Below are 72,089 nucleotides of genomic sequence, written 5' to 3'. Positions count from 1 at the left end.
TGCTCCCCCACCTTCTAAAGTAGAATAACTTACATCATCCCTATGTTTTAGTACTTTTTGTACCGATAATGATGATGTTGGACTTGAGTTTTCAGAACACATTAATACAAATGGCTAATACAAGAAACGCTAAAATTGGGTAGCAGTATTTGGCCAAGCTCTCAGGCTCTCCCACAAAACTGGAAGAAAAATGGTTTGTCTTAGGCCAGTATCAGCACAGTGTCTAAAAGAAATCCTAATTTAACTACACGAAACTTTAAAAATAGGTGGATATTTATTGCAGATCTCCTGAGGAAGTGGCAAAGAGGAAATTACATTGCATCACACATAGCAAAACTTAAAAATCCTCTAATCACTTTACCCTAATCACTTTCTCATTTCTCACAGGAGCTGATCACTTTCTCTCTTCGTGTATTTTAGTTTGATAGCAAATATACCACTTAGTTCCTACCTCATTCTGCAGACGCAACCTAATAGCTTGGTCTTGCTGCTCTTGGGTGAGGAAGGGGCAAGGAAGATAGGGGAGACAAAAATGAATGAGAGAGCCTACATCAGTTCCAAGAGCAGAGTGGACTGGGGCACCAGCGCTTCCTGTTTTACAAAGCTACGTGGGAGAAGAGGGTGCACTCAAAAAGTCCACGTTTAAGGAAGCTCTACATTTTATCCCCTTTAACACTTTACCCAATGCAAATGTAACTAATGTAAGGTCTGGGAATTTGACCAGTTATACCAATCCTGCTCTTCCTTGAGAGAGAATTGGAGATAAAAGATGGGTGCGTTTGGAGATAAAGAGAAATCTTGATTTACCCCTAAATTCCAACAGTTATGAAAATATAGTATCAACTAAAATGAAATACTCAGGCTGTAGAAATACTTCTGTCCTCTACGTAAGCATTTTAACTTACGACTTTTGTGGATCATAATGTAAAGGAGGACTTTATGTTCTGAGGAATATGGTTTCCATTCACAAATTGAAAACAGGATTACAAAACTTAAGGGAAGGACAGTGTACATAGATTCTATTTTCATTCCAAAAGGATAGCAGGGAAGGTTAATTGCTATTCTTTTCTAGTGTGTGTGCCATTGAGCTATATCCTTGGAAATTTGTGAATCACATTGACCATTCATGATTCTATTAATACAGAGCTGAAGCCATTTCCAAAGCTTTTACATAAAAGTACCATAAAATAAACTGTACATGACATAACAAGCATTATTATTTTGTAATATTAACTTTAACCTTATTTGACAAGAGTGACTTTAAATGAGAATTTCTCTTTTATAACGCATGTTGAGAGTGGGTGAGAGCAATGGTGAAATGTTATCGTATGGCAGGTAAAGGTGGGTCACAACTGCTCAACAATGGCCTTCTGACCTTCTGCGGAGGCAGCCACATTGACCTTCATGGAAGAAGCAGGTGGCAGAGAATAGGAGGGATAAAATGGTAAAACACTTTATGGAAGGATACCAGAAGGGAAGCGGCTTGTGAAATGCTAGGTTATTAAGGAATATTATGAATGGCAGTACCATTTTGCCCTTGGCGATTATTTTTGCATTTCCTGGAAAGTAGCTAACATATTGTTTATTAATTATGACTAATACATTTATGTGTTAGTAGCTTTGCATCTGCATATTGAGGGGCCTTAGCATACTTTCAAAAATCCAAAATAGCTTGCTGTAATTAATGTAGTTTTTGCCACTTTGAAACCAGATTGCCTGGTTTTCTGCACCTTTAACCAGCTCTTCTTTGTGACCTACAATGTTGCCCACAAAATCTTCACCATTCACTTCCTATACAACTCATAATGGGCATCACACTGTCATCTGCGGATGGAACCCTGCCCTCAACCACTTGGCTTTCTAAAAAATTCACTTTTCAGATTTCATCTCACCCACTAAAGACTTAATGTTCATCAGTCATTTAGCAATGTGGTAATAGAAGAATGTTCTCATTCTTCCAAATACTGGCATCAGTGCTTAGATTTTTTTTTCCATAGTGTTTATGTCATCATGCCTTGGTCTGGAAAGCTGGGAGAGAGTCATGATATTAGGGGAAAGGAACACCATATTAACTGACACAGCAATATAAATGAAAGAGCTTATGCATATTTGGTATTTTATTAGCAGAACCTTAAATTCACAGTTATAGGAAGTAATATATTTTTATACTTTTAGCTAAAATATTTATTAAACCAGTCTCAAAAGAGATCTACCATGATCCACACTTTCATATACATCTGCCAAGGAAATCTGGCCTCTTGGTGCCCTGCATTTTGCAGAATGGTAAATAAGCCTGGCTTAATTACCCTATCAACTGCACTGCCCTAAATTCAAAGGCAGTTTAACTTTGGCACCTGAAAACTTGTACTGTCTCTCCCTTGGGTATTCTCACCAAGGCAATTTCTTCCAACCAGTTTAATTTTGGGCTGAATGTTATTTTAGCCTTCTTTATCTGTTTCTTTAGCTTGGGAGGATAACATATGTAAGGGGTTATGGTCTAAAGATTCTGCCTTTCCAGTTTACTTCACACTATGCAAAGTTATATGGTCCTCCAAATTAAAAAAAAAAAATCTTGCTGCATGATAAAAAAAATTACTCCTGTGCTTTAACTAGTAATATGCCACCTGCAGTTTTAGAGACATGTTTCTACAGGCTCCTGACTTCTTCCCAAATAAATTTATGTTGAGATCCATACGTTTTCTGAATACGTTCTTATAAACCAAAAGCTTTACAATATTTACTTCTTTTCTACTTATGATTTTGCCAGGCTAAAACACCTATTGAGGTAATTTCACAAATTACTTTCTTATTTCCAAAAGAAAATACAGTAGGATCATTCACACAATAGAGCCATCAGCAGATTTGCTGTTTGCTCTCATAGTTTATCTAAAACTTATATTTCATCCCTGATCACTATCAGTATACGGCAGGAAAAAAGAATTTAGTGAAATGTGGGTGTGGAGAGGAAAAAAGCTCACTAGCACTATCCTGAACCCCTGTCTCACTAGGATATGTTTTCTTATACCCACATGCTCCACTCAATACCATGCTTAGACTTCACTCCCATCGTGACAACTAGGGGTTGATTTCATTTTCAGAGATATTTTCCCAAGAAATAAATTTCATGATTTCAGAAGTTTCACTATTTTTGTTAAAATGAGAGAATAATTAGTTACATTGAAAAGTGGATGCTTGCTAGTAGGTTAGGCTCTATCTAGTGAACCAAGCCCCATGGTATGTTCAGTTGTAATTTCTTCCTAAGCCAAAATCAAATTATCAAAATTATAAGTCAGGTCCTTTCATAGTCGCTGGCATACTGTGAAAACCAAAAAATATTAGTTCCAAGAGCTTAAAAGACTAATATATAAGGAAATGTAAGACAAGATGTACTATTCCCCTAGCTCTAATAGGCAAATTTTTTAGGCATATATGTGCTATTCAACATTTGATAAACTTTAGTTCTTAAGTATCTATTATATGTCCAGAATTGTCATGGGCTTTTTGGGGTTTGAAATAAGGTAGAAAAGTTTATTTTGTCCCTCACAGTCTTTACAATAAAATGTCTTCCAGGAAGTTCCACAAATATTTGTAATCTTTTTCCTAATTTAAGTATGAGTCTAAGAAAGATTTTATTTGCCAGGTCAGAAAGTCTGGACTTGATCCTGCAGATAATGGGGAACCATTAAATGTATTAAATCACTAATGATATTTTTTTTAAAAACTCAGTGTATTTAAAAAGGAATATATGGTATATAATCTCTTCCATATCCTTCCATAATTTTGTTTAAATGGCCTGCTTATGGGCTTCCTCAGAGTATCATTATTTTTATACTCTTCAGGACCTCATTGACCCTCTCTTTGACTCTGAATTACTTTCATTATAAACTGCCTTTAAGTCCATGCCAATTGTGCCAAAGTGAAAGATATGTTAAATATAATCCCTGAGGGTAACTCAATCATGAAATGTAACATGGATTCCCGAATCATTTGGTTGGACAGTCCATGCATTTACATTAACTGTCTAATTACCACACCTCTTTGGTCACTTTAGCTAGTTCTACACAGCTGAACATGGCTGTTGTAACATGTGTGTGAAACATGAGGATGTCTAGGAGGGATAAAAACTTAAAATTAATACATGTGGACAGGTCCAACTATGTTGGCCAAACCAAGTTTCTGTGGGCGTAATGAGTTTTGAAAATTACTTGTAAGCTGACTTAAGAAATATTTGTAGAACACTATGATGTTTTTCGATAAAAGTCTCTGGATAAGGCATAGTGTTGTTTCACTGACTGTCCAAAACTTTGAAATAATCTTAACGTTCTTTGTATTGTAAAATACTCAGCTTGATATTTTGAAATGTACCTTCCCTGGGACTTGAAAAAGGTTTACTTGGTGCTCTAGCTTGAGATAAAATATTTCATGTTGTCTTTCTTACTCCACTGTCCTTTTTATAAACTTTTTAAGAATATGTATAATTATAAATATAGCTATTTGTTGTTGATTAGAATAACTAAATTTAATTAGGATGAAATACTTATCTTTTTAAAATAAACAGATGGTAAAATATCTCCACAATTTGTTCAAAGTTTGGGCTGGGAATTGGAAAAGGAGGTAATTAACACATATGAATATACATCTGTAATATACACCGTACATATTTAATACATAAAATATTATACAATTCTGAATTTCTCTAGTAATGAAACACCAGTCCCCTGAGGTGTGAAAAGTTGCTTCATGAAAAGAGTTCTTAATCAAATAAGTTTGACAATGCTTAACTATAATTTTACTCCCCCTTTCTTAAGAAAACTTAGCACATATTAGCCCTTTAAAGTCTTTTAGAAGTCCTGCCATAAAGAAACCCATTTAACTTTGTTTAACCTAATGTTTCCAAAAGTTATTTGTGTTTGGAAACTCTCTTCTCCCCAGAACGTTTATTAATATCTCATGGGACTCTAGTATTCTAAGGAACATATTTTGGGGAAAGTTGACGTAGAATGTAAGTAAATATAGTTTATTATACACACAGAGGTGTAAACAATAAACACATTGCCCCTGATTAGGTAGAGCAGGTTTTCTTGACATAAGTTGTATACTTTGAAGTTTTAAAACTGAATACAATGCCTGAAACACAGTAGGTACTAAATGAATATCTACTGAAGTGGACTGGTTTTATTATGTAGACACTTCACTCTCCCCACCCCCACTCCTCCAGTGTCCAGTTTCCTGTAGCATTCCCTTGAACTACTTTTCCCTGTGGTCAGACAAGCTAAGTAAGTTATTATGATCCCTTGTAATTAAAATCCTGTGCTCAACATATTTTAACTTTCTGTATTATATCAAAGAGCTTCTTTTGGTGGTTGTAAAACGCTCCTTAGCCCTGAAACCACAGCATGCTGAAACATCGTGTAGCCGTTAACCATCAGAGGATTGTTTTCTCAAAGTTACATTACCCCTGCCCATGTTGATGAAGGCATTAGTCTTCAAGGATCACTGCTCTTCCTGTGCCTCATACTTTTTCAGTGTTCTCTGCCCTGATGATATTTCTTCTTTTAAAATTTGATCATTTCAGGTTCTCCATGGAAACAGGTGCTTAAGTCCACCTTCTATCTTGTGGAATTTGAAGTAATCTAATGTCTTTTTCTAGATCGATCTATCTCCCAAGGTTTTTCTATGAACTCCTTCAGCAAACATTTCAGTGCCTACTGATTTTTGAAACTGTGAAGGTGAAATACAGACTATTCAAAATAATCTCATGGTCTAATAACAAAGCATGTACATAACGTATAATCACAGTTCTGGGTGATAGCAAGTATGTTCAAAGTATGCACAAGAGGTAATGTTATCTCAGAGGAGAGTCATTTCCTCAGTATAATCATGAAATACCCTTAGATTCTTTGCCTTTCTCTTTCCACTACATGCCTGAAAAAAATCCATCCTTTTTTATCTCTTCAGGACTCAAACCACTACTGGAGAAAAATCACACAACTAGGCTAGTGGATTCATTTTAAGTTTGTGATTATGTACTCCAGATAAGCTCTCAACAATGCTCAGTAATTCTATTATGTCTTTCTTTAGGCTCCATTTGGAACTCTGTTAGACAACTCTTACCAGTTTCTTTTCTCCTTAATCCTCCCTCTTCTCCCACCTTTTAAATACACACTGTCTGTTGGTAATCATTTCTCATTTGTTAAAAAAAATGGAAGACCCTCTAATAACTAACTCCCTCATTTTCCCACCACCAAACTTAAAGGCTACCTACATCTGCACTATCTTTGTCTTCCTCCGTCCTATTATCTTGGAAGAAGTGTCCCTCCGTCAATCAAAGGGAAGTGCCTCCACTTTTGCCTTGTACAGAAAATTATCTCTACTATTGCTTCTCTCTTCTACTTAATAATCTCTCTTTATCCACTGGAGCATTCCCACCAGCTTAAACATCTTCCAGCATCTCCCATGTCGAAAAACCGAAAGATGGAGGAGGTGGAGGAGGAGGAAGAAAGAAAGGAAACTTGTCCTTTAAGCACCCTCCCTAACTATCAACCCATTTCTTAGAGCCATATTATATCCAAATTTACTGAAAAAACTGCCTACACACTCTGCCTCCACCTCCTCATCTTTCCTTTACTTTTCAATCTTCTCCATCCTGGCTCCATCCCCATATCCTCATTGATGCTGATCTTTATGTCATTGAAGCCAATAAAATCTGTTCTGTCCTCATCTTAGTAGACAACTCAGCAAAATACAACATGACATCCAGGTCCTTCTCAGATCCCTCTTTGGCCGTGGCTTCTATATCTGTTCTCCTGGTTGTTTTCCTACCACACTGGTCACTCCTTTCATTCTTCTTTGGTGCTCTCTCTAACGATTGTTGTGCTTCAGGACTTGGCTCTTACCTTTCCTTTGGCCGAACTCTCTTATTATGTGATCTCATCCATTTCCATGACTTTATATTTTTCTGTTGTGTCATGACTCCCTTGAGCTTCAGATTCATATCTAACAACTTATTTGAATGTATTTCACCACTGACTCAGTTTAGGAAGCTTCACAAGGTGGCCTCGTTTTGCATTCCACCCCACTCACTACAGGTGTGGGAAGTCTTCCCTTCCACATCACCATTTCCCCACTCAATATCTAGAGCTTTCTCAAGTATTGTGAGTCACTAGAATATTTCAAAATGATTTGTCTATTTGTCCATATGGGGTAAATCAGAGAAGGATCAAACAAAATCTGAAGCACTAACAGGATCTCTCCTGCTGAGCAGTGGCTAGGAGCAGTACCAGGGACTATTGAAGAGATACCTTTATTAGACTTGATGAAAAGAACAGTATGGATAATCTCTGGGCACAGGGGATGGACAGTGATTGCATAAATGTAGGCCAGGGCACTCATCAGATGATGACTTTCACATGGTTCCTACAAGACTTACAATGCTCTTCACTGTGGCCCTTTGATGAGCTAATCCCCGTTTCTGTCCATGTGGCCCATCTAGGTCTAGTCCTCTTGACCCATATACCCCAACCTTTCTACTCTCATCACTTCCATCTCTTTGTTCCTTTTTATCTCCAGGGATCTCTTCTTTTCTGCCTACTGGGTAAGGCATGGTGCAGCAAAGGCCTGATCTGCCTAATTATATCTCTCACATTTTATCTATGGTAGGAATCCTCTATGTTCTAAAAAGACCCAAAGCCAGGAAGTCTCCTTCTTTTCTCTGGATTTTACAATCAGAGCCTTACCTTAATTCAGTTGCATACAGAATGGTGTGGCTGTTTGAATAGGGGTTGGAGAAAGGATAAAAGTAAGCATCAGGTAATAAACTATTATCCTACTAAGATGTCTATATTAGCTTAGGTTGCTATAACAAAATACCATAAGCCCAGTGGCTTAAACAGCAGAAATTTATTTTCTCATAGTTTGAATTTGTTCACTTCTCCATCTCTACCATCCATACATTAGTGCATGCCTGGAATAATTACCTGGACCCCATCACCTGGACTGCTAGCCTCCTTAAACAATGTCCCTACTTCCAATCTTTCCACCTTATTATTCAGTCCCCACAGCATGAATGATTTCATTAAAATGTCAATCAGATTATTACATGCACCTGAATAAAACTTTCAGTGACTCTTACTGCACTTAAAATATGATCTAATTGCCTTACTTTAGCCTATAAGACTCTGGTAAAATTTTTGGATGTTATAAGAAAGATGTTTGGGTGTTATAGGGTTTCAAATGGGGGAAGAAATGCTTAGACCTACTTTGTGAGACATGGCAATTTGGAAGCAGTAGAGACAATAGATAGAAAGATTAAGCTGGTGACAAGAAGAGATACATACAATCTACTGATATAATCAAGGGTGAAATTATAAAAGTTGAAAGTAAGATAGTAAATATTGACAAGAGGAAATATATTATGGAGTATTTATGAGATATAGAGAAAAAGAAGCCATGCTGAACTGACATAAGGGTAGCAGAGAGACAGTAAGGGAACAAGCTCCTGCCAGGCTTCTGAATCTTGTGCCTGAGTGGAAGGCAGTATCATTCACTTATCATTAGTAATTTAGGAGAAAAAGAGACTTGTGGAAGAGTTAACCAAAAAGTTATTATAGAAGCCCTTTCAGGGTAGGTTATCATATTTCATTGCTTGGAGAAGCACATACTATATGCCTTGCACAGTTGACATTGCTGAATGCCTGTTGTATGAAAAAATCAGTAAAAGAAATCATGGCACTGACACTTTTTAATGCTACAGTAATTCATCAAATTAAAAATTGAGGACTCCCTCTTGCAGGAGCACCAGAATCACAAATAACTGCTGAACAGTCATCGACAGGGAGACACTGGAACTCACCAAAAAAGACACCCCACATCCAAAGACAGGGGAAGCGGCAATGAGATGGTAGGAGGGGCGCAATCACAATAAAATCAAATCTTATAACTGCTGGCTGGGTGACTCACAAACTGGAGAACAATTATACCACAGAAATCCCCCCACTGGAGTGAAGGTTCTGAGCCCCACATCAGGCTTCCCAACCTAGGGGTCCGGCAATGGGAGGAGGAATTCCCAGAGAATCAGACTTTGAAGGCTACTGGGATTTGATTGCAGGACTTCAACAGAACTGGGGGAAACAGAGACTCCACTCTTGGAGGGCACACACAAAGTACTGTGCACAACAGGACACGGGAAGGAGCAGTGACCCCATGGGAGACTGAACTAGACCTACCTGCTAGTGTCAGAGGGTCTCCTGCAGGGGCAGGGGGTGGTCGTGGCTCAGCATGGGGACAAGGACACTGACAGCAGAAGTTCTGGGAAGTACTCCTTGGTGTGAACCCTCCCGGAGTCCACCATTAGGCCCACCAAAGAGCCTGTAGTTTGCAGTGTTGGGTCACCTCAGGCCAAACAACCAAGAGAGAGGGAACTCAGCCCCATCCATCAGCAGACAAGCAGATTAAAGTTTTACTGAGCTCTGGCCACCAGAGCAACACCCAGCTCTACCAACCACCAGTCCCTCCCATCAGGAAGCTTGCACAACCCTCCTAGAGAGCCTCATCCTTCAGAGGGCAGACAGCAGAAACAGAAAGAACTACAATCCTGCAGCCTGTGGAAAGAAAACCACATTCACAGAAAGATAGGCAAAAGGAAAAGGCAGAGGACTATGTACCAGATGAAGGAACAAGATAAAACCCCAGAAAAACAACAAAATGAAGTGGAGATAGGCAACCTTCCAGAAAAAGAATTCAGAATAATGATAGTGAAGATGATCCAGGACATTGGAAAAAGAATGGAGGCAAAGATGGAGAAGATGCAAGAAATGTTTAACAAAGATCTAGAAGAATTCAAGAACAAACACCTAGAAGAATTAAAGAACAAACACACAGAGATGAACAATACAATAACTGAAAGGAAAAATACACTAGAAAGAATAAATACCAGAATAATTGAGGCAGAAGAATGGTTAAGTGACCTGGGAGACAGAATGCTGGAATTCACTGCTGGGGAACAGAATAAAGAAAAAAGAATGAAAAGAAATGAAGACAGCCCAAGAAACCTTTGGGACGACATTAAACACACCAACATTCACATTACAGGGGTGCCAGAAGGAGAAGAGACAGAGAAAGGACCTGAGAAAATATTTGAAGAGGTTATAGTCGAAAACTTCTCTAACACGGGAAAGGAAGTAGCCACCCAAGTCCAGGAAGTGCAGAGAGTCCCACACAGGATAAAGCCAAGGAGAAACACACCGAGACACATAGTAATCAAACTGGCAAAAATTAAAGACAAAGAAAAATTATTGAAAATTGGGTCATTTGTAGAGATGTGGATGGACCTAGAGACTGTCATACAGAGTGAAGTAAGTCAGAAAGAAGAACAGATATCATATATTAACGCATATATGTGGAATCTAGAAAAATCGTACAGATGAACTGGTTTGCAAGGCAGAAATAGAGACACAGATTTAGAGAACAAACATATAGACACCAAGGTGGGAACGTGGGGGGTGCTGGGGTGATGGTGGTGGGATGAATTGGGAGATTGGAATTGAGATATATACACTAATATGTATAAAATTGATAACTAATAAGAACCTGCTGTATAAAGAAAAAAATAAAATTCAAAAAAAAATTGAGATGAAAACATGAAGATCAAAACGTCTCCTTAGAACTGGATCTTTTCCTTAAAGATGGAAATACCTACAGATATGGCTGGGCTTGCCGTTTTGCTTATATTCCAGTATCAGCTGTTGAGTATCAGCACAAACCAATGATTGAAGATCTTCTTTTATGTGAATGCTTGGCAACAACAGAAATGGTGCCGAAATATTCAAAGGATTGAATATCTTCTTTTGAATCATATGATTTCTTTTGAAACAACTGTGTTGATGTTTGTTCTGATGATGCAAAAGCATTTGGTGAGTTAAACTACTGGCACAGATAAAAGCCATGGCTCCAAACCATGTTAATAGTCATCAAATTCTCTGCCGTTACATATTGGCCAAAAAAAAAAAAAAAAATTGCCAGTTTTATTTAAGAATGTCCTTGAAAAAGCAGTAAAAAAAATATATTTTTTAAGTTAAGTCTTAGCCCTTATTATTTGGTGTGATAAAATAGGAAGTATGTATAAAGCACTTCTGCAAACTGAAGTGTAATGTTTGTCAAGGGGATGAGCACTCATGCAGTTGTTTCAGTTGTAAGCTGAAATGGTCGCTTTTTTTCATGGAACACTATTTTTGCTTGAAAGAATGACTGACAGACAAAATTATAGTTATTTAGACTTGGGTGTTTGGTAGATATTTTATCAAAATGCGTCAAATGATATTTAAAAGTAAATATGAATTTTTAAAAATTATATAATGAAATGTTTCAACACTTAGAAGATCTTCACAACTCAGTGAACTGACACTCTGTAAATAATCAGTAAGGATACTACAAAATGGCACATGGATGAATGATCCACTTCAAGTACAAGAGGGACCAATGGATTTTAATGTCACAGAGTACAAAAAGTTAATTGGCATTGCATCTAACCTTTAAGAAGCTACCACTTGTTGAGTTTTGGTGTACTAATAAAGAAGAATTTCCAGAATTATCTGCAAAGATTACTGAAATACCATTCCTTTTCCAAAAAGTTCCTTCGGGTTTTTCTGTAAAATGTTACAGAAAAACCCGAAGGAACTTTTTGGCCAACCCAATATATGTGTGGTTAAATTTTCTCTATACACTTCACAAGCAACGTATGGCAACAGATTCCGTATAGAAACAGATATGATGATTCACCTGTCTCCCTATAAGTCAGACATAAAAGAGATTTGCAAAAATATAAAACAATGCTATTTTTCTCACTTTTTTGTTTAGAAGAAAATTAATTTATTTTCATTAAAAATGTTATTTATGGTAACATGTAAGGTACTTATTTTTATTTAAAAAATTAACAAATAAATATTGTTTTTAAAAAGAACAAATGGGAATTTTTCTTACTTAGCATCCAGCATTCAGCACTGTCACAGCTAGTCCCATAATCTCAAACATCCACCGTTGTCATTTAAACTGTTCAGGCTCCAGGAAAATGCTTCTTCACGTCTCTTGACTTACCTTTTTGACCCAAAAGGCAACTCCTCTGAATGCCTTGAAAATGTGTGCTTTGTGCAACTGTCAGTATTGGTGGTGGACACAGATTTGAAATAGAGGGAGGATCTGAACAGCAAGAGTGCTTAGGGGTAAAAGAAAAGACAAATTAATTAGCTTGTCAAATCCTTCCTCTCAGCACTAACATAGTAGAGTCTTACATATTAAAGTATGGTGTCCTACCAATACTCAGTATCCATTTCTTCTCTTCATATTCCATTTTATTGTTTCAGAAGTAATCACAAATTTTTATGGTTATTGTAGCCATTGTACATGCTTGCTGACCATTTAGCCATATGAAAACAGCCATAGTAAATAATTTATATTATTCTTAAATTCTTATATAATTATAGACATAAGTGAAGGATGATACTGAGTTTACATTATTGTATGGATCCAGACATTGCTTTAAAAGAAGGGTGAAGATCGGTGAAGCAGTAGTAATTTGATAAAATATTTATTTGATGAAATTAAAAATATCTTGTAACATTTCTGTGATTACAAGTATTTATGATCCATTTTAATATTAAAGGAGGGCCTGAGTTTCCACTGACCCATCATCTGTCCCTAGCCTACAAAAGAAAGACAGAGTTCACTTAGAGCAGGGGTCCCCAACCCCCGGCCAAGGACCGGTAGGAACTGGGCCGCACAGCAGGAGGTGAACGGCTGGCCAGCAAGTGAGTGGAGCTTCCTCTGCTGCTCCACATCGCTCCCCACTGCTCTCATTACCACCTGAACCATCCCCACCACCGCCCCACCACCACCCCCCGTCTGTGGAAAAATTGTCTTCCACGAAACCCGTCCCTGGTGCCAAAAAGTTGGGGACCACTGGCTTGGAGAGCAAAGATGTGGTAACGGATTTTTTTTCTTGAGAGAGCATTAGTAGTGTACTGTGTGTTCCTTCTATCCTGCTGTCGGGGAGAAGTGATAGGGAGCATTCTCCTCAGTTCAAACTAACCAAGGGAGGCTTCAAGATACGTCCCATTTGGTGGTGGGTGGGGCATAAGGACTGATATCTGACTCTTGCCTATCAAACCTAAGAGCTGGATCAAACAGCTTGGCAGCAGAGCAACAAGAGGACCATAGTGAGAGTGAAGTGCGTTTATAGTAGGGGAGGGGAAAAGTGGATGTTTCCCCAAACCCATGTGGATCCCACAAACATAGCTGGCCTGAGTTTGTCTTAAAAGGGAACCCACCCTGTAGGGCCTGTAGGAGAGAAGGGACCCTAACAGAAAAAATGGGTTGCCATAAACCAAGAGCTGAGGGAGAAATCAATAGTGGCATCCAGAGGATACATTTCCAGTATCAAGGGAAATGATGTCAGAGTTCCCAGCAGGCAAATCCTGGAGGAACCCACAATTGTCCGTCATGAGAGGAAGGGCATGAACCTCTGCATCTAGTATAAATCAACACCAGATTTCAAATGCACCAACCAAGAGAGTAGGGTGGGAGATAAAGCCAAGACACAACTGTCATCCTGTCTTCCACCCCCTCTTCCTCTACCTCCATCAGTATCCTAAGTCCAATGCTGTCCCATGCTACAGGAAAGGAGAACCTTTCAGCTAGATTGGAGTTCTAATATCACAGAGAACAGGACTGTATAATACTTTGAAAAGGAGAATATCCATCAATTATTTATGTTATTATTTTTTTAACATTTTTATTGGAGTATAATTGCTTTACAGTGGTGTGTTAGTTTCTGCTGTACAACAAAGTGAATCAGCTATATATATACATATATCCCCATATCTCCTCCCTCTTTCATCTCCCTCTATAAGTTATTATTAAAGCTATGAGAAATCCTTCAAGATTTCGCTTAAGGGCAGGGAAAGAACTATTTGTCAAAATGAGTTTAACAGGGGGCTTCCCTGGTGGCGCAGTGGTTGAGAGTCCGCCTGCCGATGCAGGGGACACGGGTTCGTGCCCCGGTCCAGGAGGATCCCACATGCCGCGGAGCGGCTGGGCCCGTGAGCCATGGCCGCTGAGGCTGTGCGTCCGGAGCCTGTGCTCCACAACGGGAGAGGCCACAACAGTGAGAGGCCCGCGTACCGCAAAAAAAAAAAAGAAGTTTAACAGGAAGTTTTAAGAAGGAATGTAGTTGCTTTTTGTTTGTCTTCTACTGAGTACATTCTGTTCAAAAAAGTGATTTTGCAGGAAACATCAGCTTGGAAAATGTATTAAAGGAAATAATGATTTTTTTTTGCATTATGTTGAAAAAAACTTGGAATGTAAAGCAAATTTTGAGTTTTGCTTGCGAAAACATTAAAAAAAACCCTATAAATAATACTATAAAGTTAATAAAATATCTCAACATGGACATTTTAGTATGAGTAAAGCATGGACCCAGGTAGAAGAGGAAATGCAGAACCTGAAGAATATTTGAGGCAAAATCTAGAATGAACCCAAACAGAATATTTACTCTTAAGGAGTTTGAAGATATTTATGAATTAATCAATAAGGGGAACTAAAAATACAAGTCAGAACTTCTCTATACAATATGCAAAGTTTGTAGCATATATTTCTGTGGTGGTTAAATCTAGAATAAAATACATTTCATGGTTGTATGCTTTTGTTTATCTACTGCTGTGGAACCAATGATACCCAAACTTAGTTTCTTGAAACAGCAACCATGTTATTATCTTTAATCATTCTGTGGATTGACTGGGCTTAGTTGGGTTGTTCTTCTGTTCTACGTGATGTCTCCTGGTGCTGCAGTTATCTTGGAGTTCAACTGAGCTAGAACATACAAGACGCTCACTCACATGGCTAGTTATGGAGGCTGGCTGGAAACTCAGTGGGGACCGTCAACTTGAGTGACTCCATTCTCTGCGATATGGCTTTTCCTTCTGCCTTTGGCTTCTCATAGCAAGTCCGTTGGGCCCGTGGTGGTAGTGGGAGGGTTTCCCAAGAGCAAGAATTCCAAGAGGAAGGAAACAGAAGCTGCCAGTCTTAAAGCCTAAGGTCAGAAGTCCCAGATTATCACTTGTATGGCATTCTGTTTGTCACATCAGTACGTGGTCAGCCCAGAATCAAATGAAGGAGAAATAAACTTCACCTCTCCATAGGGGAGTGGCATGTACAGATAGAGAAGGAAAGAATTGATAGCAGCCATCTTGAGAGAACAGAAACTACAGAGTGCAATTATTCTCAGAATCCTTCTTTGTTTTCATAAAGTTGTACCCCAGAGCCCCACAGGGTCCTGCTCATTTCCAATCTCATTGACCATATTTCTGGATCTATAGCATTTAATTTAAAAACTTGTCTTCTTTACTGGAAGTTAAAATTCACATGTCTAACATTTGACAAACAACCAGGTAAAGTACATGTTGACCAAATTGTCGAGGCTGGCCAGAATCAAAATCCAGATGGAAAAAAATGGCCTAAAGTTACTTTATGCAGGCCTCTTTATGGACCAAGCATCATAACATTAAAACCTGAGACAGTGTGTAAATTCTTTGCAGGCACTGGCCCTTCCTTGTTTTCTCCTTCCCTGGATTCTGCCTTTATGTATTAGTCATGGTTCTCCAGAGGAATAGAACCGTAAGACACATATGTGTATGTGTATTCATTCATTATAAGGAATTGGTTCATTTGATTATGGAGCCTGAGAAGTCCCACAATCTTCTGTCTGTAAGCTGAAGATTCAGGAAAGCCAGTGGTATAATTCAGTCCATGTCAAAAGGCCTCAGAGGGCTTCCCTGGTGGCGCAGTGGTTGAGAGTCCGCCTGCTGATGCAGGGGACGCGGGTTCGTGCCCTGGTCCGGGAAGATCCCACATGCTGCGAAGCGGCTGGGCCCATGAGCCATGGCCGCTGAGCCTGCGCGTCCGGAGCCTGTGCTCCGCAACGGGAGAGGCCGCAACAGTGAGAGGCCCGCATACCGCAAAAAAGAAAAAAAAAAAAAAGGCCTCAGGATCAGAGGAGCCAGTGGTTTACATCCCAGTCTGAGGGCCAGAGAAGATGAGGTGTCCCAACTCAAGCAGATAGGCAGGAAGCAAAAAATGTGAATTCTTCCTTCCTCAGCTTTTCGTTCTATTCAGGTCCTCAGTGGATTGGATGTTCCCCATCCACACTGGGAAGGGCAGTATATTTTACTGAGTCTACCAATTCAAACGCTAATGACATCCAGAAACACCCTCATAGACACACCTGGAAATAACTTAGGCACGCCATGGCCAGTCAAGTCGGCACATAAAACTTACCATCACACTCTATGCTCCCACTAGCTGCTATGTGAGTTCAACTTCTCTGATTTTCTTCCCTGGACCTTTGACACTTGCTTGAGATCAGTTTTAAACATGATTTTCCACTTGGTGATTGAATCCTTATATATAACATTTGATAATTGCCCTCTGGTTTCACACAGCAGGACATGGCTAACAGGCACTCAATTTTCCTTCCATTTTGTTCTTCCTCCTTTTCTTCCTTCCTTCCTTTTCCCACTCCTTCCATTTCTCTCTTTTCTCCCTTCCCCTTTTCTTATTTTCTTTCTCTGCCACTCTTTATCCCTCTCTCCCTCCTTCTCTAGCTGCTTTCCTTCCCTCTCAAATAATTTTTCATGCACTTAAGTATTCAGAGCGCTACTTTTGGTACTTAGGACCCAATGACCAACAAGACAGATATCAGGCTTTAAGAAACCTACACTGGGGAGGGGGAGGGGTGAGTTTTGACAGGGCGAGAGAGAGTCATGGACATATACACACTAACAAACGTAGTAAGGTAGATAGCTGGGGGGAAGCAGCCTCAAGGCACAGGGATATTAGCTCGGTGCTTTGTGACAGCCTGGAAGGGTGGGATGGGGTGAGTGGGAGGGAGGGAGACGCAAGAGGGAAGACATATGGGAACATATGTATATGTATAGCTGATTCACTTTGTTATAAAGCAGAAACTAACACACCATTGTAAAGCAATTATACCCCAATAAAGATGTTAAAAAAAAAAAAAAAAAGAAACCTACACTCAAACAATAAATAAGTAATTTCAAAATTAATGATTTGGCTCTAAACGTAAGTACTATAAAGAAGCAAAGAACGTAATGAAAGAACATGATAGGATTCTTGAGACAATCTTGATGGGGGGGTCGTCTTCATGGAGTGAGTGATATAGAAATTAATATCTGAACAATGCATTCATGCAAATTAACCAGGTGAACTCTAATGGAAATGGTTGTTCAGGCAGAGGGAGTAACATGCTAATATCCTAAGAAGACAGACTACGGGAGCATTTGGAACTGAGATTCAGTGTGGCCGGGGCTCATTAAAGAAAGAAGAAAAAAAAAAAAAAAAAAGAAAGAAGAGTGCTGAGAGTTGAGGCTTCAAAGGGTGGTAGGAGCTAAACAATGCAGTGCCTTGTACATGATGATAAAGCATCTGAGGGGAATTAAGTGGAGAGGGATTAAGAAGTACTTTGGCTGCGTAGGACTGAATGACCAGGCCTGACCATTAGTGGAAGGGGGAAAAGAAATGAAAGAATGAAACTCCCAGTTTAAATGAAACTTTGAGATAATCTATAATCTGTGCTTACTCATTTCATACCCATTAGTGAATAATAGTTTTAAATCTTTCAAATTGAACACAACTGTGTTTTGTTTGTTTTTACTCTTACCTAGAGTATGCTCTGCCTCTATTCTTGACATATGAATCCCTGTCTGTGTTCTGAATTGAATTCAGAAGCCTCCTTTAACTGATGCATTTTTGGACGTCACATAAAAGAAAAGGAGGATCAAGAGAATGCTGCAGTACTGTTTGTAGTTCTCTGTTTATAAGAACATATAGCAATCAATGTTTGTACCCCATGGAAGTATGGTTTCAATTTTGTCCTTGAAATCGGAGAAGAGATGTGTTGCCAGCACATATTTATTCCTGCAAAGCATCTTCTTATTTCTAGCGTGTACAGACGTCCTATGAAGTTTTGCTTTCGACTTTTTCAAGTTTAGTTTCATTTTAGTGTGATGAACACCTGATAAATGACAGCATTTGTTACGATGAGAATATCAGCTGGAATGCTGTGCCAACATAGATGGTGGATAGATAGCAATTGTGATGAGTCTACTGCAAATATCAGCTGCTGAGTTATTTATTGAGATTTTATTTGAACATACTGGCTGACTTTCAAAACTGAACTTTGCACTGATTAGAGTCAAAGCAAGGGGCCAAGATTTTGAGGCTGAGTGTTTAGAACTTGTTGCATTTTGAACTGTGTAGCTTATAACCAGCTTATTGAATTATACAGCAGAAAAAGATGATTAATAATTATAACTTTGAAAATTCCTTATAAATGTTACACACTCATTTACCGAAAGTTTAAAGTCTTGAAGTCTACTTATGACCAACAATGTAACCTATAGTCCTTTGTTGGAATTCGTGTTCATACTTTTATTTTTCATCGAGCATTTTTGGAGAAACAATAGTATACAATCCAGCATTGCTACAAAGAACACTAAAATTTGAAATATATTATTTTGGTGAATTCACTCTGGGATACAAATGTTCTATCATGAAAAATAGGTTAAGGTCATCAAAGTTGGCCTTGATATTTGGGTTTCTTCTAACTACTATTGTATTCAATCCTACTGTTTCTCTTGTATCAACAACACAGTTTATTATTGTTCCACTTTATTTAGCTACAGTACCCATACATTTGGAAGTCCCAGAAAAAAATTCCTGTATGGCAATTTGATATCGAGAACTCAAGTTCTCGATATCAAATTCACTGTGTGGAAAACATTTAGAAAAGCTTAGAATCTGAGTCGATATGAAGGATTTGTTAAGCTTATCCACCACAGTATTTCTTACTATTTCTCCAAAGGTTATGATGTTCATATTGCTGCACAACTGAGGATTGATCTTCAGTTAAGGTTAAAGAAATGTCTCCTCAAATCTGAATTCTGTTCTCATTACTCCACTGAAGTTGTTTTCATAAAGTTCATCAATAATAGTCTAATTGTAAAATCCATTGAATTTGATAATTTTTAGTAGCATTTGTCAGTGTTGACCACTTTCCTGTCCACTCCTTACCTTTTTCCTGCTTCTGTTCTCTCCTATAGAAATGGGGTTGTTGTTAGATTTAAATAAGTTAATATACGTAGAAATCTTAAAGTAGTATCTAGCACATAGTAAGCACATAATACCTTTTAGCTATTATCGTTGTTTTATTATTACTTGACTTCCTATCATGCCTGTGTTTCCCTGGAAGCAGAGCTGGTATGAAGGCAGTTTATTGTGAAATGATCCCAGGGAAGGAGTGAGGAACCAGAGGAATAAAACAAAAATGAGGAAAAGCTAACACAAAGATATATGATCAGGTTGGCCACCTCTATGGGAGCTTAGGTAATACATTTTGAAACTGACTACATTTGTTCATTGTCTTTCATACCTTAATGGTCAAGATATCTCCATGAACATTAACTTCCTTACACTTTTGGGTAGAGAAATTGTTAGTGCCAATCTGGTTTAGTGTGTCAGAGTAAGCAAGAAATTATAGGACCAGAGCACAGGCTGAAGTGAGGAGCTTTCAGGTTGCAACTTGAAAAGCTGGTCAAAGACTGCAGAGCTGGTCACTGCTGCAGTGGCTGTAGTAAGAGGCGTGGCCAAGAGTATTTTAGGTGATGTTCAAGAGGTGTCCAATATACACATTATCCTGGGTTTTCTCTTATCTCCTTGGTTACCCTTCCTCACCCTCTTCACATTATAGATTCCTTATTTTGTAATGTTTTTTTAAAAACGAAATTTTGCAATACAATTCACAAAAAAATCAAATATACCTATTTGAAGTATACAGTTGTTTTTGACAAATGCTTACACATCTATGTAACCACCATTCTAATTGAAGTCATAAAACACATCAGTTCTCCCCCAAATTCTCTCTTGCCCTTCGTAATCAATATCCCAGCCCTACCTCCAGGCTATCGCTGATGAATAAAGATGTTGAGCATTGTTTTGTGTACATATTGGTGATTATTTTCTTCTGTGAAATATTTGTGCAAATATTGTGTCCACTTTTACTTCAGTTATTTGTTTTCTTTTTACTGAGTTGTAAGGGGTCTTTATGTATTCTGGATATAAGTCCTTTGAATTTTTCCTATTGTAGCTTGCCTTTTTATTTATTTTTAGCAAAGTTTTTCAAAGAGCAGAAGTTTAAAATTTCAATAAAGTCTGATTTATCAATCTTTTATCTTATGGTTCTCCTTTTTGTGTACAATCTAAGAAGTCTTTGCCTAGCCCAATAGAGCAAATGTTTCTCCTCTTTTCTCCTAAGAGTTACATAGTTTTAGCTCTTATAGTAGGCCTATGAAGCATTGCCATTTAATTTTATATATGGTGTGAGGTAAGAGTCAAGACTCCCTTATTTACTGTTTTTTTAATATGGCTATTCCATTGTTCCAGTACTGTATTTTGAAAAGATTACACTTTCTGCATTGAATTGCCTTGGAATCCTTGCAAAAAAATCAATTGACCATAAAATGTGGATTTATTTCTAGATTCTTTATTCTGTTTCATTGGTCTATATGTCTAATCTTACATCAATACCACACTGTCTGTATTACTGGAGTTTTATAGTAAGTATAGAAGTCAGGTAGAATAAATCTTTTAACTTTCTTGATCCTTTAAAAAAATGTTTTGACTCCACTAGTTTAGTTCCTTTATGTTGTCAGAATTAGTTTGTTGATTTTTACAAAAAGCTGGCTGGTATTTTGGTTGAGATTGCAATGAATCTATAGACCAATTTGGGCAGATTTGACATTTTAACAGTAGTAAGTCTTCCTGTCAATAAATATGGTATGCCAATCCATTTCCTTCATGTTTCTTTAATTTCTCTCAGCAGTGTTTTATAATTTTCAGGTACAGGTCTTTTATATATTTTGCTAACCTTATCCTAGCTATTTTATGGTTATGCTACTATTATAAATGATATTTTATAATTTTGAATTTCCATTTTTTTGATAGCATATACTCATACAATTGATTTTATATATTCTGATTTTGTTTCATAGGACTTATATCCTATAGCCTTACTAAATTCACTTATTCTCATAGTTTTCTTTGTTGATTCCTTATAAATTTCTACATACTCAGTTATTTCATTTGTGAATAAAGACAATTTTTCCTCTTCCTTTTATATTTGTATTCTTTAAATTTCTTTTTCTTGCCTTATTTCCCTAAGACTTTTAGTACAGTATTTATTAGAAGGAGTAAGATTGGGCACCCTTGGTTTGTTCTTGATCTTGGGGTGGGGGAGAATTGAGTTTTTCACCATTAAGTTTATATTAACTATAAGATTTTTTTAGACTGTCTTTATCTGGTGAAGGAATTTTCCTTTTAGCTCTAGCTTATTGAGAGTTGTATCATTAATGGGTGTTGAATTTTGTCACAAATTCAACTGCAATTTATAGGCAATGCCCAATTTCAATACTGGCTTTCCCTATTGTTTTTAAATAAAATAGTTACTTAATAGTTATATTATTTAGGTATTAAAAAGTACTAAGTACTCCAATTCTTCATCTGCCCAGTTCCCACTCTTTCTCCATAGATAGATACTTTTATTAATTTCCGATATAAGCTTTCTGAGTTTCTAAAATGTATATTCTAATTTTGCTCAACCTTTTAAACACATAGCAGTCTATAAAGTGGTTTTGCACATTGCTTTTTTTCACTTAATAGATCTTGGAAAGCTTTCCTTATCTAGTCCTGCTAGGGACTGAATGTTGTGCCCCCTGTTTCATATGTTGAAGCTCTAACTCCCAATGTGATGATATTTGGAGGTGGAGCCTTTGGGGGTAATTAGGTTTAGATGAGGTTATGAGGGTGGAGCTTCCATAATGGATCGTGTCCTAGTAAGAAGCGGAAAGACCAGAGGTCACTCTCTCTCTCCACCTTGTGAAGATACAGCTAAAAGATGGCTGTCTACAGGCCAGGAAAAGGGCTGTCACCAAGAACCGAATCTACTGGCACCTTGATCTTGGACTTCCCAGCTTCCAAAACTGTGAGAAATAAATGTCTATTGTTTAAGCCATCCAGTCTGTGGATTTTGTTATAGCAGCCCAAGTTGACTAAGATAGTGCATAGAGAGATTCCTTACTATTTCTTATAGCTACTAGTATTCTACTGTATGCATACAGAAAATGAGTGCCCTTTGATGGAAATGTGGTTTGTTTCCAATCTTTTGTTGTTTCAGGAATACCGCAGTGGATAACCATGTATATATGTCAATTCCTATAATTAGTAGCCCAGTTAAAAGGGTACAAACACTTGTAATTTTGATAGTACAAATTTGTTTTAATTTTTCATTACCATGAAATGATGAGACTTTTGTTTGGATGTGTTATGAGAAAGCTCTGTCCTACTCTTGTCTAGATTCCACCCTTCATTTATCATCCTGCCTCCAAGTCATGTACTCTTTCTCTTTTAGTTTCAACAATGTGTCTCAGGCTAGACAATGTCAGAATGATTACATTATTTTATCATGATTTTATAGTTACTGTAAAGAATTCATAATCCCTTGATCTGCTATTGCTTGGAGTTCAATATCAGTCACATTTAATTGCATTTTTATGACTAAAGCTACTATTGTTCCCAGATTGCTACAGAAAATATATGTGCAAAATTACAACATAAAAAGATTTTTACTCTTCTCCAACACTCAAGTTGGAAAATATCTGCTATGAAATTTAACCTTTCTTTGCACTGCTCTCTCTCTTTGCATGATTTCTCTCTGTCCTTGAGAAAAGGGTTATGTAGATTCACTTGGAGTAGAGGAAGGAAGAAGACTTACAAGTTCAGTACTATTTAGTTGATTTCCCACATTTTGAAAAAGGAATTGACTCTATCTTATTCTGTCAAAAACAATCTCTTTGGCTGTAGAATCAAAGTATGTTTTATTGACCTGTTTATGTATGCTGGGTGAAGATCACACCTACTTTTGTTGTCTAATAAAAAGGAATGATGATGGGAACTTTAACGAGTCCAGTAGGTTGGAGCTTCAAATATTACTTGCCTATGTGAAGGGCTGACTCTGGATTTACTTATATTAAAATAAATGCTGGCTTCATTTTCTTTTACTCCCTCTGGAAAAGAACTAGAAATGGTTATGCTGGAAACAACACTACAGATGACCAGTAAATCCAAACAAATAACAAACTTTGATAATATTTTATTCTGCTTTCTCGAAGTTTATGGTAATTGGCCGTTTTCATTCCATTCCTGTCTTTGGATGCACCTCTGAAGAGAGTACAAAAGGCAGAAGGGGAAATATATGACAGAAGAATAGAACTCACTGACAGAAATTAAATGTGTGATGCAATCTCTTGAAGGAACAGTATGCAAAGCATTCTTGGGTAACTTTAACTTGAGCAAATAACAATGCCATAGAAATTTAAATAATTAATAATATTTAAAGAAATGCTATAGGAATGTAAAGCATCAAAGTAGCTCAGACCCTATGATAGATTTAAATTTCTCTCAAATATTTTTGGATGTTGGTGTGAGGGAGCAGGAAGATATTTAGGGCTGGAGACTCAGTAGAGCAATACATTCCCTCCTACTGCATTTAGTTAAAATGAATGTGTTCTATTCATTTATTACAATCTTGTAATGAAACATACTTGATTTGAATCCTTTTTATATCCCTTTTGTGCTAATATATTGAGTTAGTTGATTGGTTAGCTGACTTGAAAGAAATACTGGTTAAGAGCAGTGACTTTGGATCTAGAGCCTGAATTTGAATTTTGGCTTCCCTATTATTAACTAATCAGTTGTCTCACATATTCTCCAGTTTCTCAGGTGCACAATTTCCTCATTGGTGAAACAGACATAAAAATGCCACCTTCATAAGGTTACTGTAATGATTAAGTGAGATAATATATGTTAAACATTCAACACACTTTCCTGGCAAATAATAAGCACTTAATGAATGTTAATGAAAATGAAAGGAACAAAAATTATTTTTGATCCCAGTATAGGTATACTAATTGAATATGAGGAAATATGCTTAGAGATAATTACTTTAACTAAAACAGTAGAATACATGGCAAAACTTTATATATATACACACAGAAACACGTATACAATTATGCATATATACAAAGTAGTGGAGAAAAAATGCTTTTGGTAGCATGAAATGAATACAGTTAATCCATTTATATATGTTTTACAATTACTGATTGTAATATTTGTATCTGTCTCTATATTAGCACATTCCAGAAGGATAAGCAATATTTCTAGCTATGCATAATCAGAAAAACACATCTGCATGTACTTTTAGAATCCATTGGGGTGCCTGGTTCCCTGTGGTATAATGCTGTGTGTACAGCTTAGGCTAGAAATCTTTCAGGGATAGCATCATAACACATCCCGTGATTTAATTCACTTTCTGGCTGGCATCGTTCCCAGTGGAGCAGGATAGACACACACACTAACATGGCTGTTGAAACAGGTTAAGATGAATCATCTGAAAGTTTATTAAGGCTAGGATTAGTGAGGACAGCCTACTAATTTTCATTTAAGTGTTTTGTAACATCACTATAGTAGACTGTCTGTTCAGGAACATACCACCTGCAAATTCTATTTCTTTTTTAAATCCAAAAAGTTTAACTTTGGAGTAGATGATAGAGAGCTAAAAGGAAGCAGGGAAAACTAAAAACTTATAAAGAATAAGTTTTAAATGAGATGACTGAAATTATCCAGAGAATAATTTTTATCATCAGTAAATATACTTTTCACCCTTTCCTCTTGATTCACATAAATTTAATAAAGAGAGTTAAAAAAATGTGTGCTGGCCTGCATTTTATTATGTAATAACGTTTGCATGGTACCGCTTTTCTGTTTCTCACTTCATCAGAACTGTTTTTCATTTGGTTGGACCTCCTCAGCTGTGACAGTGTCAGAAAAAAGCATCTGTAGTTGTGCAATCATCTACTGAAAGCTGTTCTGTTTCCATGTAGCTATACATCTCTTTGAGACCAAATGGGAGATGCTTAATGTTAATAAATAGGCAGTTTCTGCATAAATAAACACCAGGCCCTGCAATCCACAGACTTAATTATTTTTTTTTCTGTGCCAAGCCAAATGGACTCATAAAACAAGTGATAAAGCTGTAAATTGTGTACTTAGTTACAAATGTATTCAGAATAAATATGGTTTCTATTTGTAAATACAAATATCATAGTGCTATGGGATTCAAGCTTAATCCATTACAATAGAGAAAAATACAAATATATGACCCTTGTGCATAAAGTACATTCCTAGCAAAGTACTGCAGCAATGGATAATACGTTTGTCTTTGTTTTAGATGCCAAAAATGTGGTTCAAAGTTCTGGGAGATATGACCAACTCACCTCCTTTCTGGCCTCTTGCTGTCCCCCCACAAACTTCAATATTTAATCTGATCAAATGGGAACATTACATGGTAATTTTCATACAAGTTGCATATATTTGCACGTATTTAAGAATATGGTCTTTAAAAAAGTGATGGTGCTAATTTTTAAAAAGAGGATGTTTTATACTTCTATGAATACAGAAACTCAGGACTATAATAAAGAAGCAGCCATGTTAGCTATTATTTTCTTTTGCTATGAGAATAATGTTTTACTACTGTTAGAACAATTTGTACAAATACTCTCTTTTGTGCATTTTTTTCTTATTTCTTACAGTGAAATCATAAAATTGTGATTGACCACAATAATAAATGGTTGCCCTAGATCGGGTTTTGATGTCACAAATTCACCATTTCACTTTAGGATCAAATAGGTGGAGAACTCAAACTAGGAGGAAGCAAAACCCTGTTTAAATATAAATAGCTTTGACAATTGTCTCGGATAGTTAAAAGGATTATGAGAAACATATGAAAGGTAATAGATACATGTTTGTTTGACAATAGAGTTTGAAGTTTCTTCTGTTCTAAATGTTCTACTTTGCAAAGAGAAAATGTAAATTTAAAAGATAAATTATTATATTTGATTTAAGGAATTTTTTTCTATTTAACAACAAAAGCTACTTCATAATGATAAGATTCTGGCAAACTATTGTCTTCTTTCCAAAAATAAACGACTTTAAAATAAATGTCTAATAAAAATACTTTTTAATTTTAGCAGTATATTTGGACAAATTAGCACTTCAAGAATATCCATTTATAATTAACATAAAATATAATTTAAAAAATTAAACAGTGCATTAAGAAATGTAAGGTCCCCATTAAGAAGCCCCACATGTTTTATGAAGTCCTGGTAGACTTCAAGTGGCTCAACTGGCAACCACCTTCCACTCAGCCTATACTGGATACTTACTATTTACATTGAACTATCCCCCTCCAACCGGAATCCAGCATCCTTCCCGCTAACTACGTAAATGTAACTATAGCGACTCCTAAAAAATAGTTTGGTCACTAAAACCACTTCTGTACCAGCCATAACCTTTTCATGCTTAAACTGAAAATTGAATTCATTTCTCAAATCAAATGTTACTTCTTCTGTGTAGCTTTCTTCAATTTTCTAATCCCATCTCAACCGAGTTAATCCTCCTCTGCAATACTATTACATTTTCCCTGGACACACACACACACACACACACACACACACACACACACACTTGCACTGGAGCCATGCCCATATTTTAATGTATATCCCAAGTTTGCCTGGTCATCTCCTGTATGTGATTATGGAACGACATGGAAAATTTCTTATTGTACACTCTTTAAATAAAAAAATCCAATTAATATGTGATGAGTAAGTGAGTGAGTAAATGAACTGATGAAGAGTAGTTAGGATAAAATTAATTTGGCACCCTAAATCACAGATAAGTTACTCATCCTATGAACTCTTTTTTTTTGTTTTGTTTTATTATTTTAATACAGCAGCTTTTTAGTTATCTATTTTATACATATTAGTGTATATATGTCAATCTCAATCTCCCAATTCATCCCACCACCACCCCCCTCCCTGCTTTCCCCTGCTTGGTGTCCATACGTTTGTTCTCTACATCTGTGTCTCTATTTCTGCCTTGCAGACCGGTTCATCTGTACCATTTTTCTGGATTCCACATATATACGTTAATATATAATATTTGTTCTTCTCTTTCTGACTTACTTCACTCTGTCTGACAGTCTGTAGGTCCATCCACATCTCTACAAATGACCCAATTTCATTCCTTTTTATGGCTGAGTAATATTGCATTGTATATATGTACCACATCTTTATCCATTCGTCTGCTGATGGGCATTTAGGTTGCTTCCATGTCCTGGCTATTGTAAGTAGTGCTGCAATGAACATTGGGGTGCATGTGTCTTTTTGAATTATGGTTTTCTCTGGGTGTATGCCCAGGAGTGGGATTGCTGGGTCATATGGTAATTCTATTTTTAGTTTTTTACAAAACCTCCATACTGTTCTCCATAGTGGCTGTATCGATTTACATTCCCACCAACAGTGCAAGAGGGTTCCCTTTTCTCCACACCCACTCCAGCATTTGTTGTTTGTAGATTTTCTGATGATGCCCATTCTAACTGGTGTGAAGTGAGACCTCATTGTGGTTTTGATTTGCATTTCTCTAATAATTATTGATGTTGAGCATCTTTTTATATGCTTCTTGGCCACCTGTATGTCTTGTTTGGAGAACTGTCTATTTAGGTCTTCTGCCCATTTTTTGATTGGGTTGCTTGTTTTTTTAATATTGAGCTCCGTGAGCTGTTTATATATTTTGGAGATTAATCCTTTGTCTGTTGATTCGTTTGCAAATATCTTCTCCCATTCTGATGGTTTTCTTTTTGTCTTGCTTATAGTTTCCTTTGCTGTGCAAAAGGTTTTAAGTTTCATTAGGTCCAATTTCTTTATTTTTGTTTTTATTTCCATTACTCTAGGAGGTTCATCCTATGAACTCTTGATCTTCACTCTACATGAACCTGTTTCTAGGCTCACAATCTAAAATTCATTTAATAGCAAAGTGAGAAATATAATTCAGTTCAGCTTGCTATTTAAATATGAAACTATATTGCTTATGTGATAGTGTTTCTAAATTCTGAGAGAATTAAATGGACTTCACCTTTTACTCTTTCTATGAAAAGTGTCTGAATCCAGAAGTAATAATGGAGAAATTATTCATAAGATGATTCCATGAACACAGTATGTCTTAAGTTTTTTTTTTTTTTTTTGCGGTACGCAAGCCTCTCACTGTTGTGGCCTCTCCCGTTGCGGAGCACAGGCTCCGGACGCGCAGACCCAGCAGCCATGGCTCATGGGCCCAGCCACTCCGTGGCATGTGGGATCTTCCTGGACCGGGGCACGAACCCGTGTCCCCTGCATCGGCAGGCGGACTCTCAACCACTGCGCCACCAGGGAATCCCTGTCTTAAGTATTTTTGAGGCTCTTTGAAAAAGTGTTCAAATTGTTGGAAGTTTGGAAAACAAGTGCTTGCTCCTTTGCAACTTCAAGTCTTTTTTTGAATGAGAAGAGTAACAAACAGGTAATACAGATATATATATTTAAAATATTTGGATTTAGGTAATTAATGCTCTTTATGTCCTCTTATGTTTTTGTTTTTGCTGAGAAGACATTTACATATTTTTCTTCCTACTATATATATTTTATAATTGAAAACAATGCTCTCATTAACTATTAATTAGTTTTTCTGAGTTTGCTACATTGACCTTTAATCCCCTGCAAAGACCTAAAAGAAACAGGAGCATCAGTCACTTAGATATCACAAAAATCAAGAAATTGAAAAATATGCTTATTGTTTTTCATTGCTACTGTCATTTTCATTCCTTTGAACATTTAATAGTGGAATGTCTAGTTTTAGTCTTTGTCCATGCCTTTAGAATAATTGTAGCTACTTTTAGTACTGATGGTAGTCTATGCCTTTAAAATTGAGCTTAATCCTATTTATTTGGGTTTAAACACTTTAAGTCCCCAGATACCATATACACTTTGTGAAATTAATAATCAAGAATCTATTGTGTTTGATTAAAAGTGATAGAAACAGCTCTCAAACTAGCTTAAGTGAAAAAGGAAATTTATAGGAAAGATGCTGGGATAGACCACATAAAGGAAGATATCAGGAGCTAGGATAGCCTGAGGGATGTCAGAAACTCTGCCTTGGGCTTCCCTGGTAGCGCAGTGGTTGAGAGTCCGCCTGCTGATGCAGGGGACACGAGTTCGTGCCCCGGTCCAGGAAGATCCCACATGCCGCAGAGTGGCTGGGCCCGTGAGCCATGGCCGCTGAGCCTGCGCGTCTGGAGCCTGTGCTCCGCAACGGGAGAGGCCACAACAGTGAGAGGCCCGCGTACCACAAAAAAAAAAAAGAAACTCTGCCTCTAATCTGTCCTTCTTTCTGGGTTTTAGGGACATGGCTGCGGGAAGTTCTGGGGTCTCAGACTTTGAGCTTCACAATCAGGGAGGAAAGAATGATTCTTATCATCTCTAGCAAAAAAATCCTTGGGAAGAACTCTGACTGGCTCACCTCGCCACATATACCCATCCCTGGACCAATCCCTGTGGCCACAACTAAAGCAAATTATAAGTGATCCAGCCTGGGTCACATGATAACCTCTGTGGTCAAGATATGGGACTGTTTTTCAAAGGATGATGACAGGGATACCAGGCCACCAGTGGCAATAGCCACTACAAAAAGAAACCAATCACTTTCATTTTATTAACCTTTTATTCCTCATTCTGTAACATCTTATAGAGATTATAGAAAAAATGATGATTTGTATCAGGTGTCAAGTATTTGTAATGGTACTACTAATTTAAAGGTGGAAATATTGTGTCTGTACAACATTTAAATATTTGCTCTGGCTAGGGTTTATTATGAAAAAAAAAAAGAAAAAAGAAACCACCACTATTGAGGCCAGATGTTAAAGAGAAAATTTAATTGAAACATTAGAATGTAATGAGTTATGAGATTTTAAAGTGAGATGCCAGGCCAAGATGAAATTTTACAAAGAAGTGTCTGTAAAGGGATGTCTTGTCTCTGAAAACCCCTTACTCTCATTGGAAATATAAACAGTAAAGAAAGCAGAGAGGGAGAGGGGATTAGTGAAAAGGATTTTTTTGAACAAAATTATGATTCCCTCTTCATCTTGAGAGAAGATTTCTAACAGGATTACTCAAAAAGGCTGAGCTATGGCCCTGCAGTTAGGGAGTCACAGGGAAATAAAGGGGGTAAGGGAGTGGTTAGCTGCAATAAAAGTCACACTATATTAGGTATGTGGGGTTAAGGATGCCTGAGTGTTTTCTGCACATCGTATGAGGTTGAGAGAGAGAGAGAGAGCTGGAGCAGATGCTTTATTAGATACTGTACAAGCAACATCCATGAGAGGCCAAACAAGCCTCAAAAGGAGGTGAATCACCAGATTCATGGCAGAGAAGTAAGCAACCAGTGAAATGGAGCGCATTTGCCCTAGTCAGGGGAACTGCAGATCAGAGACCACCTGGAATGGGGAGAGGGTAGGCTAGGGCATTTCAGACAAATATAAAAGTTTCCCGGAGGAGAAAGTGTTGACTTTGAACATCTGCCAGCCCTTGAGAAAGAGAAGGCAAGTTAAGACAGTGGCAGTCAAGTAAGAATTTTCCTGCCCCCAGCTCATGCCGTCCTTCCTCTCACATTGTCTCTGGAGGGAAGGTTCAAAAATCATGGTTAGCAAGATGGAGGTGTAGGAGACAACTAAAGGGAAGAATCAGAGATAAAAAGATACAAAATTAGTATCCCTCCCTGCTTTACTGGCTTCTTGCTTATAACAGGCCTACAAGCTCCATCTGGGGGACTGGAAGTAGCTCTAATTTTAAATGTGGTCAGATACTTTGACTATAGCAAGAGACTGGTTGTTCTAAGTACCAAATCCAGGCTTTGATTACAGAACCAGACCCGAAGTGGTCATAGTTCTTTTTATTATCTGAAAGTGAGAAGAACAGTCATGGATTACTTGTGCTTTATTCCAGAGGCAAAGTGAAGAGCTCATATCACTGAATAAATTTTAAGGGAGAGTGGGTGGGGAAAAATGTATATTTCTGATTACAATCTTTGAGTTCTGTTTTTTCCCTCTTTCTTTTCTTCTTTCCTTCCTTCCTCCCTTCCTCCCTCCCTTCCTTCCTTCCTTGCTCTCTTCCTTCCTCTCTCTCTCTCTCTTTTTCTTTCTTTCACAGAGATGGTCCCTTAACTGAATTTTCAGGTTCGTAGGCTATACCTAACCAATCAATTCTTGTGAAGTGGTATCTTTTGTTCTATTTTATCAGGTCTGATACAGATAAATTCTGTGTATTACATTATTTGTGTCTATGTGTATCAATGCATTTATATTTTATATTCTTTATCATTTAGCTTACCAGTGTCCCAATAAAATAATTATAGAAACAGCTTTGTTGAACTTAAAAGTTATTTGAGAGTCAGATTCATATTATAAAAGTAATAGAGAAAAATCAACCACTTATTAGAACTTGCAAAATATATTTTTACAAATTAAAATGAAAAACAATATGCCATTTAACTGTTTTAATTGGTTTCAGTTTTACAACTGCAAGCCAGATGGTTTCTTTTCAAGTAGTTTATAATGTCTTTGCCAAATAACTGAATTACCAAACCAGCTGTGATTATTAACATTTACCTAAACAGAAAAGCATGTCTGCTATTTGTTTGCTAAGAGAGTACCTGCTTTGCAAAAGTTTGGCAAGCAAATCATGGCTCTACTCTGGATAGCATAGTATTTTAATAAAATAGAGAGCAGAGGTAAAAGTGATGCACATATTAACTCATATCCTAAAATGAATGCTGATTTAAAATTTGAACTTATTTATCATGTGTCAAAACCAAGCAATCTCTTGTAGATTCTTCCAATTTTATGATTGTACAATTGTAAATTTTATTTACATTTTTAATGTGAAGAAACTGCTTTAGGCTTTTTAAAACTCTGTTAATAATTCTCTTTAACTGCTTGTTAAAATGTTATATTTTGGAAGCAACTGGTCCTTACAGAAATATGTTTCTGATGTAAGCTGAGGTTTTCTAACTCTAAACTTTTAGCAAATGTAAATTTCTAGATGCTAATTGTAACTGGAGTACTGAATGCAAATTCAATTCTGTAAAAAAAAAAATGATAAACAGAAACCTCAATTAAATGGAGATGGGAGACCAGAACAGGAAGCTCCCATGCCCTTTGACAAAAACAGAGCCCAACAGGAAAAAGAAAGAATCCTCTTCTTTCCTGGCAAGGACTCAGCCAATGAAAAGCCATGGACTCTGTTTTCTACAGCCCTCCCAACTTCCTTTTTCCCCCTCTATAAAAATGTTCTCCTTCCCTTGTCCTGAGGGGATTTGCATGTAGTTCACCATGATTGCAGACCCCAGGTTGCAACTCTCTGCTCATTCCAAAGAAATCCATCTTTGCTGGAGAAATATCTGGTGGTCTATTTGTTTTAGGTCAAAACAATTCTCTTTAGAGCCAATTAAGGAGGGAGACATTTAAGGGGAAGTAATGGTGAGGATTGTTTCAGTTCTTTTATCAAAAAGATACATTATCAGGAAAAATTCTGATTAGAAAATGACATTGTAAATATTCCATGACAGTTCTTTTCCAACCAGAATTTTCCTTGGTAATTTACTGTTTATTTTTGTAAATAAACAGTAAGTTGTAAACAACTTATTTTGTCTCACAAGTCTATGGTCGGCTACGCATTTTTACTGATCTGGGTTTAGTTTGGCTGATCACAGTGGGATTCTCTCAGACATCTATCTCTAGTCAGCTGGAGGCTGTGAGGGGCCTGGTTGGTATAGGATGGTCAGCATAGTGATGACTCAGCTCTCCTCCAGGTGTTCCTCACATTAGCAAGCTAGCCCAGGGATGTTCTCATAGTTCTAGGAAAAGAGCAAAGAGCAGCAAGAGAGCGAGTCCCAACACACAAGAACTTTTCTCATCTCTGGTTGTGTTCTGTTTGATAACATTTCAGTGGCCAGTGTGAGTATTGTGTCTAGCTCAGAGTCAAAGAGTGGGGCAGAATGCCCTGCCTTTGATGGGAAGGGTAAAGAATTGGGGCAATCAATGCAATCAATCAAACACATGTTCATATAGGTTTATACTTTGATAGCTCTCCTGGGTATGACGTATTCAATACTATAGTTTGCTTAATAATTTCTCTATTTATGGATGTTCAGATTGATTCTACTTTTTCTTGCAATTACAGCCAATGCTGCCACAAAAATCTATGTACATACAGCTTTATACACATGTATGAATTTAAAAATTTATCAAATTTTAAACGTACAAGAATATGTCCTCACCACTGAGATTAGATGGCTTTTCATATTTTGTCCTACTTGTTTCAATCTTTGCAAGTACCTTGTTTGTTTGTTTTAAGAAATAGGAATAGCTAAAGCCCCATCACTTATCTTTCCCTCCATTTCTAGAGGCAATGACTTACCCTGATTGTTAGTCACACTGGCCAATATTGTTAGTCACACTAGCCATATTTCAGATGCTCAACAGCCACGTGTTACTATATTGGACAGAGAAGATAAACACATCCATCACTGAAGAAATTTCTACTGAACAGCCCTACTCTAGAATTAAGTCCAGGAAGAGAGCCTGTGGTAGGCAGAATAATGCCCTTCTCCCCCAAGATGTCAGTGCCCTAATCTCTAGCATCTGAAAATGTTAATTAGAGAATAAGAGAATATGAAGATTTGATTAAGAATCTTAAAATGGGAAGATTATCCTGGATTATCTGGGTAGGCCCAATGTAATAACAAGGGTTCTTAGAAGAAGTCAGAAGGATCAGAGTCAGAAAAAAATGTGTTGATAGAAACAGAGGGTAGAGTGATATGCTTTGAAGATGAAGGAAGGGGCCTTGAGTCAAAGAATGGAAGTGGCCCCTAGAAGGGGGAAAAGGCAAGGAAACAGATTCTCCCTTAGAGCCTCTAGGAGGAAGGCTGACACATTTTAGGATTTCTGATCTGCAGAACTGTAAGATGATACATTTGCTTTGTTTTAAGCTATTAAGTTTGTGATAATAGCAATAGGAAGCATACATATGACAATATGTGTTTCCATTCCCCCCTTTATGAACGTTGTCTCCAATTATTTCTATTATATAGATAGAGCTACAATAACGTTTTTCTATATGCAGGAGCTAATATTAGAGAGTGAAAAGCGCCACAGAGAAAAATAACCCACTGAAAGTGTTAGGATGTTCAGGTTGGCAGGGATATGTGCAGTGTTATGTTGGTAAATGTTTAACCACTTGCTTTCCAGAAAAAACCAAAATTTGCCAGTTCCCGTGGCATAAATACTTCTACCATGACAAATTTCTAGCTACTGATGTAACATCACTGAACACAAGAGCTGGGAACATATGTCAGTTTCTGCACAGTGCTGGATCCAGGTATGTGTGTGCACGTGTGTGTTTCTAAGTACATATGTGTGGAGTTCCTATTTTAAACAGAAGATCTTTGTGATACTGACAGAGACCTGAAAAAGATGATGGAGATGCTTATGAAGATGAATGGGGAAAAATATTCTTGGCAGAGGGAATAGTAAGTGTAAACACCTGATGGGAGAGTGGTTGGCATATCTGTTGGATTTCAGGTATGTCTGAGAGCAATCAAGGAGTCTAATATAGCTGGAAGAGAGTGAGCTGCTGAATTGTGGGAGATCAGGTCAAAGAGTTAACTGTATATTCATAGGTTTCTTTGCATTTAGGGGACAGATAATGCTTCATAAGTCATTGTAGGGACTTTTATTTTGAGGGAAATGGAAGGGGATTGGGGAGAAGAGTGACATAATCTGAGTTAAATTTGGCTCTTCTGTTGAGGATAAATAGAAACAGGCTGAGACACAGGAGGGTGTTGCACAGTAATCCAAGCGAGAGATGATGGTGGCTTGGCCAAAAGTGATAAGATACTGCAAGTAGAAAGGACAGAATTTGCTGAAAAATTGAATATGGGGGGAAAGAAAGTGAGGAGCCAAGGTTGACTCCAAGATTTTGGCTTGAGTAATTGAAAAGATGAAAGTGTTATCAGCTGTGACTGGGAAGATGGTGGGAGAATCAGTTTGGGGGTACAGGGGTGTATCAAGAGCTAATTTTGAATGTGTTAAATTTAAGATGACTTTAAAAAATTCCAGTTCAATGAAGAATTGGATATACATGTCTGATTAGGGAAGAGAATCAACTGGAGATGTACATTTGGTACTTAAAGCCATGGTACTTGATGGAGGTCATAGAGGGAATGAGTGTAGATAGAGAAGAAAAGAAATCTGAGGACTAAGTCTTGGGATACTCCAGGATTTAGAGATAAAGAACACAAAGAAACCAGAAAAGGAGATTAAAAGGCCGTCGTCAGGTAGGAGGAAAACCAAAAGAGAATAGCATCCAATTAAAGAAAATGTTTCTTGGAGGAAAGAATTATAAAACCCAACAAATATTCCTGGTTAGTCAAATAAACTGAAGCCTGAGAAATGACCACTGGATTTAAAAGTGTTATTGATCATGTTAACCAAAATAATTTTGCTGGAGAGATATGCACTAAAGTCTGATTGCAGTGGCTTCAAGAGAGAATGGGAGGAAAGGAATTGGAGACATAAAATTTAGCCAATCCTTTCTAGTTTTTCTGTGAAAAAAATGAGAAGGAAGTTGCTAAATATAAGATCCAGAAAGAGTTTTCAAAAGGTTGGAGATATTATAGCATGTGTTTGTGCAGATGAAAAGAAAATTCAGCAAAGAAGGAAAATTCATGAAGCAAAATAGGGGAGAATTGCCAGAGGATGTCCTTAAGAAAGGGAGTGAACTGGGATCTAGGGCACAAGTGGATTAGTTGGCCTTAGATAGATGGTTCATCCATGGGAGCAGATGGAGATTGATGTGGTGTTGGGAGCATGTGGAAAGTCTCTATGGGGTGCTTCTATTTTGTTATTTAAAAAATGTCATCAACTGAGGGTTAGGATGGGGTAGGGAGTGTAGGGAGACTTGAAGAAGAGAATGGGTGAATGAATGGACTTTAGAAATAGCAAAAGACTGCAGGCTGTATTTGGAGGCTCAATAAAATTGTCATGTATTTACCTTGAGACCAGACACAAACTGGCAAGTTTTTCTTAAGACAACATCAATGTACAGATGCAAATACAGAATGGATTGAGATTTTAACATAAGCAGGGTTGGGTTTTTGTCAATTGAGTATGAGGGAAAAAAAGAGCCTGACTAGAGAGTTAAGGATAAATGCAAGAGGGTATTATGGTGATGTACAATAGACCACAGGAAGGAGAATAAAAAATAGATTAAGGTTAGGGACATGGTAGAGACAGAGAGGACAGTGATCCAGTAGCATGTAAGAATTGTTGAAGGGGGGATACTGGAGGAAGTGAGTTCCATAGATAAGGTTGAAGAGTAAGACAACTGAATTGAGAATATGGAAGGGTATTAGTAATGACAAGGCCTAGTGTATGACCACAGATGTAAATGGCTCATAGGATGAAAGATAAGATTATTGGCAGAGAGGAGATCTTGAAAGTGGGAGGCCAGATAGAAGCATCTATGTGGATATTGAAAGCACAACACAACAACTTCTACAGCATTAGTATTAGAGGTAATTACAAATAACATCACAGTGATATCAGAGTGGTCAGACTAACAGTGTTCCAACATGTCTTGAGTACTTGTTAGAAATGCAAATTCTCAAGTCCCACTGAGACCTACTGAACCAAGAAACCAAGGGGTGGTGCTTCAGGTGATGCACGATGACGTCTGAGAACCACTTACAGGGGCAGCACAGAAGATGGAAGAGTTAATTGCTTGGAAAGAAGGATTCAATGAGGTAGCATTTAAACTACAACAGAAGTTACTGCAAGGTTAAATGTAGGGGCCTTAAAATTAAAGGGAGCAGCATTTGTAAAGAAAAGCTTGAATCATGAAAAGGCCTCAGATAAGAAAACATAAAATTACGTAAAAGTGAAAAACGTTAGCTATTAATATCAGAAAATCATGCCTTGCTAGGAAGCCATTGTTTCTTCAAGAATCCTGATGAAACATCATAAGAGTTCTTTCTATTCATCTACTTTTTCTTTCATTGGTATTAGGCTCAGTAGAGAATGAAAGCTGGAACAGTAAGTGTGGCTGCTTTGGCATACCAACATTTTCCACAATTTCCCAACGTCTCTATCGAACACTGTTTTAAAGAGCTGGTGCTAAAGGCTAAAGCCGCAGTGTTCGCCCGTCTATGACGTCACGGTGCGCCCACCGACAGTGTGTTCCATCAACAGCCAGGCGCCGCGGGAGGGGCGGGGCTTGAGCGTGCTGACGTCACTACCGGGCGCCAGGCGCGCTCAATTGGCGGCGGATTCAAACGTTCTGGCCTGGTCTCAGGGCCTGTAGAAGCGTCGGAGTCGGGGTTCTCGGTGTCCCCGCGGGCGTGAGCTGCAGTGCGGCGCAGGAAGGGCCTAGGAAGCTTAGGCGGCTGGTGCCCGAGCCGGAGGGAGAGGATGGCGCTCTCGACCACAGTCTCGCAGAAGAAGCTGATAAAGCGGAAGGCTCCCCGCGGTTTTCTAAAGCGCGTCTTCAAGCAACGGAAGCCTCACCTCCGTCTGGAGACAACTAGCGACCTACTGGTGAGATTTTGTCCCTTCTAGGACTGGAAGTGGGGCGGAGACGGGGGAAATAACCCCCAGCTTTTATTTTGCCGCCCCCAGCCAATCTAGCTTTCAGGCCTACGTTTGAGGTGTTCGCAGCAACACCTGGGCGGGTTTGCCCCGGCCTGGCATATCAGTATTCCTGATGCTGAATTGTTTTGGGACCCTCTGAAATGTAGATATCCTGACCTTTTTTTTACAGGAGGCTATTAGCCACATCAATTTAAGGAGAAAACTAACGTTAAGTTCCTGTTTATAGTTTTTCAATATCGCTATTAAGGAGCACAGTCTGGTACTGTGCTTAGTGTAATTTGCAAAGATTCGAAAGATACATTTAAAAAAAATAGATTTTGGAATTCAGGCTGGGTTATTTTTATTTAAATATTTTATTTAAATAAAATATTTTATTTAAATATTTTATTTAAATATTGTAAAAGGCATTACTGACATGCCTTTCAAAAGTGCCTTTCTCCTTGCCTTCCTTTCTTCCCCTTCTTTTTACGTTGTTAAACAAATATATTGCCCTATTTCCTCTACTTTAGCTTATTTACTAAAGAACCCTGATCCAAAAGTTTATTTGTAAGTAGTATGCTCCCACATGTGAATTCGTTTTCCTAGACAAATAGAACACCTGTTAATTTAGTTTTCAAGCCCAACCATTAAAAGTTTATCTGACTCATAGTAACTGCAGCATAATGCTCACATGATAAATAACCACAACCAAACCACGGTGTAATATTTCTGTTTTGAAATAAATTAAGAGTTTTTATGTTGAATGCCTGGAATATATATCCCTCTAGCAGAATGAACAGTTTCCCTAGGTTTAAACCATAGGAGGCACCTCCTGTGGTTTGTTCCAAGAGCTCTTTGAGTAAAGGAGACACTACAGGTGGGCACCTAATTTCCCTGAGATCAAGGATAAAGAATTGTGGATAATAGGGATATATGGCATGGAGGGTGGCTTAACAATACATCATTCCATCTCTTCTTAAGTTACATTGTCCCCCTCCTCTTTTCTCTACAGCCTCTGCCAGCTCTCTACTGCCTCCCCTAATTTTAGGGTTTCTATTTTTAATAAACTACGATAGAATTGTCTTCACTTTTCCTTTCTCTGAGCCAAAACAACTTTTTTTTTTCCTTGGAAAAGTAGCCCTTCTAATATCTCCTGTCCTTTCTTGTTCCTTTTTTAGACCCTATAAGAAAAGACAATATATACTGTTTTATTACCCTCCTTCCCCCAAGGTGGTGATTAAGGTGGCACAAGTGAGCTGTATTAAAGTGAAATTGATTTTCAAAAGAATTTTAGGTAATTTATTCTGAAGTTTTCACTGGTGCTGGGGTTCTCTCAATAAATGGAGGGGGGAGGAAATGTACCTGCTCTAGAATCTAGGAGACTACCAGCTCGTGTAGATTGTTGGGCAGAAATTTCTCAAGTAGTCAGATTCCTCCCACATCCACACTTGCTTGCCCCAAGTGATCCCTGGACAGGGGGGCTCTATTGTGGAGTGGGATCCAGGTGGTACAGGAAAGAAGGGGAGGTGAGATTCTAAGCATTTGCAGTGGTAGGGGAATGGAAGTTCTTTATGCTACCGTCTATTACTAGATTGTATGCTTGTCTTTGGCTTTCATTATTTCTCCTTCACCGTCTTGTATATGCCATGCGTCACTCTGGTTTCTTTACTTATGGTTTTCTGCTTGCCATTGGTACTTAATTATCTTACTCAGCAGGTGTCCCACATCATCCATAAACTTCTCTACAATTAAGGTAGTCTGTTTTTTTTCCTGAACTTTGATAGCCGTAAGAGTGTACATCATACAGTTTAGCTACTGGGACCCTGACACTATTCTCTAAGTTTTATATGTCAGTGTTGTCTCCCAGTGCGGTATGCAGCTTCTTGAGGCGAAGGGACCACACATATCTCCTTTTGTGTCTTCCATTATCTTTAACACAGAACTAATCTACTTTTATGATGTCTTTTCATAAGATATTTCTTCTGTTTGAAGATGTCCTCACTCCGCTCCGCTTCTCAAACTTCAGTTATTTCAAAATTCAGTTCAAATGCCTGTTATTCGGTGAAGCCTTCTTTCATGGTCTTAGAAAGCATCAACCTTACCTTCCAATATCATCTACTATCACACATTTGTCTTTAATTAGGTTTCATTCTCCCATGGGACTGGGAACTTTGAATTGGGAACTTATTGTATTCCTGGTGTTTAGCATAATACCTCGAACATTCTGAGTGTACAGTTAAAGTTGGGAGTGATGATGACTATATGTGGATTGATATTTCTAACATTTTACTTATAACTTCCTTGTGTTACTTCATATTCTTCTGCACTGGCTTTTTATTGTTGTTTTATTTTATGACTTATTTGATTGTATATCACCAGGGCCAATACTGATGAGTGTATGTTAATCTCAAATTGTTCGGCTTTCTTGTGACTCAGTTTTTAGATTTATCACTAAGGAATATTGTGCAAATATCTGGGTACTTACAGTTTATGTAAAACTCAGAAGTGCTGTGAGGAAGTGGGGAGGAAGTCAGGCTGGCCCAGTCTTTTGGCCACCTGAGACTGTCAAATGGATACCTCTTTGTAAATTATCTTTTGGTTTACCTTTCAAGCAAGCTGATTTTTTATTTTTCCAAAGTGTAAGTTCTTGATGGAATGGCTTTCAGGACTGAATGTCTAGCTGAAACCATAAAATTTGCTTTTGTTCTGACCCTTTTAATTTAAACCTTAGTGCACTTGAGTGACACCACTCAATTAACTGTTTTATTACAGATAAATAGGTTGTTTAAAAAAAAATTCTGACGTTAAAAAAAAGTAATATTAATTCAGTATCTATGGTTCATGCCCATGAAGAGTAAAGGACTCAAGCCTCAAAACAGTGTGGTTTATTTGGGATTGGCTAAAAAATTTTTTTGCCTAATTTGGGGAGGTATGGATGGATCTTTTGTTCATGCAGTAATAATTGACTACCTACTTCATATTGGGCCATGGGCTAAAGGTCACTGGGGATATAATGTCTGGGAAGATAGACATGGTTTAGCCCTTATAGTACATTGAAGAGGACAGGTGAGAAATTGCTGCCTAATGTATGTAGTATGTGTAGTGATAAGTTCAGGGTGCCATGGATCTATATAACCTTACATATTGGGAGGAATTGGGCTTTTTAGAGAAGTCTGTAAACCAGTAGCATGGCTGTAGGCAAACTTGTATTTGAATACTGAAAGAAGTTCAAAAGACCTAGTATAGAACTGAAAGTTGGGAGAGGTGAGAGATGAAATTAGAAGAGCCTAGTCAAGTGGGGTTTAGTATTAAGGAATTTGGAATTTTTCATGAGGCATCTGGAAGACATTTAGCTTTAGAAGTAGAAAATACAGATTAACGGAGGAAATTGAGCCATGTTATGGAGTACTTTTGTTGCAGAAGGAAATGGTATATCATTGGAAGTTTAAAGAAATTTTGAATGACATGGTATAATGTAAAGAATCAGGATTGGGTGATTTAGCTCAGAGTCCTTGTGAGAATTAAACAAGACAGTGCATCAAAAAAGTACCAAAAGAATATCTTCTTCCATAGGTCCTTTATCATGTTAAATTTAAATCCCCAAACTCCTCTGCTTGCCCCAAATATCACTAAAATATTCTTAAACATCTATAACAATCCACTAAAGATTTCTGCATAATAATTTAAAGGACCACATTACCTAGTTATTAAACATTTGGTGAACTGTTGGGGAGAGTTAAGTATTGTGTGTTTTTTTTTAATTTTATTTTTTTATACAGCAAGTTCTTATTAGCTATCAGTTTTATACATATTAGTGTATATATATAAATCCCAATTTCCCAATTCATCCCCGCCCCTACTTTCCCCCCTTGGTGTCCATACATTTGTTCTCTACATCTGTCTCTATTTCTGCCTTGCAAACTGGTTCATCTGTACTATTTTTCTAGATTCCAAATATATGCATTAATATACAATATTTGTTCTTCTCTTTCTGACTTACCTCATTCTGTATGACAGTCTCTAGGTCCATCCACGTCTCTACAGATGACCCAGTTTCGTTCCCTTTGATGGCTGGGTAGTATTCCATTGTATATATGTACCACATCTTCTTTATCCATTCGTCTGTTGGTGGCATTTAGGTTGCTTCCATGACCTGTCTGTTTTAAACAGTGCTGCAGTGAACATTGTGGTACATGACTTTTTTGAATTATGGTTTTCTCAGGGTATATGCCCAGTAGTGAGATTGCTCAGTCATATCGTAATTCTATTTTTAGTTTTTACGAAACCTCTATACTGTTCTCCATAGTGGCTGTATCAATTTGCATTCCCACCAACAATGCAAGAGGGTTCCCTTTTCTTTACACCCTCTCCAACATTTGTTGTTTGTAGATTTTCTGATGATGCCCATTCTAACTGGTGTGAGGTGATACCTCATTGTGGTTTTGATTTGTATTTCTCTAATAATTAGTGATGTTGAGCATCTTTTCATGTGCCTCTTGGCAATCTGTTTCTCTTCTTTGGAGAGATGTCTGTTTAGATCTACTGCCCATTTTAAAAATTAAAAAAAATTTTTTGCGCTATGCAGGCCTCTCACTCTTGTGGCCTCTCCCGTTGTGGAGCACAGGTTCCAGACATGCAGGCTCAGTGGCCATGGCTCACGGGCCCAGCTGCTCCGCGGCATGTGGGATCTGCCTGGACCGGGGCACAAACCCGTGTCCCCTGCATTGGCAGGCGGACTCTCAACCACTGCGCCACCAGGGAAGCCCTCCTCTAAGAGTTTTATAGTGTCTGGTCTGGTCTTACATTTAGGTCTTTAATCCATTTTGAGTTTACTTTTGTGTATAGTGTTAGGGAGTGCTCTAATTTCTTTCTTTTACATGTAACTGTCCAGTTTTCCCAGCACCACTTATTGAAGAGACTGTTTTTCCTCCATTGTATCTCCTTGCCTCCTTTGTCATAGATTAGTTGACCATAGGTGAGTGGGTTTATCTCTGGGCTTTGTATCCTGTTCCCTTGATCTGTTTTTCTCTTTTTGTTTCAGTACCATATTGTCTTGATTACTGTAGCTTTGTAGTATAGTGTGAAGTCAGGGAATCTAATTCCTCCACCGCCATTTTTTTCCCTCAAGATTGCTGTGGCTATTCGGGCTCTTTTGTGTCTCCATACACATTTTAAGATTCTTTGTTCTAGCACTGTTAAAAAAAAAAATGCCATTGGTAATTTGATAAGGATTGCATCGAATCTGTAGATTGCTTTGGGTAGTATAGTCATTTTCACAATATTGATTCTTCCAATCTAAGAACATGGTATATCTCCCCATCTGTTTGTGTCATCTTTGATTTCTTTCATTTGTGTCTTACAGTTTTCTGAGGACAGGTTTTTTACCTCCTTAGGTAGCTTTATTCCTAGGTATTTTATTCTTTTTGTTTCAATGGTGAAGGGGATTGTTTCCTTAATTTCTCTTTCTGATCTTTTGTTGTTAGTGTATAGGAATGCAAGAGATTTCTGTGCATTAATTTTGTATCCTGCAACTTTACCAAATGCATTGATTAGCTCTAGTAGTTTTCTGGTAGCATCTTTAGGATTCTCTATGTGTAGTATCATGTCATCTGCAACCAGTGACAGCTTTACTTCTTCTTTTCCGATTTGGGTTCCTTTTATTTCTTTTTCTTCTCTGATTGCTGTGGTTAAAACTTCCAAAACTATGTTGAGTAATTGTGGTGAGAGTGGACAACCTTGTCTTGTTCCTGATCTTAGAGGAAATAGTTTCAGTTTTTCACTGTTGAGAATGTTTGCTGTGGGTTTGTCATATATGGCCTTTATGATGTTGAGGTAGGTTCCCTCTATGCCCACTTTCTGGAGAGTGTTTATTATAAATGGATGTTGAATTTCGTCAGAAGATTTTTCTGCATCTTTTGAGATGATCATATGGTTTTTATTCTTCAGTTTGTTAATATGGTGTATCACATTGATTTTTTTATTGAAGAATTCTTGCATCTCTGGGATAAATCCCACTTGATCATGGTGTATGATCCTTTTAATGTGTTGCTGGATTCTGTTTACTAGGATTTTTGCATCTATATTCATCAGTGGTATTGGTCTGTAATTTTCCTTTTTTGTTGTACCTTTGTCTGGTTTTGGTATCAGGGTGATGGTGGCCTCGTAGAATGAGTCTGGGAGTCTTCCTTCCTGTGCAGTTTTTTGGAAGAGTTTGAGAAGGATGGGTGTTAGTTAGCTCTTCTCTAAATGTTTGATAAAATTCACCTGTGAAGCCATCTGGTCCTGGACTTTTGTTTGTTGGAAGATATTTAATCACAGTTTCAATTTCATTACTTGTGGTGGGTCTGTTTATATTTTCTGTTTCTTCCTGGTTCAATCTTGGAAGGTTATACCTTTCTAAGAATTTGTCCATTTTTTCCAGGTTGTCCATTTATTGGCATAGATTTGCTTGCAGTAGTCTCTTAGGATGCTTTGTATTTCCATGGTGTCTGTTGTAACTTCTTCTTGTTCATTTCTAATTTTACTGATTTGAGTCCTCTCCCTCTTGATGAGTCTGGCTAAAGGTTTATCAAATTTGTTTATCTTCTCAAAGAACCACCTTTTAGTTTTATTGATCTTTGTTATTGTTTTCTTTGTTTCTACTTCATTTATTTCTGCTCTGATCTTTATGATTTCTTTCCTCCTACTAACTTTGGGTTTTGTTTGTTCTTCTTTCTCTAGTTCCCTTTAGGTATAAGGTTAGATTGTTTATCTAAGAATTTTCGTGTTTCTTGATGTAGGATTGTATTGCTATAAACTTCCCTCTTAGAACTGCTTTTGCTGAATCCCATAGGTTTTAGATTGTCATCTTTTTGTTGTCATTTGTCTCTAGGTATTTTTTGATTTCCTCTTTGATTTATTTAGTGACCTGTTAGTTATTTAGTAACATATTGTTTAGTCTCCATGTGTTTGTGTTTTTTATGTTTTTTTCCCTGTAATTGATTTCTAATCTCATAGCGTGGTGGTCGTAAAGGATGCTTGATATGATTTCAGTTTTCTTAAATTTGCTGAGGCTTGATTTGTGACCCAAGATGTGATGTATCCTGGAGAATGTTCCATGTGCACTTGAGAAGAAAGTGTAATGTGCTGCTTTTGGATGGAATAAATATCAGTTTATTTATTATAAATATGATAAATATTCTTATAAATATCAATTTAATCTGGTTGGTCTGTTGTGTCATTTAAAGCTTGTGTTTCCTTATTAATTTTCTGTCTGGATGATCTGTCCATTGGTGTAGGTGAGGTGTTAAAGTCCCCCACTATTATTGTGTTACTGTCGATTTCCTCTTTTATAGCTGTTAGCAGTTGCCTTATGTATTGAGGTGCTCCTATGTTGGGTGCGTATATATTTATAATTGTTATATCTTCTTCTTGGATTGATCTCTTGATCATTATGTAGTGTCCTTCCTTGTCTCTTGCAACATTCTTTATTTTAAAGTCTGTTTTATCTGATATGAGTATCGCTACTGCAGCTTTCTTTTGATTTCCATTTGCATGTAATACCTTTTTCTGTCACCTCACCTTCAGTCTGTTTGTGTCTCTAGGTCTGAAGTGGGTCTCTTGTAGACAGCATATATATGGGTCTTGTTTTTGTATCTATTCAGCGAGCCTGTGTCTTTTGGTTGGAGCATTTAATCCATTTATAGTTAAGGTAATTATTGATAGGTATGTTCCTATTACCATTTTCTTAATTGTTTTGAGTTTTTTTGTTGTTGGTCCGTTTCTTCTCTTGTGTTTCCACTTAGAGAAGCTCCTTTAGCATTTGTTGTAGAGCTGGTTTGGTGGTGCTGAATTCTCTTAGCTTTCGCTTTTCTGTAAAGCTTTTAACTTCTCCATCGAATCTGAATGAGATCCTTGCTGGGTAGAGTAATCTTGGTTGTAGCTTTTTCTTTTTCCCTTTCATCACTTTAAATATATTGTGCCACTCTCTTCTGGCTTGTCGAGTTTCTGCTGAGAAATCAGCTGTTAACCTTATGGGAGTTCCCTTGCATATTATTTGTTGTTTTTCCCTTGTTGCCTTTAATAATTTTTCGTTGTCTTTAATTTGTGTCAGTTTGATTACTGTGTGTCTCAGCATGTTTCTTCTTGGATTTATCCTGCCTGGGAGTCTCTGTGCTTCCTGGAGTTGGGTGACTATTTCCTTTCCCATGTTAGGGAAGTTTTCCAGTATAATCTCTTCAGATATTTTCTCGGGTCCTTCCTCTCTCTCTTCTCCTTCTTGAACCCCTATAGTGTGAATGTTGGTGTGTTTAATGTTGTCCCAGAGGTCTCTTAGGCTGTCTTTATTTCTTTTCCTTTTTTTTTCTTTATTCTGTTCCATGACATTGAATTCCACCATTCTTTTTCCAGGTCACTTATCTGTTCTTCTGCCTCAATTATTCTGGTATTTATTCCTTCTAGTGTATTTTTCATTTCAGTTATGGTGCTGTTCATCTCTGTTTGTTCTTTAATTCTTCTAGGTGTTTGTTCTTTAATTCTTCTAAACCTTTGTTAAACATTTCTTGCATCTTCTCAGTCTTTTCCTTCATTCTTTTTCCGAGGTCCTGGCTCATCTTCACTATCATTATTCTGAATTCTTTTTTGGAAGGTTGCCTATCTCCACTTCATTTAATTGTTCTTCTGGGGTTTTATCTTGTTCCTTCATCTGGTACATAGTCCTCTCCCTTTTCATTTTGTCTCTCTTTCTGTGAATGTGGTTTTCATTCCACAGTCTGCAGGATTTTAGTTTCTTGCTTCTGCCAAGTGTTATGTATTAATTAATTCTCACTGCAAAGAGTGTGTACTATTATATAAATTATCAAATAAATTATATGTTAAAGAGACTATCTAATTGGACCTAGGTTGGTAGTGACTTCAGGCACATGGCAGAAGCAATGGATAGAGATGTTACCAGTAATTTAAATAAAAGAGCAGTAGATGTGATGCTAGAGGGAGAAATGAGATAGGACTGCAACTCACTTTACATTCTCTGTTGCTTGGGTTCGAGCTCTACTTTAACTGTTTTCAAGCTATATATATATGCATATAGAATGAGTAGCCCTTTTGTGTTAGGGTAGTGAATTTTGAGTAAAATATTTAGCAAAATGTACATATTGAAATAGTGAGGTTAAATAATGATATATGTACATATATATTATGGTATATGTATATGTTTTGCTAATATGTAGAAGTTGTTTCTATAAGAATATGCAAGAAGCTGGCAACCATAGTTTACTGGGGATGATGTGGAAGAGCGACTTACTTTTGTCAGTCTTTCCTTTTGCAGACTTTTTGCTTTGTATTTTGAAATACCTATTGGTTCACAAGAAGTGGCAAAAATAGTAGAGAATTCCCCTTACCTTTTTTGCAACTTCCCACAATGCTAATATCTTATATAACTACAGTTCTTTGTGGACTTTGGAATTTTGTATTGTCTGCTTATTTTTTGTAGTTAAAGGCTACTTTTTAAGAAATTTTAAGATTATTAATAGTAGATATGATTATTTTGTTGTTGGAAGCCAAGTAACTTGACCTTTGTATATAAATGCAATAAACTTTTAAAATTTTAATTATTAACATGTTTTTAATTAGATATTTCAAATTAAATATCTGGTTACAAAATTTTATACCTTGGATTGTAGAATGAGAGATGACTAGCTTTAAATACAATATTTGATATGTTTTTTTAATTTGGGGGAAATTTTAAATTACATTAGAAACTTAAATTTAGTTGGAATGGGAAACAGGAATATTTTTTCTTAATAGAGACTTACCTATGTTTTGATATAATGATCAAAACATTGTCTTGGCCTTTGGTCAGCTTTACATAGACTTGTTTCATGTATTGTAATAACTAAGTCTCTTTTTATGGAATCTTAAGATGGACATATATTAAACTGAATTCTGTTACTTTAAATAAAGGTTAATTGATGTAATCGCAGTAGTAAATAGTACAGCATTAAAATTGGGGATATTCTTTTTATTTTTCTTATAAATTTGTTTATTTTTACTTATTTATTACTTTTGGCTGTGTTGGGTCTTCATAGCTGCGTGCGGCTTTCTCTAGTTGCCGTGAGCGGGGGCTACTCTTTGTTGTGGTACGTGGGCTCCTCATTGCGGTGGCTTCTCTTGTTGCGGAACACGGGCTCTAGAGCGCGCGGGCTTCAGTAGATGCAGCGCGTGGGCTCAGTAGTTGTGGCTCATGGGCTCTAGAGTGCAGGCTCAGTAGTTGTGGCTCACAGGCTCCGTTGCTCCGCGGCATGTGGGATCTTCCCAGACCAGGGCTCGAACCCGTGTCCCCTGCATTGGCAGGTGGATTCTTAACCACTGCACCACCAGGGAAGCCCGGGGATATTCTTTTTAAAAGTCATTATTTCAAAACATCAGTGTTTGAGCTTAAAAATCCTTTTGCATTTTCTCTTTTAAAGGTGCATCTGAACTGTTTACTCTTTGTTCATCGATTAGCAGAAGAGGCTCGGACAAATGCTTGTGAGAATAAGTGTGGAGTCATTAAAAAGGAGCATGTACTGGCTGCAGCAAAGGTAAGATCTGAATTTCTTTTCTTCATCACAGTTGCCTTAAAACACCACCTAGTTCGTCACCTCTGCCTGGTTTAGATTCCTTATTCAGTTTTGTTGACTGAGTTGATGCTTGGCTTTTCACGGGTTTTAATTACAGAGTTATGGTTTTTTTTTTATTATGTATATTATGGATTTCTGATGGAAAGATTCATGGCCATTGCCTTATTGCCATTTAGGGGAAAATAAGTGTTTGACTGCTAATCTGTAGGATATGTAGTAGCCTATATATAGCTGAGAAGGTTTATTACCTTGAAATTTATCAAAACTTTCTTCTTGATCATTTTAAGTTTACTTAATGATTTTTCTACATTTGTTTTGAGATTTGAGTGACTTCTGAATCATATTGCTTATATAAGCAGAGAAGATTGCTTCTTACTGATATTTCTGTATAATGTAATAGTATGATGTCTAGGGCAGAGTTTTTTCCATATATGTCCCCAAGATTATTTTCACTTGATTTAATAGATGCCCCAATATGAAAGGCTTCTGGGGTCAGATAAGTTTATATAACCTAACATACTATACCTCCTTGAATAGTCATAATGTTACGTATAGAGAGCTTGTTTCTGTAAGAATATGCAAGAAATTGGCACATGGTTGACTGGAGTATGATGTGTGAGAGAGACTTATTTTTGACAGTTTACCTCTTTATAGGCTTTTTTTGTTTAACATTTAATATTTTTGAAATAATTATAGACTCACAGAAAGTGCAAAAATAGTGTAGAGTTCCACTGTACCTTTTATCCAACTTCCCACAAGGGTAACGTCTTTATATAACTATAGATATGTAAAGTTATGAAAGTTTATGAGAAATATACCAGTAATTTGTTGAACTCTGTTTAATTTAGTATTTTGTAAATTTGGGTGTATAATATACTTAGAATTTTGTAAATTCATTTGAGTACATAGTATTCTTTTGCAGTCCCTATACTAACTTCTTGTAGAACAGAGAAGTACTGGCCTAGGGTATAAACCTATTTGGTGACTTCTGTGGAAGCCTAGAAATGGGCATGCCTTGGCATTTTTTAAGGGGCTTTAAATTCTCTTACAACTATAAACATTTCAACAAGTTTCTGTACTATTAAAGTTGATATAAGTGCTTTCTGCAGGTAAAGCAAGGCTTAAGAACTTGAAGAGTGTATGTGTGTGTCTTAAATTTAGGGTTGGTTTGTTTTTATTAATGAATTTATAAGTGTACTTACCTAAAAGTAGGTAAGTTCTTTAAAATATTTTTGGATATATTCTGGTCTCTAATGTTCCTTGTCTTTTACAACTTAAGATCTCATTTTGTTTAAAATGAGATTAAAAATTATCTTAAAAATTATCTACCTAACAAGCTTTTCAGCTTGAGATGACTAGTCTTGGTCTCTGATATAATTCCAGCCTAAATACAAGAAATTTGGTGTTGCAGTGGATTTGTATTGCTTTATAGTTGTTAAATCCTGATTCATAATAGGATTTTCAAGTTTTGGAACATTCCTTAACTCCCCGAATTACTAAATTGTCTATAAACCTCAAGTTGGGAGCCATTAATCTGTACACTTTTGGCACAGTTGAAGAAATTAACATCTAGAAGTGACTATTATAAAACCAGATTTTGAGAATCTAGGCATGTTTCACATTCTTTGAGAGAATTACACTATTTTAGAGAAGTCTAAAACTGTTTATAAGGCAAAAGATTCCCTAATCACATTCCAAGTTGGGTTTTATAAATTCAGAGACTTGCATACTATACACATAGGACTTTTCAACTTTTTGTTGAGGAATTGTGTTTTACTTGGCATAGGTATAATATGAATCTTCATTTTCTCCCCCTCACAGGTAATTCTAAAGAAGAGCAGAGGTTAGAAGTCAAAGAACATATTTTTGAAAATTATATGATGTATTATTTTAGGTGGTAACAGATCGTGAAAGCACTTTTTATATAGCAGTTAAAATTGTGTATTAAAATATTGGCTAGCTGAAGGATGTGTCTGTTTGTATGTTTTTTACTGGTATTGAAATGTCTCAAGTATACACATAGAACTATATAAGCTTTGTATTTGAGGAATTGTTTCATTTTAAATGGCCTTTAGTTCATTCTACTTCCCTTTTTGTCGGTATTGCAGATGTTTTACATATCAAAAAAGGAATCTTAGTGTGTGAAGTAGCTTGAAGAGATGTATTTCTTAGAATTAAGTTTATAAGTATTTAGATTTAGCCACAGTTAACTATGGAATCAATTTAATCTCTGAAGGAAGGCAATGTGCAGTCAAATCTAGGTGTATTTTAAATATTTTAACTGTTTAATGCCTTTGCATAAGCAATGCAGTCTACTTTTATTTAGGCCAATAGTGTAATAATATAATTTCTCAACTGTAAACACCAGCAGGGTGTTTTCAAAAACTTATTTCCCTCCAAAACCAAAAAAAAAAAAAAAAATACAGAGCAAATTGACGTGTTTTCTTCAAGTCACACAGATTTAATAGATGGGTATTTGTTTCCCCCCAAGAAATTTATTGCATATCATCTAATAGTTGTGTTTTTAACTTTTTATTTTGGAATAATTATAGATTGCAACTTGAAGTTGCAAAAGTAGTACAGAGAGGTCCACTTGTACTCTATATCCAGTTTTCTCCCAGTGCCTACATCTTAAATAATTACAGTACAATATCAAAACCAGGAATTTGACTTGGTACAGTGTGTGTATAATTCTGTACCATTTTAGTACTTTTGGAGATCTGTGTAACCACCACTACAGTCAAGATACAGAATTATTTCATCATCACAGACTTCTCCATCATGCTATTCTTTTATAAATTACACCCAGCTCCCCACGTCCACTGCACACACAACACTCCCCTTCCTATTTCTACCATCCCTAAGCCATGGCAACCACTAAACTGTTCTCCATGTCTATAATTTTGCCATTGTGATGCAATCATACAGGTTATGACTTTTGGGAATTTGCTTTTTTCACTCAGCATAACTCTCTTGATCCTCCAAGTTGTTGCATGTAGCAATTTGTTCCTTTTTATTACTGAGTCGTCATATTCCATGGTATTTATGTACCACAGTTTGTACAGCTATTTACTCATTGAGGGATATTTTGATTATTTCTAGTTTTTGGCTATCACAAATAAAGCTGTTGTGAACAGTTGTGTACCAGTTTTTATACAAAACAGTTTTCATTTCTCTGGGATAAATGCCCAGGAATGTGATTGCTGGGTTTAATGGTAAGTATGTGTTTAGTTTTTCAAAAAGAAATGGCCAAAGTATTTTGCAGAGTGGCTGTACCATTTTGTATTCCCATTAGCAGTTTGTGAGAGTCATTTTTTCCTCCTTCTCATGAACATTTGGTATTTTTTATTTTAGCTGTTCTGCTATGAATGTCTAATCATGGTTTTTAATTTTCATTTCCCTAATGGCTAATGATGTTGCACATAATTTCATATGTTCGTCATCCATTTTTTCTCTTTAATAAAATGTTTCTTCATTTCTTTTGCCCATTTTCTATTTGTTTTTCTAATGTTGAATTTTGAGAGTTTTCTAGGTATAGGTCTTTGGTCAGACATGTGGTTTGCAAATATTTTCTTCTATTCTGTAGCTTGCCTTTTATCCTTTAACAGTATCTTTCGAAGGTCAATGATTTTTCACTTTTGATGAGGTCCAGTTAATTTTTTATTTATTTATTTTCATGCTGTTGGTGTCATGTTTAAGAACTCTTCACCAAGCCCTACATCTTATAGATTTTCTCCTGTATTATTATTTTTCAAACTTACCCTTTTTTGTTGTTATTGCATTTTTCTTTTTAACATCTTTATTGGAGTATAATTGCTTACAATGTTGTGTTAGTTGCTGCTGTATAACAAAGTGAATCAGCTATATGTATACATATATCCCCATATCCCCTCCCTCTTGTGTCTCCCTCCCCCCATCCCTATCCCACCCCTCTAGGTGGTCACAAAGAACTGAGCTGATCTCCCTGTGCTATGCGGCTGCTTCCCATTAGCTATCTGTTTTACATTTGGTAGCGTATATATGTCACTGCCACTGTCTCACTTCGTCTCAGCTTACCGTTCCCCGTCCTCGTGTCATCAAGTCCATTCTCTATATCTGCATCTTTATTCCTGTCCTGCCCCTAGGTTCTTCAGAACCATTTTTTTTTCTGATTCCATATATATGTGTTAGCATACGGTATTTGTTTTTCTTTTCCTGACTTACTTTACTCTGTATGACAGACTCTAAATCCATCCACCTCACGACAAATAACTCAGTTTCATTTCTTTTTATGGCTGAGTAATATTCCACTGTATATATGTGCCATGTCTTCTTCATCCATTCATCTGTCAGTGGACACTTAGGTTGCTTCCATGTCCTGGCTATTGTAAATAGTGCTGCAATGAACATTGTGGTACATGACTCTTTTTGAATTATGGTTTTCTCAGGTATTTGCCCAGTAGTGGGATTGCTGGTTCATATGGTAGTTGTATTTTTAGTTTTTTAAGGAACCTCCATACTGTTCTCCATAGTGGCTGTATCAATTTACATTCCCACCAACAGCGCAAGAGGGTTCCTTTTTCTCCACACCCTCTCCAGCATTTATTGTTTGTAGATTTTTTGATGATGGCCATTCTGACCCTTGTGAGGTGATATCTCACTGTGGTTTTGATTTGCATTTCTCTAATGATTAGTGAGGTTGAGCATCCTTTTAGGTATTTGTTGGCCATCTGTATATCTTCTTTGGAGAAATGTCTGTTTAGGTCTTCTGCCAGTTTTTGGATGGGTTTTGTTTTTTTTTTGATATTGAGCTGCATGAGCTGCTTGTATATTTTGGAGATTAATCCTTTGTCAGTTGCTTCATTTGCAAATATTTTCTTCCATTCTTAGGGTTGTCTGTTCATCTTGTTAATGGTTTCCTTTGCTGTGCAAAAGCTTGTAAGTTTCATTAGGTCCCATTTGTTTATTTTTGTCTTTATTTCCATTTCTCTAGGAGGTGGGTCAAAAAGGGTCTTGCTGTGATTTATGTCATAGAGTGTTCTGCCTATGTTTTCCTCTAAGAGTTTGATAGTTTCTGGCCTTACATTTAGGTATTTAATCCATTTTGAGTTTATTTTTGTGTATGGTGTTAGGGAGTGTTCTAATTTCATTCTTTTACATGTAGCTGTCCAGTTTTCCCAGCACCACTGATTGAAGAGGCTGTCTTTTCTCCATTGTATATTCTTCCCTCCTTTATCAAAGATAAGGTGACCATATGTGTGTGGGTTTATCTCTGGGCTTTCTATCCTGTTCCATTGATATATATTTCTGTTTTTGTGCCAGTACCATACCGTCTTGATTACTGTAGCTTTGTAGTATAGCCTGATGTCTGGGAGCCTGATTCCTCCAGCTCCGTTTTTGTTTCTTAAGATTGCTTTGGCTATTCAGGGTCTTTTGTGTTTCCATACAAATTGTGAAATTTTTTGTTCTAGTTCTGTGAAAAATGCCATTGGTAGTTTGATAGGGATTGCTCTGAACCTGTAGATTGCTTTGGGTAGTACAGTCATTTTCACAATGTTGATTCTTCTAATCCAAGAACATAGTATATCTCTCCCTCTGTTTGTATCACCTTTAATTTCTTTCATCAGTGTCTTATAGTTTTCTGCATACAGGTCTTTTTTCTCCTTAGGTATGTTTATTCCTAGGTATTTTATTCTTTTTGTTGCAGTGGTAAATGGGAGTGTTTCCTTAATTTCTCTTTCAGATTTTTCATCATTAGTGTATAGGAATGCAAGAGATTTCTGTGAATTCATTTTGTATCTTGTTACTTTACCAAATTCATTGATTAGCTCTAGTAGTTTTCTGGTAGCATCTTTAGGATTCTCTATGTATAGTATCGTGTCATCTGCAAACAGTGACAGTTTTACTTCTTTTCCGATTTTGATTCCTTTTATTTTTCATCTCTGAGTGCTGTGACTAAAACTTCCAAAATTTTGTTGAATAATAGTGAAGGAAGTGGGCAACCTTGTCTTGTTCCTGATCTTGTGGAAATGGTTTCAGTTTTTCACCATTGAGAATGATGCTGGCTGTGGGTTTGTCATATATGGCCTTTATTATCTTGAGGTTACTTCCATCTATGTCTGCTTTTTGGAGAGTTTTTATTATAAATGGGTTTTGAATTTTGTCAAAAGCTTTTTCTGCATCTATTGAGATGATCATATGGTTTTTATTCTTCACTTTGTTAATATGGTGTATCACAGTGATTGATTTGTGTATATTGAAGAATCCTTGCATTCCTCAATAAAGTGAGATAAAACCACTTGATCATGGTGTATGATCCTTTTGATGTGCTGTTGGATTGTGTTTGCTAGTATTTTGTTGAGGATTTTTGCATCTATGTTCATCAGTGATACTGGACTGTAGGTTTCTTTTTTTTTTTTTTTTTTTTTTTTTTTTAGTGACATCTCTGTCTGGTTTTGGTATCATGGTGATGGTGGCCTCGTAGAATGAGTTTGGGAGTGTTCCTCCCTCTGCTATATTTTGAAAGAGTTTGAGAAGGATAGTTGTTAGCTTTTCTTTAAATGTTTGATAGAATTCACCTGTGAAGCCATCCGGTCCTGGGTTTTTGTTTGTTGGAAGATTTTTAATCACAGTTTCAATTTCAGTGCTTGTGATGGGTCTGTTTATATTTTCTGTTTATTCCTGGTTCAGTCTTGGAAGGTTATACCTTTCTAAGAATTTGTCCATTTCTTCCAGGTTGTCTATTTTATTGGCATAGAGTTGCTTTTAGTAATCTCTCATGATCCTTTGTATTTCTGCAGTATCAGTTGTTACTTCTCGTTTTTCATTTCTAATTCTGTTGATTTGAGTCTTCTCCCTTTTTTTCTTGATGAATCTGGCTAATAGTTTATCAATTTTGTTTATCTTGTCAAAGAACCAGCTTTTAGTTTTATTGATCTTTGCTATTGTATCCTTCATTTCTTTTTCATTTATTTCTGATCTGATATTTATGATTTCTTTCCTTCTGCTAACTTTGGGTTTTTTTTTTTTTTTGTTCTTCTTTCTCTAATTGCTTTAGGTGTAAGTTTAGGTTGTTTATTTCAGATTTTTCTTGTTTCTTGAGGTAGCAGTGTATTGCTATAAACTTCCTTCTTAGAACTGCTTTTGCTGCATTGATAGTTTTTGGGTTGTCATGGTTTCATTGTCATTTGTTTCTATGCTTTTTTTTTTTTTTTTTTTTTTTTTTTTTTGCAGTATGTGGGCCTCTCACTGTTGTGGCCTCTCCCACTGTGGAGCACAGGCTCTGGACTTGCAGGCTCAGCGGCCATGGCTCACGGCTCACAGCCGCTCCGCGGCATGTGGGATCTTCCCAGACCGGGGCACAAACCCGTGTCCCCTGCATCGGCAGGCGGACTCTCAACCACTGTGCCACCAGGGAAGCCCTCTAGGTATTTTTTGATTTCCTGTTTGATTTCTTCATTGATCTCTTGGTTATTTCATAGTGTATTGTTTAGCCTCCATGTGTTTGTATTTTTTACATTTTTTCCTGTAATTGATATCTATTCTCATAGCGTTGTGGTCGGAAAAGATACTTGATACGATTTCAATTTTCTTAAATTTACCAAGGCTTGATTTGTGACCCAAGATATGATCTCTCTTGGAGAATGTTCTACGAGCACTTGAGAAGAAAGTGTATTCTGTTGTTTTTGGATCAAATGTTCTATAAATATCAATTAAGTCCATCTTGTTTAATATATCATTTAAAGCTTGTGTTTATTTTCATTTTGGATGATCTGTCCATTGGTGAAAGTGGGTGTTAAAGTCAACTACTATTATTGTGTTACTGTCGATCTCCCTTTTTATGGCTGTTAGCATTTGCCTTATGTATTGAGGTACACCTATGTTGGGTGCCTAAATATTTACATTTGTTATATCTTCTTGGTTTGATCCCTTGATCATTATGTAGTGTCCTTCTTTGTCTCTTGTAACATTCTTTATTTTAAAGTCTATTTTGTCTGATTTGAGAATTGCTACTCCAGCTTTCTTTTGTTTTCCATTTGTATGGAATGTCTTTTTCCATCCCCTCACTTTCAGTCTGTATGTGTCCCTGGGTCTAAAGTGGGTCGTTGTAGGCAGCATACATACGGGTCTTGTTTTGTATCCATTCAGCCAGTCTGTGTCTTTTGGTTGGAGGTTTAAATCTATTTACATTTAAGGTAATTATCAGTATGCATGTTCCTATTACCATTTTCTTAATTGTTTTGGGTTTGTTATTGTAGGTCTTTTCCTTGTCTTGTTTCGTACCTAGAGAGGTTACTTTAGCATTTGTTGTAAAGCTGGTTTGGTGGTGCTGAATTCTCTTAGCTTTTGCTTGTCTGTAAAGGTTTTAATTTCTCTTTTGAATCTGAATGAGATCCTTGCTGGGTAGAGTAATCTTGGTTGTAGGTTTTTCCCTTTCATCACTTTAAATATGTCCTGCTACTCCCTATGGCTTGTAGAGTTTCTGCTGAAAAATCAGCTGTTAACCATATGGGGATTCCCTGTATGTTATTTGTTGTTTTTCCCTTGCTGCTTTTAATATTTTTTCTTTGTATTTAATTTTTGATAGTTTGATTAATATGTGTCTTTGTGTTTCTTCTTGGATTTATTCTGTATGGGACTCTCTGAGCTTCCTGGACTTGATTGACTCTTTCCTTTCCCATATTAGGGTAGTTTTCAACCATAATCTCTTCATATATTTTCTCAGTCCCTTTCTTTTTCTCTTCTTCTGTGACACCTATAATTCAAATGTTCGTGTGTTTAGTGTTGTTCCAGAAGTCTCTGAGACTTTCTTCATTTCTTTTCATTCTTTTTTCTTTCTTCTCCTCTGCAGTAGTTATTTTCATTATTTTATCTTTCAGGTCATTTATCCGTTCTTGTGCCTCAGTTATTCTGCTCTTGATCCCTTCTAGAGAATGTTTAATTTCATTTCTTGTGTTGTTCATCGTTTGTTTGCTCTTTAGTTCTTCTAGGTCCTTGTTAAACGTTTCTTGTATTTTATCCATTCTATTTCCAAGATTTTGGATCATCTTTGCTACTGTTACTCTGAATTCTTTTTCAGGTAGAGTGCCTATTTCCTCTACTTTTGTTTGGTCTGTGGGTTTTTACCTTGGTCCTTCATCTGCTGTGTATTTCTCTGTCTTCTCATTTCGCTTAACTTACTGTGTTTGAGGTCACCTTTTCGCAGGCTGCAGGTTCATAGTTCCCATTGTTTTTGGTTTCTGCCCCCAGTGGGTAAAGTTGGTTCATGGGTTGTGTAGGTTTCCTGGTGGAGGGGACTGGTGCCTGCGTTATGGTGGATGAAGGTGGATCTTGTCTATCTGATGGGCAGGATTGCGTCTGGTGGTGTGTTTTGGGGTGTCTGTGAACTTAGTATGATTTTTGACAGCCTCTCTGCTAATGGGTGGGGTTGTGTTCCTGTCTTGCTAGTATGGCATGGGGCATCCAGCACTGTAGCTTGCTGGTTGTTGCGTAGAGCTGGTTGTTAGCATTGAGACGAGATCTCTGGGAGAGGTCTCACCAATTGATACTATGTAGGGCTGGGAGGTCTCTGGTGGTCCAGTGTCCTGAACTTGGTTCTCCCACCTCAGAGGCTCAGGCTTGACATCTGACCGGAACACCAAGACCCTGTCAGCCACATGGCTTCTGGTCTTGGAGAGTCTTCTGGAGAGACTGGGGGTGGCTGTGGCTTACTCTGGGGACAACAAACACTAGCTGAGCGGCAGCCACAGTCAGAAGCTCCTTCTACCCTCCTGTATTATATTTTTACAAGTTTCATAGTTTGTTTTACATTTAAATCCCTTATTATTCAGCTTTTCCAGCACCATGTTAAAAAGAGTATCTTTCCTCTTTTGAATTTTTTCTGTACTTTCTTTACAAATATGTCGGTCATAGTTGTGTGGGTTATTCCTAGGTTCTCTGTTCCACTGATTTCTTTGAGTCACTCCACCAGTAACACATAGTCTTTATTACTGTGGCTATACAATCAGTCCTGAAATTTGGTAGAATAATTCCTCTCACTTGATTCTTTTTCAGAATCTTTTTGGCTCTTCTAGTTTCTTTGCCTTTTGTATACATTTTAGAATAATCTTGTTTGTATTTACCAAAGAACCTTGCTGGAATTTTGATAGGAGTTGCCTTAAACCTATATATCAATTTGGGGAGAATTGGCATCTTTATGCTATGTTGAGTCTTTCAATCAATGAATAAAATAATGAAAAATGAAAAAGGAAGTTCACTATGTCATTATTTTAGGGTAGGTCTGCTGGTGACAGATTTTTGTTTTCTTCCTCTGAGAATGTCTTGATTTCTCTTCATTGTGAAGCATATTTTCACTCGATAAAGAATTCTGCGTTATAACTTCTTTTAGCACTTAAAAAATGTATCACTTCCTTCTGGCTTTCATGCTTTTTGATGAAAAATCTGTTGTAATTTAAAATGTTTTTCTTGTGCAGTTAATGCATTGTTTCTCTGGCTGCTTTCAAGAATTTTTTTTTTTTCTGTCTTTAGCAGTTAGAAGTTTGGCTACGATGTGTTTTGGCATAGATCTTTGGGTATATCCTATTTGGAGGTGACTGATTTTGTGTTTGTTTTTTGCCAAATTTGGGGAATTCTCAGGCATTGCTTTTTTTTGGAATACCTTTAACCCATCATCTTTTTCCTCTCCTTTTGGGTCTCTGATGACACAAATGTAAGATTTTTTTTTTTAATCCACAAAGTCCTGGAGCCTGGGTTTTTTTGTTTTGGTCTATTTTCTGTTGTTCTGATTGGATAATTTGTATGTTCTATTTTCTAATTCACTGATTATTTCTTTTGTCTTTTATATTATGCTTTTGATTTATTGAGGGTTTTTTTTCAGTTATTGTAATTTTTAGTTCTCAAAGTTCCATTTGTTATATCTTTTATATCTTCGCTGTGCTATCACAGATTTTCTTACACCATTCTGGTGGATGAAACCACTGCCATGTTACTGCTTTTGGGAGTAGAAGTCTAGGTTCTCCCCTGAGCCTCTGACAACCAGCGGTGAGGATGGAGGGGGCTCTCTCTCCTTGTTGCTGCTGGACAGAAGTGGGAGTTCAGGTTCTCCACTAGGCCTTTGCTGATACCATCCTGGTTGGGCCACTTTGTTACTGCTACATACCTGTATTCCACTGATGTTTTGGGGGGGGTGGCCATGTTACCCCTGAGCAATGGTGAAAAGTCCCCACTCCACTAGTTTCTGATACCACCCAATGGGGAGAGGAATGGACAACTCCTTGTTTTACCACATCATGAGAGTAGAATACCGGACTTTATGTTGTCTTTGCTGAAACTGTGAGGGTATGTGCTTGTTACCACTGAGTGGTGAAAATGCTGCCTCTCTGGTAGGTCTCTGATACTTCCGAACAAGGGAAGGATGGAGTGCCTTGTTACTGATGGGTGTGGATGAAATTCTGGGCTCAGGATGAAATTCCTAGTTTCCCATTTGGCTGCTCTTACACCACCCTGGTAGGGGGGTTGAGAGTGCATCATTATGGCCTGGCAAGAGTAGAAATCTAAGCTATCTGCTTGACCATTGCTGATGGGGGTGTGGAGTAGGGGCTGCAGTTTTTATCTGGTGTTTGGTTGGAATAAAGTGGTTATTGTCTGAAAATGTTTTGTCTTGGTAGGATGCCCCTTGTTCTTTGGTTAGAGTAGATTTGGGGGGGGGTGCTTTTGTTTTCCCCCTCTTGTCTGTGGCCACTGGCATTTGTAAGTTGCCAGCTTTTCTAGTATCCAGTCTGATATAGGAAAAATACAAAAAGAAAACCCAGGGAGCTCAGCACTGTATTTTTCCTTTGGTCCTAAGTTTGTAGCTAGTCCTCTGTCTTGACTTACATTACATATATATATATATATATATATATATATATATATATATATATATATATAAATAATATGTTTACCTTGAAAATAGTCCTAATTGTTATTTAAGTAAAGACTTCAATGAAGTTACCAATAGCTAAGTAAAATATTTTATTCTTAATAAATATTATGAATGGAAAAAAATTCATCTGCTTGAAAATTGTCACATAAAATGATCTCATTAACCCCAGTGCCAGTTTGGAATTTGTCAGAGTTTTATAGTATACCTTTGACCCTGATGAATGCCAGAATACCCAAAAGTACTGCTTTTGTGGTTGGTAGATGGGCTTGAGAATGCTAATTAATGATTCACAAATCCATTTAGATTTATTTTGGATATAGTCCCACCTAGAATTTTAATATTAGAATAGATAATTCTTAATATCATTAATATTTAAACCATTGCTTGTTAGGTAAATCAGAATTTTGTCCTGCTTAACTTGTAATTTGTGTTCTGGTTTCCTCAGAGTTTTGAAGTATTCTGAAAAGTGCCCAGCATGGAATTTGCTCTTGATTTTATTTAATGATTATATGTTGAATAAAATAATTTTTTTGGAATTACATAATTATAATTGTTTAGCACAATTTGGAAGTATTATAAAATGAGAGTTCTAGGATATCCTATTATAAGGAGATTGAGTTTCTTGAAATGTACTAACAAAATAATTTCCCTTTGAGATTAACTGAAACTTTTTTCTTTTGAAAATTGGGTCCTCCAACTGTTAAGCAGCTTTAGCTTGCTCCTTTTGATATTCTTTATGTTGGAAAATGCCTCAGCCCTTCCCAGCATTATTTATTTTCCTCTGTTGTACTGTCTGGTGTGCATTGGCAGATGTGGAAACCTACCACCAGCTTGAAGTAGGAATTTATCTTACACATTTTTTTAAAAATGTGCCTAGCATCCAGTGCGTAGTTGACTAGCATTTCACTTCCTCTATTGTCCAGCACATGGCTTGGAACACATAAGTTCTTTGAAGGAACGTATCACATTTTATAATATAAATTAGTGGGAAATTGTATTTGTCCTCCTATCCATTTGGGGGGGAACATATCTTTTTCAGGTACAATTATAATTCTTTGAATGCCTCCCACTTCACATGTTTAAGTTCCTTAAAACCCAAATTACCACCTCCTTAGTAAGCCTTCTCAAATCTATCCATTGAATTCCTATAGCACTCCTTTATTTAAGGCATGCATCATTTTTGTTGTACTAGTAAACTAGTGTGCACAGGACATACAGAAACAAAGCTGTAGGCAAGATAAGGTGAACCTTAACTCCGGTTATTTTATTAATGTGTGCAAATCTGAACTCAACCTCTCCCTCAAACCTTTTATTTCCCGTTGCACTGCATGATGTTGCCATTCTTGCAGTTATCTAAACTAAAAACCTGAGGTTTATCCTTGACTCATTCTCCTTCAGAGTCGTCTGTCTCCTTCCCTTATTCAACCAAATAGGTCACCAAGATCTGACTTTGAATCTTAAGTCTGTTCCTACCTCTTTCCATCCCCACCACTTCATTTCAGACTCTTCATTCAATATCTAATACAGGAAATATGTACCTAACGCCTGCATTATTACACCATCCTATGTGGTATCCTTGACTAGTTTCTTACCCTACCTTCATCCAGTCTCTAGTCCATCTCCACAGTATTGGAATTGTCTTTCAGTAAAATGTAAACCCAGTCATGTCATGTTTCTATTGAAAATCTTTCAGTGGTTTATCATCTTAGATTAAAATGAAACTTCTGAGTCTGATATATAACACTATTTGTGATCTGGTACAGACTTAAGAGATAATGTGTATATAGGCAGGGATTATTTTCTGTCAAGCTTTCTTTGGAGGTAAGTGGGTTAGTGAGCAGAGAACCAGGTATTATGCCAGGGAACTCCAAAAATTCAGAACATGGAGAACTTTATCACGAACTATCCACACCCATCCTAGTGGCCTATCTCTCTGTAATTTATGTAATTTTCATTAGAGAAGAATTCCCCCACCCCTCGCCCACCCTGGGATAAATTTTCTGAGAAAAAACTGTCCCACATTTAGATCTTCAATTAATCCTTTTGTTATTGCCCCGTCTCACTCATCCTGCTTTGTATATGGCAATCTGGACTCAGGAGAAGCCCCAGAGTTCTGCTTGAGTAGTTCTGCTGCAGCATCTTCTACTCCTCTTGCTGCTTGTAGCTTCTTTCTTGACTCTGCCTCAGCACTCATTATGTCCTCTTAGCGTCTGGAAGTTTCTTGAACTCTCTTGAAGTCTACATCTTAGCTCTTCAATCTTGGTTTATACCTTTTTATACTTTATTATTTTAATGGAGTCTAAGGAGGGAGAGAATATATGTGTGTGGTACATCTTGGACAGAAAGCCTCGTGGATTCTTAGTTTGACATAAAAGTTAATAATTCTTTTAAAGCATTGTTGTGCCAAGATTTCAGTGTCTTACTTGTGATATAAATACACATTTTTGATATGAAATTATTTAATGTAAAGATAATTATAGATAAATATTAGGATTTCTTATGAGTGTAAATTTGAAAAAAAACATGCAACTAGAATCTGTAATACTCAAGTGTTCTGTAAATGTATGTAATATCAATCTTATTTTTCATTTGACTTTATTTTAAAATAATTGAAATAGGGAATTTTGTTTCTAGGACAATTAGAACTAATGTATTTAGAGTTAGTATCTTCCTTATTTTATTATTGTTCTGATTCAAGTATAGCTGATTTACAATATATTAGTTTCAGGTGTACAACATAGTAATTCAACATTTTATAGATTATACTCTATATCTTTATAGATTATTCTCCATTATATATAACATTATAAAATAATGGCTGTATTCCTTGAGCTGTGTAATATATCCTTGTAGTTTATTTTATACATAGTAGTTTGCACCACTCTATTCCTAAACTGCTTTTAGGCCTTCGTTGCTGAACATGAGGGTAGGTATGGGACCTAAGGATGGGTGTTTGGTTTCTCCATTTCTTTGGTATTTAAATCTTCACATTCAGTACAGGAGGAGACTGGATTTGTTTCATGACAGCATGCTCCCTAATCAGTGGTTTTCAAGCTTAATCAAGCTTCAGAATCACCTAGAGGACTTGCAAAGTATAGATTGTTGGGTCCAGTTCCTTTCAGTTTCTGATTTAATAGATCTGGGGTGGAGCTGAGAATCTGTATTTCTAAGGAGTTCCCAGCTGATGTTAATGCTGCTTATCCAGGGACCACACTTTTGAGAACTGCTCTAGATCAAAAGTTTTATAAATAAAGCTTTTTTGGAATATAGGCACAATATAATGTGCCTATTATCTATGACTGCTTTCATGCTACAAATCATGCCAGAGTTGAGTAGTTGCAATAAATACTGCATGTCCCGCAAGCCTCAAGTATTTACTGTTTGGCCCTTTACAGAAAGTTTGCTACGCCTGTTTTAGATAATTGTCCTAATCTGACTATATTGCGTAAATTCAAGGTGCCAAAATTTCAGATAAAAGAAGAGGAATTGCTACTCCAGAGGCTGCTTTCCTTGCTAGTTGTGCTTCCATGGTTGCCCAAATACGTATAAGTTTGTATCTACTCAGCTCATTCATTTAACAAACACATGGCAGTAGGCTAGCCACTGGGTATTTAAACAAAATATAATAAATGGTTACTAGAGTTTCCATCAAGTAGATAAATGAATTGCCCCTCTCTACTCTACGGATAGATATTCATTAATTTGTCATTAAAATCTTTCATCTTAATATGAGGCATATAGTCAAATCTTGTTATCCAATGAATATTTCTAAATATTATCAATAAAACGTAATGGATCCATTGACATGCTGTGGTTTCCTCCTTATCTATATCAGCTACATTGAAGTGCAGTACTTTCCTGATTCCATGTGGTGAGGGATACAGTTTTGAGATACTCTTATTATCACATGTAAAATCTATTTGCCTTGTTTTCTTGAGATATTGTCACCTCTGATTATGTGCAATTTCCTTTTCTGAGTCTCAGAGTACCTGTGTCTGACTAGCTATGAGTTTTATTTGGTTAGTATTTGTATGATAAATATTTTCCATCATGATACTTTGAAACATTCTGTATTCTTTAAAGTGTATCTCTCGTAATTGGCGTATACTTGGGTTTTGTTCTTTTTATCCAATATGATAATATTAGTAATGGGGGTATATAGTCCAGTTACATTTAATGTGAATACATTTGGGCTTCTAATTACCATTTTACTATTTGTTTTCTATGACCCAGCTGCTTTCAGTGCCTTTTTCTTTTTTGCCTTCTTTTGAATTAACTTTTATGATTCATTTTACCTTCAGTTACCTTAGTTATATATTCTTATATGAGGGATTGTAATATGCATCATTGGCTTGTTATATATCCTTTGTTAATCAGCTATTTGTGCAGTCTTTTACTACAGGCTATAACATGAACCTTTGACTATCTGTAGAACCTTAGAACACTTTAACTCCATTTATCTACTTCTGCCTTTTAATCTTACATATGTTAAACCACATAAGACATTAGAATTATTATTAGTATTACTTGATACTACCAGTATCCAGTAAGTATTTATATCTACCTTCATATTTACCATTTTCTTTGCTTATCATTTCTTCAATTTCATTTTTTTCAACCACCTGAAGAACTTCCTTTAATATTTTCTTTATGTTTCTTGATAATAAATTCTCTGTTTTTGTCTGAAAAAATATTTTACCTTTAAATTTGATATTTTCATTAGATATAGAATTCTAGGTTGGCTTTTATAACATAAATATCAGTATTATTCCGTATCTTCAGGCATCCATAGTTTTTTGAGAAGTTTGCAAGTCTTAAAGCAATATATCTTTTCTCTATTAGTAAAGATTTTTTGTTCTGATTTTCAGTAATCTTACTATGACTAATTTTCCTAGGTTTTGTTTTGTTCGTTTTATTCTGCTTAAGGTTCTTGAACTTTCTGAAATTGTAGGATAATGTCTTTCATCAGTTTTGGAAGATTCTTGGCTGTTTTCAGATATTAGTTCTGCCCCATTTTCTCCTCTTCTGGGAATCCAATTATGTATTATTATTAGACTTTTGACTATGCCTCATATCTCTTACACTCTTCTATTTTTTACATTACACTTTTTCTCCTTCAGTTTGACTGTTTCTGTTCCATTGTCTTTGAGTTCACTAATTTTGTCTGCTCTGTTTGATCTGTTCTCAGACCCATCTAAGGTGTTCTAAATTTCAGATTTTTTTCCCCCTTGCATGCTTTATCTGATGACATTCTTAATATTTTTTAAATCTATTTTGCTTATTCTTTATTCTGATATGGTAATTATATTTAAGGTGGTGTCAGTTAATGCCAACATTGGATTATCTCCTTTGTTACTTGTTTTTTTCACTTGGTTTTTGTTCATGAGGTCCTGTCTCATGACATGCCTAATAAATTTGGCTCGAATTGGATATTTTGTTAAAAAAAAAAAATTCTCCTTGGGGTCATTCGTTCCTCCACTATGCCAACAGTGATGGTGGATCACCTTAATCTAATCAGTGGCTATGTTGATTCAAGGTTAAGTTCTAAAGAAACTTAGTTCACCTCTTGATTACCCTTGGCCCTCCAGGTCTTTTAACTGGGAACTTGATGTTTGTGTGTGTGTTCCCTCTCCTGGCATGTACTGAATGCTAATCTTTGACACATGAGAATGCCAAAAACTCTGCGTTACTTTTCAGGGTCTTTTCCACGTAGGACAAGAATTCTGTAAATGTCCTGAAGGGAAAACTCCCCTTGTAATTGGAAGTCCTAGATTGCTGTCAGAAGCTCTGCTACAGCAGTCTGGAGTCTCAACCTCCTTCCTTTGCTTAGAATTGGTAAATGCCTCCAAGGTAAAATCAGCTGCAAGTCTCAGCTCACCTTTTGTAAGGTTTTCAAGTTTGGAGTTGTAGTATCTCCCTTTTTTGTTACCTTAGCAGATCTCATCTGTCTTCACATAAATGGTTTCTTTATATTATCTAGTTTTGTTTTGCTCTCAGAGGGAACACTGGCCATAAATGTATTCTAACTTGGGTGACCACCTGTTCCAGTTTGTCCAACTGTTCCACTTTAGCACTGATGATCCTGCATCCCAGGAAACTTCTTTCCCAGGCGAACTGGGACAGTTGGTTACCTAATTCCAAGCCATCCAGAAACAGAAGTTAATAAATCTAATTTAGCATGAAACTAATATGTAGAAAGGTGTTTTTAACAAAACTCAAGTGAAAAAGACATTTTCACACTGACATTGTATGTTAAATTATTAAATTGTTTTAGCCAGTATTTTCATGAATAAGATAGTGTTCCAGGAAAATGCAAATAATTACCATTTATAAATTATACCTACAAAAGATTTTTAAAAACCATCTAATCATTATCTTAATTGTTCCTAAGCAAAAAGTTGGTAATATCATTGGTTTTGTTTTTAAAATAGTTTTCTTTTTCTCTCTAGAGTTGGAGTTGTTTTATAAAACTAATTTTATTTTCTCCCCTTTTAATTAATTAATTTATTTATTTTTACTCCAAAATCTTTGTCTATTGATCAGAAATGTCTATGTGCAAATAAAAGTTCAATCTGGCCAGTATATCCTGTGTTAAGGCAATCTTAAGTCTATGAACCACACGTGATTATAATACTCCTGAGCTCTCTAATATCTTTAATTGTGTTTGTATAAGAGGCCAAAAGAGAGAAGCTGTTTTATTGATAACTTTTGTTAAATCTGTTGTGTTCAGTTCTATGTTCTTCTGTCTTCACCTCTGATTTTTTCCCCTATGATTTTCTTTAGAAACTGTACTGAAAACAAGCTTTTCGGAGTTAAGATTCATACTAGAATCACTGTTCTTATCTAAAGGTAAATATAATAAGGAGAGAAAAACTGCTGGGAGATGTTGTTTCAAGGATATATCTTGGTGAAGTTGGGACAGTTTTGGCTTGTATAGTCAAATTTTATTTTAAAAAACAAAACATAGAAATATATTTTAAAAGAAAAATGGCCTATATCTATTAAGTCTCATCTTGAAGATTCTTTGTTGGACTCACAGCTGGCCATCTATAATGGAATAACCAGAGACTGTGTCCCAGGTACCGTATTTGGCCTACAGAGAAGTTTTGTTTGACCCATGTAGTTTTTAAGCATTGAATTAGTCGATTACATTTTAACTATTAAATTCCACATGCAAATTTAATTTCTGGCTTCTTTTGAAAAATTGCACAATATGGCAATAAAACAGCCACAGTCAGTTGGACCTAAATAACTTCTTTCAGATGAAGACATTCTTTGGTTCACTCCACTTAGTCAGGCCTGCCTTACTTACGTTAACTGCTGCATTTCTGTAGTTATTTGAGTTCACAGTCCATTTGAACACTTAAAAATTGGCACTTCTTTTGACATTCCTGGCCAATTTTAGTGCATGCTCTAGCTATGACTCAGTTATGTTCTCTTTCTCCGCATGGTATTTTCCAAAATTTTCTCAAGTTTCTGGTAGCACTTAGCTTTGTATCATTGGTTACAAAGCTTGCTCAATTACAAGTTCAATAGTAGCAGCCAGGTTGTTAAAGAATCTGGTCTTGGGCAATAGAAGTAGGGCAAAGTATTTGAGCCCGTTCAAGCATATCTCCCCTCAACCTCACCTCTCCCATCCAAAAGGAACTCAAATATCTTAAGATTTCCTGTATCTATGTAAGTTGGATCAAAACTCATGTCCGATTTGCAACTTCAAGGGAGTTTCTTAGACTTCCTTCATATGGTGCACAAATAATAGTGCTATATAGGATTTGCTATTCTGTATATTCAGCACCTAAAAGGACCTTCTCAGATTGTACTTACCTCAGTAATGTCTCTTTTTCCTTTATAATGCTGTACCAGGAACCATAATAGTGCACACTATTTGTCTTACATTCAGTCCATTGCATCCTGAGTCTACGAGTTTGACAGGCATGGTGAAATGCACTCTAGACTTAGTTCTAGGCTGCCTCCTAGAGGCATCTGGTACTAAATCTGAGGTCTAGAATTCTGCATGGTAGCCCTGCAGAGTACTACTGTGTCTGCATCAATTAAGCACTCAATTATGTATATACTTGTTGAATGGATGAGTGATAGACACCATCGCTTAAAACCTTAAAACCCAGCCTCTTTTGGTCACATCTTTGCTGTGTCACATTTAAAGGAATAGAAACCTGTCTTAAAAGTTTACCTAAAGGTGACCTTAGGCTTTCTTAAAGGCACAGTATTCAGTTTTCTGTAGCATTTTACCCAGAAAGCTTCTAAAGTTTTTCTTCAGATTTCACTTTTTCTATTTATGAATTCTGAAAATTTCTGCTTCTTTCACTCTCACCACAGGACTGTCACAACATTTTTTCCCTCAGTGTTTAATAGCTCTTCTTCTTCCCCTCCTGCACTGAGCTTCGAGGCATCCCAATTCCGGTGACCACACGACCCTTTATGTCTGGTGCTATCCCCACCCACTATCCATTCTAAATGTAACTTTCCTATCAAGGTTGCTTTGCTCATGAGAATCAGCTCTCTTGTGAATGGGTGAATAAAATTTTACACGTTATTACATGTCAAAGAAAACTTGTATCAAGGAAATTTAGTGTCCTTCTTATTTCGTTCCCTTCCATATCTCTTTGACCCACTTGACCAGGATTGAGAGGCATGAAGAAGAGTTACTGAAATACTGTGGGATGTATAAAGTACATTTAGTATCCAGGCAATTGTGACTGAGTTAAAGCAGCTCAGAAGACACCCTGTTGGTATGATGGTTGAGGTATTTTGTTTTTACTAGAAGCCTGGAAGATAGATATTATTTACAATTATGTGCTTAAACGTAAATCAGGAAACTAAGATTCAGAGAGAAGTAATTTGGTGCTCATAATCACTCTCAAAATTGCCTGTGCTGGACAATTTTCAAACAGACAAAAAGGCTGAAGAAAAAGATCCTGGTGAGTGTTGAGATCTGAGTGATGGGAAATGACTAGAATTTCTTAATTTTCAGGTAGAAGCACAGATTATTGGGGTGGTAGCATTATAATGAACTTAGATTACCTAGCGTAATCTTTAAATGTTGTAAACTTGGGGTCAGGGATAATTAAAACGGAATTGTGACTTAATTATACATTTTCAGAGATATATGTGAGTTGGGATCAAACCACAACTAGGATAGCACAGTGTAAAGAAACATAATGTTATCTGTGTGTGTTTATGATGAAAAGAGGCTATTCAAAGCTACTGTTTAGGGATTTCAGTAATTGGTTAAGCAAGAAAAACATGTCTCTTTTTCTTCTCCCTAACTCTGATCCACAAAGCATTAAATGAAAATGAGCATTTTTATGTTTTGTGGCCATATGTGTTTCTTTTCCCTGTATTTTGTGGGTGGTGAAATACCTTAATTTTGAAGTCCAGATTTCTGCTTAAGCAATTTGTTCTTAGTGGGCTTTTAAATCAAATTTTATATCTGAGTTTTGAGAGTTAAGGCTGCCAAGATTTAAATGAGGAGCAAAAACGCTCATTTTGATCCCTACTGACATTAAATTTTAAGACTTTGCAGTTGTAAAGTATAAGTACTAAAAATAATTCAAATTTGAAAATAAAGTTGCTATTTTAAGAAATATTTTCTGTGCAGAGAAAAACAATGCAATATGATGTATGTATAGTATAGTTACATTTGATTTGTATTATAAGTTCAAGTTAGAGCCTTAAAGATAATTTTTTCTCTTATAAAATTTTACTCTATAGTTATTTTTAAGAAATTACCTTAGTCTTTATATTATGAAGCCCAAAATATAAAAAGAATACATATCTTTCATTAGTTTCCTTACATAGTTTGGTTAATATCAATAAAATAATGGCAATTTTCAACACTATATAAAAATTTAAATTATTTTAGAAAACTGAGGTTTTAGTTGTAAGTTAAACTGTTAAAATTTCTATTTTTAAAATTGTCATATAGTATTTAAGTATACTATACTTATTCTTAGCTACAAATCCCAGTATAGAGCACTTGAGGAGTGGGATGGGGTGTATTGGTGATACAGATTGGTACATTGATTAAATGCTCCTAACCCTGAAATTCGTGCATAGAGCACCCTGTACTGTGAAAACAACTGTTCTTAGATTTTTATTGTAACTGGACCATTCAGCTTGCCCAGAGGGAAAGAACATTCCTATTCTAATAAAATGAACTCATTTATTTTCTGTGATCTTTCTATATTTTTGGTCAATTCAGATTTTAAGTGGATTAAATTAGGTATTAATGAACCAAACTTGCATGGTATCTTTGAGATCTAATAACATCTTTGAGTGTCGCCTTGTGAATAGTTTCTGAATTTGTTAATATATACCATACACTCAAATAATCATGTTGGACATGTTCATTTATTTAGTACTTGCTGTATGCTGAGCACTCAGAGTGCAAGAGAGACAGTATCCCTGCATTCAAGAAGTTTATTTAATTGGGAGTATTTACTATATAGAATTTACTTAAATATTTGCAAATAAAATTTTAGAAATCAAGGTCATAGTAATCACAGAGATCACCAAATTCAGACTTGGTGGAAAAGGATAGTGGAGGGTTGAAAGTTGGCAGAAAATACATAGGAAATGGCACAGACAAAGAGGAAGGAATAAACCATAAGATGAACCCAAGTTTAGAGTGTAGGGGCATGTATGATGAGATTGAAGAGATTGTCTGGAAGATTTCCAAATGGTAGAAAACTTGAGCCAAGAATTTTAGAGTCAGTGCAGGGGATAGTGGGTTGTCAGTGAGGTTCTTTGAATGAGGTTGTAAGGAAAGAAAATGGTGTTTTGGAGATTATTCTAGTAATTGTGAGTGGGTTAAGAGATAATAGACAGTGAAACTACTTTGAAATGGATCAGATGTGAAGTGATTCCACAAAAGGCTCAAAACTCTGAAATGAAGAGGAGATACTAGATCTGGAAGAACTCACGAAGGAAAAAAAATTATATAAAGTCTTTTGTTTAGTGTCTAAAAGTCATTTCAGCATTTAACTAGTTAGGAGTGACATTGGTAAATTATAACTGATTTAAACCGTGATCTAGAGGACTTTTGGGCATGTTAAGATATAGGCTATAGAAATTCCAAATATAGCAGCTTAGACAAAAAGGGGGAAGAGAGCAGTTTAGGAAACTGCAATGGCTTAAATATTTCATCAAGGTCCTGGGATTTTTCTGTCTTTCCTCTCAATCTTGGGGTGAAGGCCTTTCTTCATATTCATGCATATTCCTGTAGTTTCAAGATAGCTGCTGTATCTCTGGATATCACCTTTGTGTTCCATACTAGAAGAAAAATGAAGAAACAGGAAAGGATGGTGCCTGCATCAGGAGAGAAAAAGCTTTTCATTTTATTGACTTGAACTTGTCATATGACTACCTCTGGTTGAAGTAGAGTCTGGAAAAAATTATTTTTTTAACTTTACTGAGGAATAATTGACAAATATAATTGTATATATTTACAGTGTACAACATGATGATTTGATATACATTGTGGAATGATTACCAATAGCAAGATACTTAACATCCATCACTGTACATAGTTATTTTTATTTATTTATTTGTTTGTTTATTTGGTGAGAATTGTTGAATGCTTAATATCTACTTTCAGCAACTTTAAAGTATACAGTACTGTATTACCAAGTATAGTCATCACGCTGTACATTAGATCCTAAGCACTTATAACTGAAAATTCGTACCCTTTGATCTACGTCACCCCATTTCTCCCTTCAGCCCTGACAGCTGCCATTATATTCTCTGCTTCTATGAAATCAGCTTTAAAAAAAAAATTTATATTCCATATATAAGTGATAACACAGTATTTGTCTTTATCTGGCTTATTTCACTTAACATAATGCCC

The 72,089-nt window shown here is 36.6% G+C and overlaps 1 protein-coding gene across 3 annotated transcripts; it reads left to right on the top strand.

Moving 5' to 3' along the window:
• The first annotated feature begins 37,407 nt into the window (after positions 1 to 37,407).
• On the top strand, positions 37,408 to 51,605 carry CENPW (centromere protein W). 3 transcript variants are annotated; one of them, XM_032651396.1, is made up of 3 exons: positions 37,408 to 37,690; positions 48,169 to 48,282; positions 50,143 to 51,605. In XM_032651396.1, the coding sequence occupies exons 1-3, from the start codon at positions 37,565 to 37,567 to the stop codon at positions 50,167 to 50,169; spliced, it is 267 nt and encodes an 88-aa protein (XP_032507287.1). In that variant the 5' UTR covers positions 37,408 to 37,564; the 3' UTR covers positions 50,170 to 51,605. The 3 variants fall into 3 exon arrangements, with proteins under 3 accessions (XP_032507287.1, XP_032507286.1, XP_032507289.1); XM_032651395.1 differs by having other exon boundaries at positions 48,169 to 51,605; XM_032651398.1 differs by lacking the exon at positions 50,143 to 51,605 and having other exon boundaries at positions 48,209 to 48,286.
• Positions 51,606 to 72,089: the final 20,484 nt, after the last annotated feature.

The sequence above is a fragment of the Phocoena sinus genome, chromosome 12 (assembly GCF_008692025.1).
Source record: "Phocoena sinus isolate mPhoSin1 chromosome 12, mPhoSin1.pri, whole genome shotgun sequence".
In the NCBI taxonomy this organism is placed as follows: Eukaryota; Metazoa; Chordata; class Mammalia; order Artiodactyla; family Phocoenidae; genus Phocoena; species Phocoena sinus.
This window is presented reverse-complemented; position numbering and strand designations above follow the sequence as displayed.

Bases quoted from the DNA above. Each gene is read 5' to 3' on its own strand.
- CENPW (XM_032651395.1), top strand. From the start codon at position 37,565: ATGGCGCTCTCGACCACAGTCTCGCAGAAGAAGCTGATAAAGCGGAAG. The intron at 37,691-48,168 runs GTGAGATTTTGT...TCTCTTTTAAAG, and splicing joins AGACAACTAGCGACCTACTG to GTGCATCTGAACTGTTTACT.